This window comes from Pinus tabuliformis, chromosome 2_1 (genome assembly GCF_031772625.1).
Source record: "Pinus tabuliformis cultivar Carrire ecotype Pingquan chromosome 2_1, CPIR1, whole genome shotgun sequence".
Classification (NCBI taxonomy): domain Eukaryota; kingdom Viridiplantae; phylum Streptophyta; class Pinopsida; order Pinales; family Pinaceae; genus Pinus; species Pinus tabuliformis.
This window is the reverse complement of record NC_142299.1, coordinates 17,898,340-17,970,428: the sequence shown is the minus strand read 5'-3', so window position 1 is coordinate 17,970,428 and position 72,089 is coordinate 17,898,340. Positions and strand designations below refer to the sequence as shown.

At 39.7% G+C, this 72,089-nt stretch overlaps 1 pseudogene; it reads left to right on the top strand.

The window, feature by feature from the left end:
* The first annotated feature begins 35,334 nt into the window (after positions 1-35,334).
* On the top strand, positions 35,335-69,001 carry LOC149198459 (2-carboxy-1,4-naphthoquinone phytyltransferase, chloroplastic-like; annotated as a pseudogene).
* Positions 69,002-72,089: the final 3,088 nt, after the last annotated feature.

Genomic DNA, 72,089 nt, shown 5'->3' with positions numbered 1-72,089 from the left:
CAAACAGTTCGAGCTTGACAGATGACTAGCTGGATAGAGAAAGGAAGGAGCCCACTAGCTTAATCTGGGCCCTTGGAAGATATAAGGGTAGATTTAGATAGGGGGGCAGCAAAAAGAAAAGAGCATATGAGGGTTTGCAAGTCTAAGTGCACCCTCCCTGAAGTAACAAAAAATTCTAGGTACTAGGTTGGGTAGGTAGCCAGAAGTTGCAGAATCCTGACCCTATTCAGTTTTGGCCTTGATCAAGAAGGCACATGTTAGCAATTGCAGAGGTATCCATGCAGCATTTTGAAGGCAAAGTAAAGAAGCATGACTAACACCCCCTATTTTCCCCCAAAGACTCTCTTTTTAACATCCCCTGTGGGAACTTTAGGACCTTCCTAAATAGTCCTCCTTGTATTTCTCCTTGGAAATTTCATGACAAGTTTTCACTTTCTTTTCCGAAAAGAAGCCACATTTCTTGTGTAAAATCATTCCTCGCTCTCATCTGCTTCTAAAGTCTAAGTTTACTCATTAAACTTAGCTCTTTGTTCCTCTCTCACATCCCAAATCCATATTAACTACTAACCTTATTATTTAACTCCCTATATTCCCCTTTTCCCTATTAATATATCACTTTTGTATTGAAAAACCCCAAAAAATATGTAAATACCCCCCCCTTGGGCATTATAGCCATAGTTTCAAAGTTTGGAGAATGATACAGAATCAAAGGGTTCTGATATTTGGTTCATTTTAAAGATTGGGGATTGGATTAACACTTGGTTAATTTAATAACCCGTTCCCACCCTTGTCCGCTTTGCAAATCTACAACATTGCATTACCCCCGCCACTGTATAAATTTTGCAAAAACCCAAAATCCGCCGATAACCAAAGTTTTACCCTGGCGCGCCTTTCTAGAAATATCATTTTTTATTCGCCGGGTCTCGTCGTATCCACCCGTCACCTCCGCAGCCCGTCGACCGTTGGATCCGGGCCCTCCCATCCGACGGCCCACAGCAATATCAGACGACCCCCGATGCCTGAACGTTAGCGCCCGAAATCTGTCAGAGGGTGACGTCAGGGCTCGGACGCGTCTCGCTTCTGAAATTCGTCGGGCGGCCTCCTGCCAAAACCACACCCGTACCATGAAGCGGTCTGATATTACCGCTTACCGCCCTCCGGTTTCCGCCATACGTCACTCCCACGTCACCCCCCACGTCATTGCTGCTTCAGCATCACATTACCGCCCGATCCGTCATTGCTCCGAACTGTCTGCCATGTCACCTGTCCACGTAGAGCCACTCACCGGCCGCCACGTCATCATTCCGTACCTGACCCCACCTATGACGTCATGCTGACATCATCCAACAAAAGGCGCCAAAGGCCAAATTTTCCCTATTTTGCCCAAAAAGTCATTTTTTTTTTTCGCGTTATTTGCAAAAATACTCACTGTACTCCTGCATGAGCAGTTACGTTGCTTGTCCGCCAACTCTGAAGACTGCTCCCTTGCTGCTGGTGCCACGAATTCACCTGTATATCAACACCATTGTCATATTGTACCCAGGTATTTATCAGTTTCCCTCTGCGTGCCTTAGTTTTTGCATAATTCACCGAAGCAAACAGGAAAAGAGGGAAAATACAGGAATTACTAAGGAATCCTCAGTAACTGAGCTTCATTTCCCACTGTAAGCCCAAATTCACCTACAGAGATTCCACATTGTGCCAAATTATTATAAATCCATAGCTTATTGCGCATTCGCAAATCTAAACCGTTTCCAGACAAAATCACCGAAAAAACATTTCTCAATCCCAGCATTTGCTCGTTGAATCTCTCCCAGGAGTATTTCAACTCAGTTTCACCCCAATTTACCTTGTTCTCTTTGCAAATTGCTCTACTCATTGAAATCCATTGCTCTGTATTGTTGTGCCCAAGAAGCAAGTTCAAATATAATTCCAAATATCAGTTGACCATGGAGACCCCTGTGGCATTAAATATTGCACCAATGAATGCCCCACACAAGGACCTGGATTGGCTAGCCCTTGCAGACAGATATTATTAGATGAGAGACACTATAGAGTTGTGTAACAAATACCACATACAAACAGTTTGTGAGTTAAGGAAGAAACACAGAGATGGTACAGACCTCCTGGGAATCTGGAAATCCCATTTGCCATTCTATTATCTCCCTCAGGTCGATGAGTTCCCTGACTTGATTCACCAGTGCTGCACAACCTATGACCCCAATCAAAGGGTTGTTCTGAGTCCTTCAGGCTCTGTCTTATTCCATATCACTCCTGAAGCCATCAACCAAATGCTACAGTTTAAACCAACAAAGCCACTGGTTCCTCTTACTATGCAACTTTTACTGGAGCAGGGTGCCAAGCTCTCCAGCTCACAAATTACAAGATTTGGCCAATTGTTCATGCATCCAGACTACCAGCCTTGACAGCCTCCCCCTTATCTACATGTTTGGTTCAATGACATAGGGAGACTGCTGGTAGACATGATATCCTCCATCCTGGGATTCAAAACCAGTGAGTTTGTGGATGAGTCAACAATGGTAGTGTTATCCATTTTTACCCCAGGACAGCCCCCTGCTGTCCAGTATGACTATGCTACATTTATAGCCAACAAAATTCATGAACAGTTCATAAACTCGGATAGAGAGAGGGTATTCAAATACACCTCCTACATATATCATCTGTTATTATACAATCAGCGTGATGGCTTTCCTCTTTTCCTCAAGAGACTAGATGCAAAGGGAAACAGAAGATCTGTAATGTTATGGACATCAATCTGCCATCATGTTCATTACTCACCATACAATTACTGTGAGTTTATAGACCTCTTCATTCATCCAGCCTTGTCACTGCTGCAGAGTTCCCCTCCTCCTAGACTCACTGATGATATGCAGAAAATCCTCCAGCTCTCTAAGAACTATAGCATTGGAGATTGGTACTTTTACCAAGATCATACAGTGATCAGAATATATGGCTATGAGTTAGCACCATACAGGCTACCAAAGTATGTTCCCATGAGATTCTTTGCACTAGAATACTTCAGGAAGTTCGGCAATGCAGATATGATTCACTTCCATAGCAAAAACAAGAAGGCACAGCTGAAATTTAAGCATCAATTGGGTCCATTCATCTTTAATAAGAGGGAAGAAGCTTGGGAAGAGGCAGGCAAAATGCTAAAGGCCCTCCTCCTCAAGACAAGTTTCTATTGGGCACCCTATGACCTGTTGTGGTCTAAACAACAACCCCCCTTTTTGTTTGATATTAGCAATAACATCAGGCAAATGGGGACCCTTAACCAAAAAATCCCAAAAATATTTTGTTAAAAAATCTTTTGTATTTAACTCCCTAAGAGCTATATCGCGTCACAAAGGTAGAGAGAAGCGTTTTCTCAAAGCGCATAGATACGTTGCAAAGAAGCGACGCGAAACCCATCGCATCGCATGCATTAAAAGCGCTCAAAAAGGAAAACCTAAGGAATCGCCGATGGCCGATATGCGACGTCGCACGTCGCAACGTCACATAAGCAGCACAAGGTGATAAAATGAAAATATGCGATCTGCGATCTGTGATCCTACAAAATTTGCGATCTGCGATTTGCGACAAATGAGACTATCAATTGCTGCGATGACACTTCTTTACATCGCAATCTTCGACGCTGCGATGCGAATCGCAGAAACCATTCGTCGCAAAGATCCCTCGGCATGATCTGTAAGCCCAAAATTGAGCGCGCACCTTACGGGAAATTAATGATTGTACGCCTGTGTATCCAAAGATGATTGTGTTGCGTTTTTCGAAGAGTCAAGTCATAATGAGTGTCATGATTATGCATTCATTAGAACTTAATGCTTTCATGTCAATCTTTTCGTCGTGTCTCTTTTCCTTTGCGTGAACTATAAGGCAGCAACTAATATAAATCTATATGCAGGAAACATCTAAAGAAAAAGGGAAAGCGCCAATGCTAGGAGAACAGAGAGGAGATGACTTCGCAAATGGATACCGCATGCAGCAGAACCGCGGACTCCAGAGTATCACTCAGATACTGATGAAAATAGACTATCCAGGACTCAGAGTCAAAGGCGCACAAAAGCTAAGCGTTTACGAAAGATCCTGAAGCCCGAATTGGGTAAAGCAAAAAGAAAAACGCTTAAGAGGGAAGACGTCCCAGAAAAGCCTGGAACAAAGAACGGAAGCAAGTTTCAATTCAGAAAATTGTTCAGGCAACGAAGTCCCTAACTCATTGAGTCATTCACACGGCCGGAAACCGAAATAGCAACAGCACAATCAGTTTGAAAGAAATCTGAGTTGTACTAAGTATACACGCCGTGAAGACACTCCTCCAGAAGAAGACTTTCAAAAATATCTTCTAGTTTGTCAGAAAGAGGTGCCAGCTCTTGTTATTTCTACTTTTATCGCTCGAACAAAAGGAAAGGACAACCAGCCGACTCTTTCCAGGCGAACAGCGCATTGCTTACAGCACTAAGGAGCAGATACAGAAACGGTTAGAAATTAGATTCAGTTTTTAGAAATAAATTTGTTTTAGTAAAAGGGCGGTCATTTGAAGCCGTTTCCTAAATTTGTGTAATTAAGATTAGTCAGTTAGTAGTATTTAACCCTTCTCATGGCATTTGGAGAAGGGTCCGGAAATTTGTCAAAAAACTTGTCCTCAGAACATGCACTTTTGCACCCTCGGAGGGGGTTTTTGATGAATGGATGGATCGAGATTTATTTATGTTTGCATCTTAATGTCTGCTACTGATGTTGCACTTCTGTACTCTTAGTAGGCGTTAGAAGTAAGTAGAAATAGATCGTTATTGCTTGAAGTTTGTGAGTAAAAATCAGTCATAAATGGTACTTTTATCTCTTGACGAATTTCTGCTTGCATTCTTAGAGTAATATACAGCTGATGTTGCTTATATGTTAATGTATGAATGTGTGGGTTACCATTTGGCACTTTTGTACGGTGGAGTCATTTATTTGTGCTTGACATATGAATAACTGATTATGCGATATGCTGTTCACAATTGTTTTGCTTAACTTTTTACGCAGAATGGTTCATCTTAATTGATTTATATTCTTATGATAGCTGAATGATCTTTATTACCAGTTATTGTATGAAATCTTTTTAGATCGCATAATGGAAAAGTTCTACCCCGGGTTAGCATAGATTAGATGTGTTGTTTTTGTTAGATTATAGTAGCATAGAGTCAGTTTAGAGTTTAGAATTAAATTAGCTTAGAAATATCTCCAGATTTAGCATCATCACACTCTACACACACACACATCACCAAACTCTACACACACACACCCCTTAGATTGGGAAGCTGGTCCCATTATCCCCAGTCGGACCCGCTACACCAAACGGGCACGGAGCCGCCAACCAGGTTCCCGACCGGGTGGGTATCCCCCTTGTTGTTGACCCGATTTCAGGGCCCTCAACATATTTGGCGCTAGAAGGAGGGCACGAACTATGAATGGCACCTAAATCAATATCTAAATACCATTCTGAGAGTAAAACACCCTCATCAACTCCCTCGACTTCTCCAACACGGTTAAACCCGGAATTTGAAGTCGCTCGAGTATCCACCACTGCTACATACTCGAATATATCAGACCAATCTATCATTGAACCCCCTGAAATTCAAACTTTGATTCGTAAACTTCAGGGATTCTCTATTTTTAACCAGAGGTCTGATAAATCTCAAAGCAGCGTGACTTCGCAGTACAACCCTGCTCATCCCCTTACCAGATTAAAGAGTGAAAAATTTGGCATACAACCAAGTGAACTCCCTCTCCCCACCAGGAAAAGAGCAAGGAAAACACCACCAGAGTCTGACAGTAAGACTCTTTCATCCACTTCGTCCATCTCAACTCCCTCACCGTGAAGTCAACCACCCACATCTTCATTCCAACTCACTCATCCATCTTCCACAACCCTTCCTCTTCAATCATCAAAGATCTTAATATCTTCATCTTCTCAGCATCAGGGATCATCTTCTGCACTTTCAATAACTAGCAACTCAACGATGGCCCAGTCTCCATGGAACAATCCTGGGGTGGTTTTAATGCCTCCACCCTTGAGCCCAATACCGGCCCATCCTGAGAAATGGCTACCTAAATTCAATCCAGAAGCAGGCATGCTAGCCGAAGAACATATCAATAATTTCATGCTTTCTGTTAATCTCAACGGAGTTACTAACGAAGACGCTGTTGTCCGGCTTTTCCCCTATACAATGCAAGGAACAGCGGGGTCATGGTACTTTTCGTTACCTTCTGGATCCATCACAAGTTGGGACATTTTTCAAAGTCAATTCCTTACCAAGTTCGGTGATGACAGATCCATGGCGACATTGATCAATGACCTATCTAATCTTAAAGCTGAGGCTAGAGAACCCATTAAAGATTTCAACTTACGGTTCAATAAGATCCTCAACAAAATCCCCGCTGCTTCACAACCCAGCGAGGAAGTAAGATGTGAATGGTATATCACGGCCTTACCATCAAACTTGGCTATCTTCGTAGATAGGGCAAACAAGACCACCTTAGTTGAAAACTTGACAGAGGTGTTAGCAGTAGAAAAACGCGTGGTAGCCCTAGAAAAGAGATCCGCTATAGAAGAACGCAAATCTAAGAAAATCTCTTTCAAAGAAGACACCAAGAAGAAGCAAACGAAAGATCCTTTCGATTTGGAAGGATTACAAAAAGTGTTAAAGGCCATGTCCAATGAGATGATTGACATAAAAAAACAAGTAGCAGAGACTTCTTCGAAAAAGCCCTACAGAGCTTTTAAAAGAAATCCTCCCATGGAGGTGAAACCACCCAGTGCTGTCTCAAACGTTGAATCTGAAGAAGAAGAAGAAGAAGAGAATGCCACTGAAGGGCAGACCGATGATGAAGAAGTTGTGGAACTACAAGGAATGTGGGACTTCATCCTCCCACAAGAAGAAGATCAAGAAGCATTTCCGGTTAGCACAAGAAGCAAAAATCAACTTGATCCTCCCCAAACTACCCCTAAACAGAAGGGCGCAAGCCCTGCAACAAAAGATAAGGTCACAACAAAGAAGACAACTGCTAAAGCGACCCAGTTTAGCCCAGTCCAATCAGATCAAGCACCTCCATCAAGAACACTGATAGTGTCGGATGAAATGGAGTATAACATCATCGATGACATGAAAAAGACTAGGGCTAATATTAGTCTTTATGAATTGAGCAAATTGAAACATCAACAGAAAATAATGATGAAAGAATTACATGTTGTGCCTACTACATCTTTACCTACAGCTATAGCTTCCCACAACATGGGAAGACCTCCAACCAACGCGATCAATAAGATTGATCCAAATGACATCGCCTTGATTGGAGGAAGATCAAGATCTCATACTCCTCCTTTTCTTCTCACTTACGAAATCTTCAATAAAAACGTGCACAATTGCTTGGTCGATTCTGGTGCTTCAACGAATATTTTACCCAGATCAATATGTGCCAAATTGAATGTTCAACCTCAAAAATCCGCAGTACGAATAGTTCAACTCGATCGATCCCAAGTCAAAGTGATTGGTGAACTTAATCAAGTGACCATAAGATTGTCGTCTAACCCAAAAGTGTGTCAGGTTATCGACATTCTAGTAGTTGATATCCCTGAATTATATGGTTTGATTCTTAGCAGGGATTGGTCTAAGAAACTCCACGGATATTTCTCAACCGACTGGTCGCACATGTGGTTACCATACAACGGTAAACCAAATCAGATAAAGGTTGAACGAGAGTTGCACCAAAAGTACATAGTGACAGAATTGGAAGGAGAAAATGAAGCAATAACATACAATAGCAGCATCATAGGCAATTACTCAGTAGATTCTTTCCTCGGCAATTTCAATGCTCATATCTCACCTTACTTAGAGAATTCAGTTTTGTCCCAAGTTGAAAATTTTTCCCAAACTGATGACTCAAAATGTTTTAGTTTTTTAGATAATTCTGTAAATACATCTTTGTTTTGGAAATTATATTTTGACGGCTCTAAATCTAATGAGGGAGCAGGAGCAGGATGCGTTCTGATTAGCCCAGACGGGAACAAGATTATGCTTACATGCAGACTTGAGTTCGATTGCACAAACAATACAGCGGAGTACGAAGCCTTGGTCCAAGGCCTATACAAAGCAATCGGATTGAATGTTAAGTATCTTCAAGTCTTTGGAGATTCTGAGATTGTCGTCAAACAGGTACGTAACACCATACATTGCCTGTCAAGTCATTTAAAGCACTATCAATCTTTAGTACAAGATCTCACTGCACATTTCATAGCATTCAATATTTCGTCAATCCCAAGACTTCAAAATGCGAGCGCAGACCTGTTAGCTAACGTAGCCTCTAGACTTATTCCCTCCGAAGATTTTAGTCCTGATAGGTTTTCGATAGAATTAATCTTTAGACCATCCATCCCTGACAACATCACCAATTGGAGAGTATTCAACGACGATCCTGACATCATAAATTTCCTCACTTCTGAAGGATCCTACTCAAATCAAATAATTGATGAAGACCATCATGATCACCAAATACAACAAAACGGCACTGACAATGCTATACCGAAATCAGTGGTCAAGTTAGAAGACTTATATGATTTGAAGAGTCGGTTTAAAAGGTCCGCTAATGCTAAACTATACAGTTCTACTTTGAACTATGAATTAGTAAACCTAGGGACCGATCAGAAGCCACAAAACGTTAACCTAGGCCACGGCCTAGCCCCTGAAGAGAAATCAGCATATATCCATCTTCTGAGACAATACAAAAACGTTTTTGCCTGGAATTACGATGAACTAAAGACATACGACACTTCTATCATTCAACACGTTATCCCTATGATTGACAATGAAAAACATGTCCAGCAGAAGCTCAGAAAAATACACCCTAACTTAGAAAATCAGATAAAAACTGAGCTAAATAAGTTGTTGAGAGCCAGAATAATTTTCCCCGTCAGACATTCCAAATGGGTATCCAATATGGTGCCCGTTAGAAAGAAAAACGGAGACATTAGAATCTGTATCGATTTCCGGAATCTCAACAAAGCCTGTCAGAAAGACAATTTTCCCCTCCCACCTATGGAGCAAATATTACAGGCAGTAGCAGGCTCAGAATTAATGTCTTTCCTGGATGGATTTTCAGGATACAATCAAGTACTGGTGCATCCCGATGATCAGTTGAAGACTACATTCCGAACCAAATGGGGCACTTATGCATATCGGAAGATGCCATTTGGTCTGATCAATGCCAGCGCTACCTTTCAGAGAGCCATGGACATCGCGTTTAAAGGGTTAGTCAATAAATCAGTAGTGATTTACCTGGATTATATAACAGTGTACTCCAAAAAACGAAGCGACCATCTCAAAGACTTGAAGCAAATCTTTCAAAGATGTTTAAGGTATGGGATTTCACTTAACCCAAAGAAATCTTTCTTCGCCTTGAGCGAAGGGAAATTGCTAGGATTCATAGTGTCGAAATCTGGTATTCACATTGAACCCGACAGAATCAAGGAAATTTCCGAAATATCCATACCCCATATCAAGAAAGCCATGCAATCTTTCCTTGGACAGATCAATTTTGTCAAAAGGTTTGTCTCGGATTTTTCAAGTATTATTTCTCCCTTACAAAATATGATAAAAAAGAATTCAAATTTCAAATGGGGTCTAGATGAGCACGAAGCATTCAACTTGATCAAACAAGCTATCATTAATGCTCCATCTTTGGCCACCCCAAATTTTTCAGAATCCTTTATCTTATACACTTTTGCCTCAGAGAAATCTTATGCCGCGATTTTTACCCAAGCAAATCAAGAAAAGGCGGAAGCTCCAATCGCATTCTTTAGCTCAAACTTACAAGGTGTTGAACTTAATTATTCAGACGTAGAGAAACAGGCATATGCCGTTTTCAAAGCGATCAAATATTTCAGACCTTTCTTGCTTAAAGCCCACACCAAAGTCGTAGTACCGTTTCCAGCGGTAAGAAACCTTCTGGTACAGAAGGACGTGGGTGAAAAGAGAGCAAATTGGATTACCGCTTTACAAGAATACAATCTTGAGATCAAACCAGCAAACATCGTAAGAGGTCAAGGCTTCTGCAAAATGTTAGCTGGAGCATCGCAAATTCCTGAGAACTCATCTGAAGAGGTACAAACGTATGAGGTAAGCCTAAACGACGCAGAATCATTATATGCTGACACCATTTATTTTCTTAAGAACGGGTATGCTCCATCACGTCTGGATCACACCAAGAAAAGAGCTCTGAGATTGAAAGCTAAACAATACCAGCTCATAAATGATGTTCTGTTTAAAAGGAATTACGATTCTGTACTTCTTAGGTGTCTTGAGAAAACTAAAGCCGAAAAGGTTTTGCAGGAACTCCACGATGGACCAGCAGGTGGACACTATGCTGGAGATGCGATTGCACATAAAATCTTGCGTGCAGGATATTATTGGCCCACGATGTTCAAAGACTCATACAATCATGTAAGGAAATGCCAAGTCTGCCAGACTGCTGCAGGAAAACAAAGGAAATCGTCCATGCCGCTACAGCCGGTCAACATCGAGCAACCATTCAGCCAATGGGGCTTGAACATAATAGGTGAGATCGTTCCTCACTCTTCTAAGCAACATAAGTATATCCTCACGGCAACCGATTATTTTACTAAATGGGTAGAAGCAGTTCCTCTCAAGGCAGTCAATTCTGAAAACATTATTGAATTCATAGATCAATTTATCATTGCTAGGTTTGGATTTCCAACGGCCTTAATGTTTGATAATGCCTCATATTTTTCTGGAAATGCCATGACTGAGTTTGCGCTTAAAAGAGGGTTCAAACTGAAATATTCTGCCAACTACTATCCGCAAGGTAATGGATTGGCTGAATCAACAAACAAGAACCTAATCAGGATTATCAAAAGAACAGTTGACCAAAACCAAAAGAATTGGCACAAAGCGCTGGTAAATGCTTTATGGGCTGATAGAATCACAAAGAAAGCTTCAATCGGCACTTCTCCCTTTAATTTAGTTTATGGGAAAGAAGTGGTTCTTCCGACTCACCTAGTCATTCCCTCTTTGTCTTTAGTGCAATACATCGATGAAGTATCTACTTCCTCTTTACAATTAAGACAAATGGAAATAATCAAACTAGAAGAACAAAGAGAACAAGCTAGGAAAACCCATGCTCATCACCAAGTGCTGATAAAATCCTCTTTTGACTCAAGCATCATAACCAGGAAAAACTTTCAGATGGGAGATTTAGTTTTGAAATGGGATAAGGCTCATGAAGAAAAGGGAAAACATACGAAATTTCAGAAGCTGTGGCTTGGCCCTTTTCAGATTGTAGAAGTCATAGGCCCGTCTACGTTTGTGTTGCAGGATTTGGCAGGTAGAAGAGATTCTTTACCTGTCAATGGACAGATTCTTAAAGTATATTTTCCATAGAAGAGCATTCTTCTATTTTTTGTAGGTTAGTTTTAGTTTTTATTTTGTTTTGTTTTTCTCTTTTTATGAATAAAACCGGTTGTAAATGATCATTTAAAAGGATTCATGAAAGAGCACACCAATTCTCTATCAGATTTTGATTTCGCTTGTACAAGTAGCAAAATTTTTGAAAAATATGATTTTTAATATTGACAAATAGAGTTAACTTTACCTTTATTACGATGTTAGTTTTAACCTCAAAAAACTTTGGCAAAAGCAACCTTTGGTAAAGAATTGTTTTGTATCAGCACAATGAAAGGTATCATCAATAATAAAATAAATATTCTCTGCAAAACTGTTGTTTTCAAAAAACTCTATTATTGTCGTCCAGAGCTTTCTTAAGGAAAAACAATGACTTCCTCCCTGCTAGAAAGAAATCGCAGCGTTCAGAGAAACAATCCAAGAAAACATTATATCTCAAAGAATAAGAGGTCTCATCACGAGTCGGCTTATCATGATCACAAATATTATAACTTGCTGACTTTGCCAATACTGTCTATCAAAACCGGGCAACGACTTAAGATTGTTGCAATCAAAAGACAAGAGGTCTCATCACGAGCCAGTTTGTTCAGCAAAAGTGTAAATCAAGTGAATGACTGTGTCATAATTTGGCCACCAAACCAAGACATTGTTCTTTAGATAATAAAAAAGGAAAAAAAAGTGTCAAAAGGATTTTTCTCTGGAATGTTGCGAGTAACCTCAAGCAGGAAAAAGGATCATTGCTGGATAACATGGTAACCCTGTCGAGGCTATGGACGCTTGCGGGCACCAGAGGCTCTACCTACGACAAATGAGCATACTAAAAAGCCAGTACGCAGAGAAGACCTTATTTTATCTTTAATAAAGACCGAGTAATGTCTGGTGTGAATGCAAGAAAAAAGCCTGAGGAAGCAGACAATTGGAATATAAAAAGGGTTGAGACAAAGTATCGTTGACAGGGTGAGGGATAATCTACTCTATCTGTCCATAACAAAATTTAGACATATGAAAATTTTGCTGTTTCGGAAGTGAAAGGTCAATAGAAAAGCAGAGATAACTGGTTCTTCACAGTGAATCGCCATTGTTGTGGTCACCAACAACCCCCCTCTTTGTTTGATATTAGCAATAACATCAAGCAAAGGGGGACCCTTAACCAAAAAATCCCAAAAATATTTTGTTAAAAAATCTTTTGTATTTAACTCCCTAAGAGCTATATCGCGTCACAAAGGTAGAGAGAAGCGTTTTCTCAAAGCGCATAAATACGTTGCAAAGAAGCGACGCGAAACCCATCGCATCGCATGCATTAAAAGTGCTCAAAAAGGAAAACCTAAGGAATCGCTGACGGCCGATATGCGACGTCGCACGTCGCAACGTCACATAAGCAGCACAAGGTGATAAAACGAAAATCTGCGATCCTACAAAATTTGTGATCTGCGATTTGCGACAAATGAGACTATCAATTGCTGCGATGACACTTCTTTACATCGCAATCTTCAACGCTGCGATGCGAATCACAGAAACCATTCGTCGCAAAGATCCCTCGACATGATCTGTAAGCCCAAAAAATTGGGCGTGCACCTTACGGGAAATTAATGATTGTAAGCCTGTGTATCTAAAGATGATTGTGTTGCGTTTTTCAAAGAGTCAAGTCACAATTGTGTCATGATTATGCATTCATTAGAACTTAATGTTTTCATGTCAATATTTTCGTCGTGTCTCTTTTCATTTGCGTGAACTATAAGGCAGCAACTAATATAAATCTATATGCAGGAAACATTTAAAGAAAAAGGGAAAGCGCCAATGCTAGGAGAACAGAGAGGAGATGACTTCGAAAATGGATACTGCATGTAGCAGAACCGCGGACTCCAGAGTATCACTCAGATACTGATGAAAATAGACTATCCAGGACTCAGAGTCAAAGGCGCACAAAAGCTAAGCGTTTACGAAAGATCCTGAAGCCCGAATTGGGTAAAGCAAAAAGAAAAACGCTTAAGAGGGAAGACGTCCCAGAAAAGCCTGGAACAAAGAACGGAAGCAAGTTTCAATTCAGAAAATTGTTCAGGCAACGAAGTACCTAACTCATTGAGTCATTCACACGGCCGAAAACCGAAACAGCAACAACACAATCAGTTTGAAAGAAATCTGAGTTGTACTAAACATACACGCCGTGAAGACACTCCTCCAGAAGAAGACTTTCAAAAATATCTTCTAGTTTGTCAGAAAGAGGTGCCAGTTCTTGTTATTTCTACTTTTATCGCTCGAACAAAAGGAAAGGACAACCAGCCGACTCTTTCCAGGTGAACAGCTCATTGCTTACAGCACTAAGGAGCAGATACAGAAACGGTTAGAAATTAGATTTAGTTTTTAAAAATAAATTTGTTTTATTAAAAGTGCGGTCATTTGAAGCCGTTTCCTAAATTTGTGTAATTAAGATTAGCCAGTTAGTAGTATTTAACCCTTCTCATGGCATTTGGAGAAGGGTCCGGAAATTTGTCAAAAAACTTGTCCTCAGAACATGCACTTTTGCACCCTCGGAGGGGGTTTTTGATTAATGGATGGATCGAGATTTATTTATGTTTGCATCTTAATGTCTGCTACTGATGTTGCACTTCTGTACTCTTAGTAGGTGTTAGAAGTAAGTAGAAATAGATCGTTATTGCTTGAAGTTTGTGAGTAAAAATCAGTCATAAATGGTACTTTTATCTCTTGACGAATTTCTTCTTGCATTCTTAGAGTAATATACAGCTGATTTTGCTTATATGTTAATGTATGAATGTGTGGGTTACCATTTGGCACTTTTGTACGGTGGAGTAATTTATTTGTGCTTGACATATGAATAACTGATTATGCGATATGCTGTTCACAACTGTTTTGCTTAACTTTTTACGCAGAATGGTTCATCTTAATTGATTTATATTCTTATGATAGCTGAATGATCTTTATTACCAGTTATTGTATGAAATCTTTTTAGATCGCATAATGGAAAAGTTCTACCCTGGGTTAGCATAGATTAAATGTGTTGTTTTTGTTAGATTATAGTAGCATAGAGTCAGTTTAGAGTTTAGAATTAAATTAGCTTAGAAATATCTCCAGATTTAGCATCATCACACTCTACACACACACACATCACCAAACTCTACACACACACACCCCTTAGATTGGGAAGCTGGTCCCATTATCCCCAGTCGGACCCGCTACACCAAACGGGCATGGAGCCGCCAACCAGGTTCCCGACCGGGTGGGTATCCCCCTTGTTGTTGACCCGATTTCAGGGCCCTCAACATGACCCTAACCATTTCGTAAGCCTCAGAAGAATCAAGTATAGGCTTGCCATCTATGATCATATTAGCATTCCAGAAGTTGAAAAATATGCTAACCAATTAGAGTGGAAAGAAGGCACCTTAGTGGAGGATTATTCTGAAGAAGAATTAGCAGAAAAAGCCATTAAAACTTTAGAACAGGCAGTTGACTTGGAATATTTTGGGCAGGTTTGGTCTTCAGGCACTCAGCATCTTGGAGAAGCTGCCTCTTCATCCACCGTTCCTCAGTAGCCTGCCAAAACAACTGATCAAGCAGCAGACATGGCTAAAGGCAAAACAATGCAGCAAGAAGAGTCACCTCCTGATGTGGAACAGCAAGCAAAGCAGCAGGAAGGTGCAGCCAAAGAACCTGCCTCCACAAAACAGCAAACACAGGAGCAAATCCCTCCCAGACAGGAGGTAACTGTTGAGTCCTCAGTTTTACAGACACCTGCTAATGAGGAAAAAACAAGGAAAAGGGATAGGCAAGAGGACACTCCTCTTACTTCTTCAACAGACCAGCAAGGTGAAAAAAGACAGAGGCTGAATCCTTTTTCAAAGGAGGAATTACCAGAGAGACCAATGGATAATATGCCTCCTCCTAGCATTGAAACATCGGCCAGTTCCTTGCAGCAAGGACAGGACATGCCATCTGGGACAGAGGTGAGCTCTTCAGGGCAGCGATCTAAGGCTGACTCCAGCATCAAGCAGCAGTTCATAGATATCAGGAGAAGGAATGAGCCCCTCAAACACCAAATCTACAACCAACTCTTGAAAATGGCACCAACTAATCAGCAGAGATTAATGTTTGCTTATGACATTCAAGAACAAAAAATGACTCTGAGCCATTTCAGGCCTACTATGCAGCAACCTCAAACAACTGCCGATTATATCAGAACTAATCTGGAAATTTTTGCCAAAGACATCCACCCCTTGGATCAGATTGAGCTACACAGGCAAACAGGGGAGATGCTTTATTCCACTTTAGCTTATAAGACCCTACTGGCACACCAATTACAAAATTCTTTACACAATACTCCTGCTCAACTGGAATTGGAAAAAGCATCTTCTCAAGTCAAGGAAAACATAATCAAGTCCTTGGAAGAGATCATTATAGAGATGGGTCATGATCCAAAGGACCCTAAGGGTGTGCAGGCACTGTTAAAGAAAAGAGATGAAGACATAGCAGCTATGAGAAAGCATATCAAGCTGCTAGCTACCCTTCACCCTCAGACTGGAGAGGTGGCAGAGCAAAAGAAGGATCAGGATGTGGTGGCTTTACTCCTAAGTTTATACAAGAGATTGATGGAAACAGAGAGTGCATTAGAGGTAGCACTAAAAATAAGACAAAGTGAGGCACCAATGCAACCAGCACAGATATCTGCATCCACTGAAGGTGTGCCACTTTCTACTACTACAGCAGGTCCTCCCACAGGACAAACATCAGAGGCAGGCCCTTCAACATCAGCACTAGCTACAGAAGTATCAGCGCCAGCAACAGCACCAGATCAGGGACCCAGCCTAAGCATGCAGAACATGATGAAGGAGATTGAAGCTTTAGAAGCACAGATGGCTGAACTACAAGAGACCAAGGATAAATTGGCTAACATTGAAGAAAAGTATGATAAATCAAAGCAAAGTGTAGCTGAAAAAATGAGAGAGGTAAGGGCTCTTGAGAAGAGAATAAAGGAACTGGAAAAAGAGCTCTCTCTTGAAAAGGTTGTAGTTGAAATCAAGAAAATCCTGTGGGCCAATATTGGTCAATCTATTACAGACCAGTGGCAATATATTGAAACTATCCATGAGCATATGGATCTCATAGGCAGGGCCCAAAAAGAGAATCAAAGAGCAAGAGCATCTTTAGGCAACATGCCTGAAATAGCCAACAGGATGATCAATGTCCTTAACAATCGTACTGGCCCCCAGCTGGCAGCAATGGGTATCACTAACAGAACTGATACCATTTTACTAGTAAAGAGAGTGCTTACCTTGAGAAATCATGTACAGACATTGGATAGAAGGTGTCAAGAAATGCAGATAGAGGTGAACAAATTCATTGATAAAATTACAACATTGCATAACAGAGGCCTTCCCAGCTTGGTAACCAGTGCAGGAAGGTTACTATCTCATGAAAACTATGCCAAGAGGGTCAATACATATGCCACAAACCAGATCACTGCATCAACAAGTGCCCCAGAGGAAACAGGGCCTCCATCTGGGCAGAGTCTATATGACAAGTTGGAGAATCTATTCTTTATTATGAATGAGATTGGACATCTTTTTGAAGTGCCTCCAAACTATTACAAATATACTGAGGCAGATGAGACTTTGGGCATAATCCTAAGACACCAATTGCCTACACAGGAATGGTGGACGGGCATGATACAAACACTACTGTAAAGAAACAGGCTTTTTTCCAAATTTTTGTGTACTGATCACAAGTCAGCATTTTCAGAAAGTTAATATATTTTCTCTGACTGGGAAAGGAGTAGGAGTGGCCAACTCAGCAATCAAATGTGGCCACCAAAGCAGATGCAGATGACGGGGTTGAGATAGCCGCTCCACAACAAAGCAGTAAAGGGCGTATTACTCAGAATCAATACGAAGCACCCGACAGACCCAGTTGCCTCCAAAAGTCAAAGAATTTCTGACAAAACTGAACAGTCATTCATTATCCATTCATAGTAGCAATAACTATTGCATCTGCTATTCTTGAAAGTTGGTAAAGACAGTTATTGAGCAAATGACTCATCGTTAAGATATTTTGTGAAACGATTGTATATATATCCCCACGCATAAACTTATTGGGGTTGTTGATTTTTCTTCTGCGAAGCTACACTGTAAATTCAGACTTTAATACAAGAAGCTAATGGAATTTCTCAATTTCTGAGTTGCTCGAAGTGTTGTGTTGGGCTTGCTTGTTGTTGCAGGATTCCTGCGCTATTTCATGTCACAATAAGTGTTCTGAACCTTGTTATTTTGTATTTCGCTCTTTCATAATCAACTTATGTTGTACGTTGCATAGGTGTCACACGGAAAGAGTCGACGGTGCGGACACAACCGACCTTCCTAGAAGCCTAAGACTTTCTAATGACAAACAAGACAAATAAGAGTAATCCTTCTCTAAATATGCATTATAATATGAGAAATCAAGTGTTTCGATCTTACCTGTAATCCAACGCTATTTTCGTAGTCCAGCTTCGTTGATCCGGATGAGCTCCTCCTTCTCTTCGAAACCTGCATTCACCAACAGTCAAACAATTAAATAGCACCTGATTATGACATAAAATAAAACATATTTAACATATAGACCAAGGAGTATATGAAACAACTCATAAATAACAAATTGTTGAGAAGAATGGACTAATTTGTATTAAAGGTAACAAAAGGAACCATTACAACCTGAGCCTTGGTGTTGTGAAATCTCCTCCCAGGGTCCACAAGAGTCCTCCTTTACTCTGATCAGCTCACCCACCTCCCAATGGAAACAAGCAAAGATGGTAACCTCTCCTCACAAGCTCTCACAAGGAAGTCCTAATTCCAACAGCATCTACCCTTAGGAATGTTCAGCTTTCAACCTCCCTCCCTCTGGCATAATGCCTGTATTTATAGTGCTCTAGAGGAACTTAATTAGCTCCACCATGGATGGGATAAGCCCCTCTTTCAATGGGATAGGCTCCCCTCTTCATGGGATAAGTTCCTCTTTCTTTGGGTACATGAACCATCTGGAGGTGCTTCATACACATCAAACAAGCTTCTAGAATGCTCTAGAAATGACCACAAGTAACTTTTTTAAGATGAAACTCGTGCCTTTTGACCTTTACAGGGGTACGAACCCACCCCTTTACATACAGAGCGTACAAGTACGCAGGTATTGTTAACTTGGGTTGCGTACACGCAGGTAAGGCTAAGAGAAACTGCGTACCAGAGATAATTGACTTTAAATGACTTTTCTCTTCTTTTTTGGAGTTTGACATGAAGAGCAAAGGCATAAGACTTGCCAAGGAGGATAGTGTGACAGTGGATGGAGCCATACTAACTACAAATAGTCATGGTGACATTTTTTAGTGTAACAGATTGCCCCCTAAAGTGCGAAGCCTGTAGTAGATTAGGGTTTCATAAGATCTAGGAAGGGTGAAGTACTTTATCATTTCAAGGAGTATCTTGCGGAGATCCCGGTCAGAACCTACAATTATTCAACACAAAATACATATATAAAATGATATCATCACTGAGGTAGGCATTCCCATACTCAGATTGAAAACTTTAACTAACAATCTAACTACTGCTCTAATACAAGAATGATTTTGCAGTACATCACAATCATAGAGTTTTGTAGACACAGTATGGACGCAGCCATCTGTTTATGATAAGTCTACTATATAATGAATACAAAACTCCTCGCAGCCTGGATGGTGGAAACTAGATCCAGGGTCTTCATCTCTACTTCTCGAATTGGTACGATTCTATCCATGCGAATAAATGAGTTGATGTCGAACATGGTAGAAACCACTTGATTACCAGTCGATGATGTAAACTGTTAACAAGTGTGTGAGAGACCACCAGTGATGTCAATGGTTCTCAAAGTACCCAGTACAATCCATGAAATGTGAATGAATGGGTTGATGTCGAACACGTCACGGAATCCTTTGATCGAAAGTCAATGATGTAAATTGTCATCAAAGGCGAGAAACCTGCCATTGATGCATGCAGACTTCAAGGTACTGACGATTTCTAAGTCATCTTTCTAGATAATGTGCTGATGTCGATAGAAAGTGACCCGTTGCAGGCAAGCCCACAACACGAAATCATTGTTCAAGTTGAAGAAATGTTGCTGTAAGGACTGACTCAGTGATGGTCAAATGGATGACATGTATTTTGCATATGAATGATTTATTTGCAGAGACCTCTTGAACACATAACGACACGACAGATGGCTTGGTGACGATTGACCCAAAGTTAATACCCGGAAATGGTTGAAGACTTTCAAAGAGGTTTGATCAACTTTAAGGCAAAGGATTTCCCAACCCAGGTGAATGAAAAGTGTCGTGTTCAAGAGCGGTGATAAGGTTCTTCTGTAGCAAAGGATAACAAATAGGTTCATTCTTCTCTCTTTTCCCCCACCATTTCTGGCAAGTACCTCTTTATTTTTTACAAGCTTGAGGAGGATAACATATGCTTGATTATAAGCTCATCCTTCGGATGAGTCCAACTTAGTTTAGATTCGGACCCTAAGAAGGAGTGGTCCGTTCCTGTTTGTAATCGAACAGGTCCTTTACTGTGAAATTTTAACGAGTCCAGTATAGGAGAAACTCGGCGTTTTTCAATTTTAGAGAGTCTGAAAAAACTAAAGAAGACTCCAAGGTGAACTTTTTCATAAATTTGTGTCTCTCAAGCCCGAAAAAGTATAAAATCATACCTGAGAGAACCGCTTGATCTTGCAACCAAGGAGTACTTTCATGATTAGTGCCTTTAACCTGAAAAGTAAAAAGCGATCAAGGACACGTCATTTTATTTCCAATATCGAGTTTGAAACGACAAAAACCCGGCAATCTTTTCTTGTTTTTACGGTCAGAAAAGGGCTATAAGAGGACCGTCTTTTAATTCCATTTTAATGAGTGCAAAAGAAACGCTCGGCAATCTTTTCATGTTTTAGGAGTCAGAAAAGGGCTTAAAAGATGACTCTGATTTCTTAGTTTGCAAAAAATGATGATTTTACCCTAAAGTCCCTTTGTCCTGCACAAAAACAACACATTACTCATACCTGTTTAAGATGGGCAAAAATACATTGAAAAAATATCCTTTCATGGTAAAAAATAAACCAACTTTATCATTCATTTATCCAAAAAACCTATAAAAAGACTTTTTACCATGTCATTTTTACCATTTTATTGTTGAGGTTGAGAAAAGGGCTTTTGGCAAAAAAATTCCCGTGGACATTGCGGAGAATCCGACCGTCAGAATCGAGCGTCGTCTCTTTCAGGTATTTCACAACATCCTCCTCTTCAATTTCATCCGTTTAGAATTTCATTTTTAGTCCTAGTTTGATTTTTTAGAGGGTTTTGGGTTTTAGGGTCTGCCTTTCGGGGTACGCAGGTGCCCCATGGGTGACCTGCGTACCCCGACTTTTTCGTATATAGGAAAAAGGTCGGAGTACGCAGCCCACCTTCAGAACAGCTGCGTACCCACGCTCTGTTTTCTGAACGCGGGGTGCGTACTCCGCGCAAAGCGGATTTTCAAACCCCAAACCCCAAATTTAACCAACCAAATTTTATTTTATGAATTCTAGTCAGTGTTTTTTGGTGTGTAGATTGCCCACCATGTTAGATTGGCATGAAAGAGAACACGAAGACGTTGATTTGGCCACAATAGGTCATCAACCTTCTATTGATGCGTTAAAGGCATGCGGTCTGTACAAGTACTGGGCCATACCTGGCATGAGGGCCCAGGTGCCATTCTTAGAGTGGCTGGTTGAAAGGTGGAACGTTCAGGATCAGTGCTTCTACATCGGAGAGCACCAGCTCGAGATAGAGCCCTCCGACATATATTTTCTCACTGGCTTGCCTAACAGGGGCGAGCAACTCTCTCTATACTGGACTAGGCTAGGTGGCCAATCCCTTACTAGTCTACGGCTAGAGTGGTGCAACAATCAAAACCAGGAGAAGGGGATAGAAATCAAATACATATCCCATCCTGAACTTATGGTGATAGCCTTTACTGTTACCAGACTTTGCGGTGTTGCCGCTTTACACATAGCCACTGGTTCCCAAATGCGGATGGCTATAGATTGCTTCCAAGGCACCATTTTCAACTGGTGCGATGCTGTGTTGGCCAATATGAAGGGCCAACTAACTAGGGCAAAGAACGGACAACTGAAGACCTTTGGATATGGGCCTTTAGTTGTGAGCTTTGCCTTAGAGAGAGTTCCAATGCTGATCCCCCAGCATCTTACAGTTCCAGTTGGGCCTCCTCGGGAGCCTAAGTTGACGCGGTGGGTTGCGGTAATGGCCCGGCATCCTGATGAGGGAGCGGCCGTTGTTCGATTTCCTGATGGTTACTTTCACTGGCTAGAGAGCCAGGTCTTTGCGATTCAGGATTTTCCTTATGCCGGAATGGATTTTCGGAATGATCCGGACATGGTTCTTCCACAGGGAGAACAATGGGACGACAGAGGTACTTCATTTTTCACAAGTTTTTAAATTATCTATTTTTTTTTTGTTTTTTTATATATATATCGTCTCAAACTAACAGTAAAAACGTTCAAAATGCAGATGTAGGCCCACGACGTCCATCCAATCTCCGGGCTTTTGAGAGGAGACATCCAGCTGCACCGGCACCGGCCCCACAGGACGCGACTGCAGAGACACTCGCTGAGTTGGAGCAGGATCTAGAGCGTCTGACGGCGGATATACCGGAGACGACCATAGATGATATTCCTATCAGACTGCAGCGCTATGTAGTCGCAGACCCGAGACCTTTTAGGAGGTTTCTGTGTAGAGTGGCCCGCGCAGTGGTGTCGTATAGAGAGCACCACCAGTGATCGGATGGTCACTTTTGTAGACACATGTGACATTTTGACTTTTTGTACTTATCATTTTTGCCGATCATAAGGTGTTTTAAACCTATGATCGAAGACAATGTATATTTTTTGACACACTCCTATCTATATATATCATTATTACCGGCTTATTTTGTTAAACATGTGTGATGAAATGATTATAAATTTACATTTATGATTGTTACAAATGTCTATTTAACATTCGAGACGCCATTGCATCTGCTAATGTATTTAAAGACCTTGGAATATGTTGATATTCAATGTAATCAAATTCACGTTCCAAGAGACGCACCCTCAAAAACAATCTCAGTAACACTGGATTTCTAATGGCATAGACTCTATTAAGCTGTAATACAACGAGTTCAGAATCTAACCTCACTATCAAACTCCGAATCCCAAATGAAATAGATTCAGATAATAACTCAATCACTGCACTGTATTCTGCAATGTCGTTTGTTGTTTGACCGAGGCTCACCCCATGCATAGAAACTAACTCGTCAGAGGGCGAATAGATAACCCAAGCTACGGAAGAGATATTCCGTGTACTACGACAAGCACCATCAGCAAATCCAATGTACGTTTGGAGAGGCGTCGACATCTGCAATATCAAGAGTAAAACCAAGATAAGCCAGAATAACGACAAAAACTCACTCTCTAAACTAAGCACACTGTCTTAAACTAAACACACAGTCCAAACTAAGCACACATAGCAACTAGAAAGAGAAAACTAATCCTAACTAAAATCTCCATACCCATCCTTTAAGCATAATACCTCTTTAGGTAAAGTCCATTTCTGGGTTTACCCAAAGAGTCCCCATCAAAGTCTACCAGCTCATAGGCCCCTTTTGCTAGCTTTCGCTTGACAATGTAGGGCCCATGCCACATAGGAACGAATTTTCCAGCACCTAACTTATCATTAGCTTGATCATATAAGAACACTAGGTCTCCTTCCGAAAAATTTCGAGGGGTCACATTCCGGTCATACTGAGCTTTCATTCGTTTTGCGTGAGTCTCGATTGCTAAAGCAGCTTCACGTCGAGTCTCATCTAATTTAGCTAAGTATAACAGACGCTTCTCCTCTTCGAAAGTAGCTGGGAGTAATTCGATGGTCATTTGCAATGACGGGATTTCGCATTCAATGGGCAGCACGACTTCCAAACCATAAACTAGTTGGAAAGGAGTGAACCCTGTTGATGTTTTCACTGAGGTTCGGTATGCCCACAGCGCCGAAAATAACATGTTGTGCCAATTCGACCGATGAATACCAATGATCCGTCGGATCATGATGACTAGAACTTTGTTGATAGACTCAACTAGACCATTCTCTTGGGGATAATAAGGAGTAGAGCTATCATGACGTAAACCAAGCTGGCCTGTAAGTTCTGTCATCATAATGTTTCGAAAATGGCGCCCATGGTCAGTGATTATCGCTTGTGGGACACCAAACCTAGCAATAATGTGATTGAATACAAAAATCGTTGTTGTCTTGCCGTCTGCCTCGAATGTAGGCATCGCCTCGGCCCACTTAGTAAAATAATCAACCGCAAGGATGATATACGCATGCCCCCCGTCCGAGTGAGGGTTACAAGTAATAAAGTCGATACCCCATTTGGCGAAAGGACCAACGACAATTATAGGGTGGAGAGGAGCAGGTGGCGCGCGCATCTTTCGATCAAACACCTGATAGTTGTGGCATTTTCGGACCGCAATAATACAGTCTTTAAATAAGGACGGCCATAAATAGCCAGCGCGCAATATCTTTTGGGCAGTGGCATACCCAGACATATGACCGCCACACGCTCCAGAGTGACAGTCATTCAAAACCCTTTCAGCTTCCTCATGAGTTAAGCAATGTCGAAAAATTAAGTCCGCCCCACGACGATAAAGAGTATCTCCAATAATTTTGTATTGTTGGGACTGGAATCGAATTTTCCGACGCTCCGACTTTGAGATTTCGGGCCGAAAGGATTGGGTCTGGAGATAGACGATTATATCCCCATACCACGGATCTACAGTGCTGATAAGAAACAAAGATTCGTCCGCAATGGGCTCCTCTGCCACTGTTTCTGTGTTAGCACGCGGGAAATCACACATTAATTCGGCAAAGACTAAGGATTTCTTAGACTTGGATTTCTCGAACTCCAAATCGAACTCCTGCAGGATAACGATCCATTTGGAGTACTTGCCCCCTAGCAATTGTTTAGTCAGAACATAGATCATAGGGTTGCAATCCGAAATCACTGTAGTTTTGCGGAGAAGAATGTAGTGATGAAAACGCTGGACAACTTGAACGACTGTGGGGCCAACTTTTCCACATGTGAGTACTTTAACTCGGTTGGATTTAAGGTCCAACTAAGATAATATATCACATGTTCCGTTCCGAATTCGTCTTCCTGAACTAAGACCATTCCAATAGTGGAGTGGGAGGCGGCGAGATACAAAAAGTAATCCTGGTTGTAGTTGGGAGGATGCAGCAACGGTGCATGGGTCAACGCGTGCTTAAGTGCATCAAAAGATTTTTGAGCTATCTCATCCCAAGAGAATTGAGCATTTTGTTTAACAACCGGGTGAAACCCTTTGTAACCTCGGCATAGTTAGGAATGAATCGACGTAAAAAGTTTGCTTTCCCTTGCAAACTTTGGAGTTGGCGCAAACTCGAAGGAGGAGGCAATTTGATGATAGCTTCTACCTTCGAGGGATCGACGCGGATACCGGCTTTTGAAACGAAAAATCCTAGCAATCGTCCCACTTCTATGCAGAAGACACATTTGTGTGGGTTCAACCGAATTCGATAATGCCGACACCTCATAAAGATAGCTCGTAAGTGAACATGGTGATCAGCTCGATGTAAAGAGTGAGCAGGAAAATCATCGAGATACGGTTGCACAATGTGCTTGATGTCGTGAAACGCATAAGACATTGCCCATTGGAAAGTGGCTCCGGCATTCTTAAGTCCAAAAGGTAATTTGCAATAAGAAAATGTCCCCCAAGGACAAATGAAAGCCGTTTTTGGTTGATCGGCAGGTAGAATATTGATTTGGTTGTAATCGGAAAAACCGTCCATAAAGGAAAATATTTCACTGCCGGCGCAATCATCAATTATTTGATCGATATAGGGCGTGGGATAGTTGTCTTTTGGACAAGCACGATTTATATCCCTATAGTCGATGCATATTCTTATTGTTCCTTGTTTCTTGTTAATCGGAACAATATTCGATACCCAATCCGTTAACGGGATCGGATAAATGAAACCTGCTTTCAACAGCTTCTCGACTTCTGCTTTAATTGCAGCCGCTTTCCTAGGGTGTATCTGACGCAGACGTTGCCAAACGGGTTTAGCGTCCGGGTAAGTCTTGATTTCATGAACAACAATGGAGGGATCAATTCCTGGCATTTCCTCATAAGACCAGGCAAACACGTCGCGGAATTCTTGAAATAGGGCCTTGTATTTTTGAATTTCATCATCTGTACACGAGGCACCTATATGAATGTTCTCAATAATTCCGGTTTTGACTGAAATGTCAATGGCAATAGTTTGAGAAATGTTTCCCAAATTCAACTCTGAATCAGGATGTTTCATGGGATTCTGAGCGTCCTTGACATATTCAGCTATAAAGATGGATGAAAAATCATTTTCAAAGTCATCGCCCTCAGGTAAAAACGAAGATCTATGATGGAGATCTTCCCATGGTAGATCGTCTACACTTAGGATTTCGCGAAGTTGTTCGTCAGATGACACGACTTCAGGAAACGCTATCCGTTCTGAGGTTGATGTGAAAAGTGATTCTTCACCGACCACATTCATTTGGTCAATTTGGGTTGAACTCGGGTCGGAAAAAAACTGCACGACTTCATAAGCAATTTCATATGGACTCAAAGGAATAGCATCACCGAATGAGTCTATCTCAGATTCAGATGGGACAATCCAAGGATCATCATAAATAATAGTGTCTGAAGTAATCATATGAATGAAAGCAAATGAAGGGTCTGCGTTGAGTGGAGGGAAAGGAAAAGTTCCCAGTAAACCAGAATCTTTAACTAATCCTACACCAACATCCTTGTAAGGGATAGTCGTTTTACCGACATGCTGGATACTCTCTGAAGAGGCTGGGTTGGATGAAAAGTAAGCCAGCTGGTCTATGGTCACGATCTTGCCATTGTGTGGAAACTTTATAACTCTGAAGACCGATGACACGACCGTTGTCATAGCGTAAGACCAACTGCGACCCAAAAGAAGGTTGTAGTCCAGAGGGGCATCAACCACTTCCACATCTAAACTAACAGTTTTTCCTTCAACCCCTATAGGAAAATCCTGTAGAATGCCAAACGGATGGAACCCACGGCCATCAAAGGCCTTAAGAATCGTCGGGGATTGGTTCAGTGCAGGAGAACCAAGCGATCTCCAACACTGAATCGACATAATACACGTAGAAGCTCCTTCATCAATTATTGTCCGATGAATAGGCCTGTTTTTGACTATCACTGGGATCTGGAAAGCCATTTGATGAGGGAGACGTGGTGTACTATTTTCTAGATCAAAGACTATCAGGTTCGGGTCCTGAATATCAATAGCTCCTATAGCCGACAAAAGTAATTTTCGTTGTGCTGGACATGATTGCAGCACTTCCAAAGCCGACATTGCTGAGGGTGAAACAGCTAAGTCCTCAACAATGTTATAATTCTGAGTTGCTCTCGCATGTGGATTGAAAGCAGACTTTCGAAGTATACCCTTGGCGGGCGGTTTGATTACTAAGTCCGGGTTAGGTTTCTCGATCTGTAGTGGATCGGAACCGGGAGCTGAGGTTGATGGATTAGAATGAGAAGATTCTACTTCTTTGCCATCAACAAGACTCTTACTACCATAATCTTGCGATCGAGTCGCAATCCGTACATGAGACATCATCAATATGGGTTCTTCACTGGCACTCGAGGAAGAACCTATCATCTTACTCTCCTGCTTTGGAAATGGATTTGTCAAAACAGCAGGAGTTGGGGAACCTTTAACGATTTTCACAACCTCAGCCCGATGAGGGCAATCTCTTGTGAAATGATCTTCTTCACAAATTAAACAAGGATAACGAGGTTTGCGCTTCTCGTCGTTAGATTCCGACTTCTCTTTTTTCTCCTTTGGAGCCTTATCTGATTTTTCCTTCTTCTTACCTTTCTTCTTACCACCATTTTTTGATTTAGCCGTAGATGACTCTACAGCGTGAACGTCGGCGGTAACTTCAGGAGAAGACTCTCCTGTCGGGGAGTCTGGTAAGGTTATAATTGGAGAAGAATTCTTTGAGGATTTCTTCTTACTTTTAGTATTTACCGTACCAATCATGCCATCAACAGCATGAGACCCCGAAGGAGCAGCAGCGATTTGATTCGACTTAGGAAGATCTGGGATCTTCTTGTGCAACGTACCCGACTGAGTATAAACTAAGTCAAGGTACTGGGCTTGAGCAATGACTTGCTCCTCAGTAACTACTCCAGCCTTAGCTACATCTTCAGTAATCTTCGGTAACAAATGATTTTACAAACCATTCAGCTAAGATTTGGTCCGGGATAAAAACTTTCACTAAACGTCTTCGACGTCGCCATTCATGAATATGATCGGAAATATAAGTGGACGTTGATTGTTTTAATGAAGTTAATAACTCAGTACCGTTATCGTATCTGACCGGCAACTGAAAATGAGTAAGGAACGAGGTAGCTAACTGGCTGAAATTATAAAAAGAGGACCGTGGTAACTCAATGTACCACTTGGCCGCGAGACCAATGAGCGTACGCTAGAAAAGACGTAAACGGATCGAATCATCCGAGATAGAATTTGAAGCACACCAGAGGTGGTAAGTCATCACATGATTTGACGAATCCTCTCCAGACTTACCTTCGAACTTAGGTATATCATTGGGCAACTTATTTGGCATTGGCGGCCAGAACGGAAGATAATTGATTGGATCGTTCGTCAGGCGCGTCAAGTCGGGTAAATCCAAAGTTGCGATAAATGGCAATTTCCGGTTAGGATCTCTAAAACTCTGGGTCACAATACCAGTTCCAGGAGGAGTATATCCAGGATAACTAGGGATAGGAATCGCATTCGGGATATTATATCCTCCTGGAAAACCAGGATTAACCGGACCGTACTGGGGCTGTTGAGGTTGTTGATAAGTATACCCAGGATACAGTTGATACTGGTAAACCGGTTGTTGGACAGCAGGACTGAATTGATACTGTCCCTGGTACTGTTGATATGTAAATTGAGGTTGACTTGTTAGTACAGTACTTAAACCAGGCTGCCCTACAGGCATCTGAACCGTGGTTTGAATCGTAGATCCGGACAACGGTAAAGATGTCTGAGGGGTGGTTGCAGAGACAGTAGAAACCGGAGCTGTCGATACTCCAGAAGTAAGTGCGGTAGACTGGACAGATGGTGCGGTAGTTGCAGCAGTCGTTTGAGATGGAGTACTAGGCGCAATTGGCGACTGAGTAACTACCGAAGTTACAGAAGTTTGAATAGATGACTGGACAGGTTGTGGTTGCTGGGGTGTACCAGAAACTACGGGTTGTCCAGTTTGAGGTAACAACTGTATACTTGGCTGCATCACCTGTTGACCTTGTGATGGATCCCACACTATCATTCCGGGGTATTGACCCGTAACAGGTTGAGGATACTGAGATCCGTAACCAGGTTGAGGGTAGGATTGATAATTGACAGGTACATTTCCTATACTTTGAACATAAGCTTGACCTTGAGGTGGTAGATAACCTTGAGTCGAGTACTGACCCTGGGGTTGATACCCTTGAGGCATGTACTGATACTGGGGTTGACCTTGACTCGAGTACTGACCTTGGGGTTGATACCCTTGAGGTAAGTACTGATACTGGGGTTGACCTTGGGGTACATATTGAGGCTGGGGTTGACCTTGAGGAATGTATTGTACCACAGGTATATATTGTCCTTGAGGTTGCCCCCTAGACACAATTTGTGTACCTTGAGGTTGCCCCCCAGGCGTTACTTGAGGTTGCCCCCCAAGCGGTAACTGCCCACCTTGAGGTTGAGAACTAGGAGTTGAACCTGACATCATGTAGATGTCTCCTACACCCAACGGCTTATTACCATTGTTTCCAGCTAATAACCCATGTTCAATGGGTTGAGGAGATGCTCCTGCAAAAGTACCAGCAAGTGACTGATACCCAGTAGGAACAGAAGGACCGCCATACAAAAATGATTCAGGTGATTGAGTGAACATGGACGACTGACCAGACATATTTACAGGAGTATAAATACCTCTAGGTGGAAAAGGAGTACGAGGTGGAGAAAAACTTGTACCTGAGTTGTCTAAATAATTAGTTAACGAAAGATACCAAGTAGTACTTTTAGGAGGACTGTGAAAGATAGATTCACGCTCTCTTAGATCAATGGTAGGTTGATCTTCAAGAAAAGGGCCTACTTCTTCTTCTGGAGCAAGTTCTTCAATAGCTATCAAACCAGAAGGAAGATTTTCAGTTATGACTCTTTCTACCCTAGGTGAATCAGGAACACTAGAAGTTGGAGTAACAGGTTCAGATATTTCAGGTTCTTCGCCTATATCACTAGCAGATGAAAAACTACCAGCAAGCTCAGAAACTGCAACAGCTTCAGGATTATAACCTGTCTCTAGACTTTGGTAATCTTGATGGACTACCAACGAAGACTCTCCTTCTTCAGGTGAACCTACTCTACTGCCACTAGGAGGAGTTACAAGGACTTTCAAACCTTCGTAATGACTCGGAACCTCTTCGGGAGGTTCACCCCGAATTCTACGGGATGTCCTCAACAATTCGGCCACGGAAACAATCTCAGGAGACTGGCCCCGAAGTCTACGGGACTGTCTCGGTAATTCCGCCACAGTTAAATATTTTTAACTACTGCACACGCAAACAAAGTAAAATCTCAAAGCAAACTGCCTAAAGTCTCTAAAGAACCAAACAAATTTGAAGCACACGCCTAAAGAATCTAGGGCGTCAAACCAAGCACAAACAGTAGCCTTCCGGACCGAAAGCGCTAGTTGGTGATGAAGTCCAACATCGCCGGATTCAGTACAGAAGTGGCGGGTGGAACAATTACCCCGGCAACCTGCTTAATGAATAGACCGGCACAAGTTCCTCCACTTTAACCGTCTCGAGTGAAGTGAACCCCCCGGAAAATCCAAGTGAGTCTAGCCGACGTCTGCTCCAGGTACAGTGGAATCTTCCCTCCACTGTCACCTCGGTAGAATCCTAAAGATTATGGTCACTAAGGTTACCAACAGCAACAAATACACCTGGGGGAACAGTCTACACTCCGACAGCACGCAAGGGCAGAGTATCAAGCTCAATCCCCTTGTCGGCTCCTTGACAATAATCCAAGGTTTACCGACAAGTGACCCCTGGCTCCTCGACAATGGTTAATCCGAGGTTTACCGTTTGTAATACGTGCGTGTCTGGCGTCGTTCCCAACGAGGGAGGATTGATCCCCTCACTGGTTCGGACACGAGCTCGTGCTTCTCCTTTAAGAGGAGTTTTCCCAGAGTATAAATGAAACAGCTAGATTTAATCTATCACAAGATAAGCTACTTGTTTGGTTTTGTTGTCTTGGAGAGTTTATTACTCTCCTACTCCAAGACACTAGCCCGATCTATATTGGTGTTTCAGAGCCCTAGTAAATAAAAAGTTACTAAGTTGATTTTACTTTAAGCGTTAATTTTATGGCTTCCTTAAGACAAAAGGTAGTGGAGATGAAACTGGTGGTGTGTAGACTCGACTCGCAACCACTACAAAGATGCACCTAAGATGATTTACACTACTTTTCTTTTTCAATGAATATCCTAGCTAAGAGAGTTGAGAGAATGCAAATTTTATAGAAAACAACTTTCTTAACAAAGACAATCAAAGAAACAATTCTCTTTATCTTTTCAAAACATGCAACTCATGACCACTAATTATTCACGAAATTTCCTTTTCTTCAAAAGACTACAAATGCTACCAAAACAAACTTGTTTCCAAAAGAATTTTTTATATTTTTCCTATATTAATCAAGCATGTAAAACTATTTATCAAAAATCAAATTTAACAAATCTAAGGCAATCAAATCAAAATCACTCAAAAGCAAATTAAAGGGAAATTTACCTAAAAGCAAAAATAATGAGGACAAAAGCCTACAAGGATAATTCTCGGATGTTTTACTTAGTCAAAATGCAACTAAGGATCAGTCCATGCAGAATCATAAACTAATCGAAAAACAAAATCGAAATCTTTTTGTTCTTTTTCACAAAAATGAAATTCAAAGCTTTAATCAACAAACTTTTCGAGATTCGAAAAGAGAAGACACAAAGGTAGGTTTCTCACAAGGGTGAATTCTATGACAGGCCCGACTCCTAAGAGGGTTGAACAAAACCAGGGAGATCCAAAGTTTGACAATCTCTAACGCCAAAGTCACTACAGGACCAGTTAAAAATCAAACCCTAAGGCAAAATCTCTATGAATTCCACCAAAACTCTTGACACTAACGGAACAAGTTCAGGCAAATATCTCTGACAGTAAACTAATGGATCTGGGCAGTAAAAACAAATTAAAAACAAAATCTAAAGAGCAAAAAAGCAAAAATTAAAATTTTCTCAAAATTGATAGGGGTACGCAGGTCATATGTTCACACAGGTGCGGGTACGCTCTGTGCGCAAAGCCGCAGTGCCTACGAGTACGCACTGTGCCTAACTCAGAGGCTGCGTACTGCTGGCAAAGCTAAGAAAAATAAAAAACTAATTTGACCCTAAGCTAACCCACCCAAATACACAGTTAAACAGCCAAAAACCAGAAAACAAGCGAATTTTCTCAGATCAAAATATGAAATCAAAAAGAACTCAAACACATCCATGGTTTCCCCAGTATGGTCGCCATTTTGTCACACGGAAAGAGTCGACGGTGCGGACACAACCGACCTTCCTAGAAGCCTAAGACTTTCTAATGACAAACAAGACAAATAAGAGCAATCCTTCTCTAAATATGCATTACAATATGAGAAATCAAGTGTTTCGATCTTACCTGTAATCCAACGCTATTGTCGTAGTCCAGCTTCGTTGATTCGGATGATCTCCTCCTTCTCTTCGAAACCTGCATTCACCAACAGTCAAACAATTAAATAGCATCTGATTATGACATAAAATAAAACATATTTAACATATAGACCAAGGAGTATATGAAACAACTCATAAATAACAAATTGTTGAGAAGAATGGACTAATTTGTATTAAAGGTAACAAAAGGAACCATTACAACCTGAGCCTTGGTGTTGTGCAAGCTCCTCCCAGGGTCCACAAGAGTCCTCCTTTACTCTGATCAGCTCACCCACCTCCCAATGGAAACAAGCAAAGATGGTAATCTCTCCTCACAAGCTCTCACAAGGAAGTCCTAATTCCAGCAGCATCTACCCTTAGGAATGTTCAGCTTTCAACCTCCCTCCCTCTGGCCCAATGCCTGTATTTATAGTGCTCTAGAGGAAGTTAATTAGCTCCACCATGGATGGGATAAGCCCCTCTTTCAATGGGATAGGCTCCCCTCTTCATGGGATAAGTTCCTCTTTCTTTGGGTACATGAACCATCTGGAGGCGCTTCATACACGTCAAACAAGCTTCTAGAATGCTCTAGAAATGACCACAAGTAACTTTTTTAAGATGAAACTCGCGCCTTTTGACCTTTACAGGGGTACGCACCCACCCCTTTACATACAGAGCGTACAAGTACGCAGGTATTGTGAACTTGGGTTGCGTACACGCAGGTAAGGCTAAGAGAAATTGCATACCAGAGATAATTGACTTTAAATGACTTTTCTCTTCTTTTTTGGAGTTTGACATGAAGAGCAGAGGCATAAGACTTGCCAAGGAGGATAGTATGACAGTGGATGGAGCCATACTAACTGAAAATAGTCATGGTGACATTTTTTAGTGTAACAATAGGTTTAGCAGTAGAGAAAAAGAATAGTTCAGGATTTGTTCATTGAACACCCTAAACTCAATCTATGCTGTTATGAATGTTTTCTTCAGAATTAGTTATGAATGTGTAACTCTTAATTGTTCGCATTTACACTAAATCTTTCATAGTAAATACTGTTCAGGAATTCTGATCTGCTCCTGAGTGATATTTCCTTTCTCCATATCACCAGCTTAGTGAAGGATTCTTAGTTGCCTTCTCACTGACTGGAAATAGCCCATATTCCACAATTTGAAGATTGTTTCATGAGTACCCATATGGCCCTGCAGTTTCATCACTCTCACTCAACACCCCAAACAACACATAATCACAGACTCCATTGCCCAATGAACTGAAACTCCTGAAGAGTAAATTCTAGCTGATAGAAGACATCATTCAACCAAAACTTTAAACAAAATTCAGTGCATCATAGCTAGCCTAAAACATTACTAAAACAAAGCTAAATTCTAAAGAGAGAGCCCTCTTTGATTGCAGGTAGGCTAGAACCTGTGATCCAAAGATTGGTCTGTGGTTACCTCGGCTGTATTCCCTTAGGAGTCAAAGGGAACAACCTGAGTGATAACAGGAAGAAACCAACAATTTAAAAGAGATGATCAGCTACATGAGAGTGAATTTGAGGAAGGCATTAGATTGCAGAAGTATAGCAACTGGCAGCATAATGAAGAACAAGAGATTAGTTTGGAAGTACAAATAAAGACAAGTGAAGGCTGAAGATAAAGATGGTGAATGAAGAAAAGAGTCAAGTGGAAGCTATTGCAACAAAGGTGGAATGGCAAACTGAAGAACGAGTTTAGGGAACTTGAAAAAATTCATATTGATTTGTTAGAGAAGAGGAGACTCAAAGGAATGGAGTGAGGATCTGCTGAAATCCAAAAGATCTATGATGGAAGATTGGTGCTTGAAGCATCAAAAGAGGACAAAAGGCATTTTATTTTTAAAACTGATAATTGTTGTATGTTTGCAGGTCATGTAAACTTGGGGAAAAACAGGCAGTTGTTGGAAACTGTCAAACCAACAAGTGGAAAGATGACTACCCATAGTCATATGAAGAATAAACAGAAAATTTACAGTCAAGTGAAGGAAGATGTCCAATTAGATGACATCCAAAAGATAAGTCAGAAGGAGGATGGAAAAGGAATTATTGAGATCAAAGAAGTGTTTGGAAAGAAAGAGATCTGTCCATACGAATATGGAACAAAGAGTTTTCTCGGGAAAACTAATGAAGCTAATACAAAGCAAATGGAGAATCTTATGGTGTGTTCAGGAAGTGGGAGTCAACCAGAAGGAATGATGATGAAATTATTTGAGGAGACCCTAGTATCTCATAGTTTTGAAACTAATATTTTGTGTGTAAATGTAGGATACACTAAAGTAAGGCAACTGTTTAAGGTTGTCATGAGGGAAAGGAAAAGAAAATATATGATTTTTTAGAAGTTAGAAGAAGGAAATTCACATAATCTTGTGATGCAAAGGAAAGAGCAGTTGTTAAACATAGCTGTAGTGAATTATGCAAATATTAAACAACTATTGAGGACTGAAGCCAAAGGAGAACAACTATTAAAGGTTGATATAGAAGATTTTGTAGATATTAAATAGTTATTGAAGATTTTTGACCTTGAAGAAAGCCAGAGTAAAGAAGGACTAAAGACAGATGTTGCAGATAATGGAGTTAGTAAAGATCGTGCAAAGCTCTTGGAAAAAAGTCCAAATGAGATGGCAGATTTGTGGCATGAGTCAAGTCTTTTGGAGAAGAGGCAAGAAAACCAAAGAATAAGTGATCAAACTATACAACCAGAACTAAATGAAAATGAAGAAGTTTTCATGGAAGACAAATATGGGAACGAAGATGTCAGAAATGTTGGCATAATGAGGAAATAGGGTAAAGCATTTTTGTTTGATGAATTGATTGATTCTGGTGAATATTGTATGCAGGAACAAGGCAATGTGAAGTCAATTTGAAACAAGGATTTGATTCTGAAGATCAGATAGAAGTAAGGATGAGATCAAAATGTCTCAAAAAGATGGAATGATGTTGAATCTACAGTATGGAACTGTTGAACTAGAGATGAGTTCAAGAGATAATAGTAACAAGATTACTATTGTACTACAAGGAGTTATTGATGAAGAAGAGGCTGAAAATGACATTTCAAAAGCAGACAAATATGATGCCATAATCCTTAAGGGTGCAGAAATTAAGTTATAAGAAGAAGAGGTATTCCAAGCACCGAAACAAGCAGGAAGAATTCTTAGTTTTCAAGAAATTTGTGGAATTATAGGTATACTGGAAGTTGAAGTAAAATGTGGTGAAGTCATGAATGAGAACCCAAAAGAAAGAACTGAAATTATTGTAGGGGATCAATGGAGAAGGCATTGGCACAGGGATTATGATGTTCTTATGCAAGAACACATCCAGTTGCAGGAGAATAGTATTCATCAGCTGAGAAGTGAAGTGGACAAAGAAATTGATGAATTGTGGGAACTCACACAACAACATTCCAATAAACTAAATAGAGGACAAAAGAAGGAAGGAAGATTGGTTGGAAAGAATGATACAGGTGAAGGTAATGGTAGACTGCAAATTAAAGTGTGGAAGCCTAACATAAATTGTGATGATGAGCAAAAAGCAGTAAGATATATGAAAAAGATAGCAGCAGACAATGAGAGCATAGCTAATGAGGTAATACAACATAAATTATGGAGACCTGAAGAACGAAAACAAACAACAACAATAACCAAGGACAAACTATCAAACAAAGTATGGGATCCAGGAGGACACAGATCAGAAGCACATGATCAGGAGATCATGATTATTTTTAACCTTGGGAGTCTGATGCAAGAGCATCTAGGCCTAGCCAGAAATGTGATGGTGTGGTCACATGTTGTGGCCAATGAGAGTTTGGAGGAAGAATTGGTTATTTAATTTGTATTAATTTCAAACTATGTAAGTAGTTATATTGTTGCAAATACTAAGGAAGTTAGAGAATAAGTGGCAAGTGATCCTCCCTGTATGGAGATCAACCCAATTAGCTATATTGATGAGTTAGGGTAGGATAATATTTCTAAGAATATAGTGAATTCCTTCATTTGTGGAAGTAGATGGTTAGATAGAACATATATGTATTTTCCTTCTTTTCTGAAATAGAAGGAGGGCACAGAGAGATAGGATACACGATGGAATTGTAAGCCTATGGGCAGATGAGGAACAGAGACCACTAATTGAAGAATCAGGCCAAAGAGGAAAGATTCAGGAGAGCAGAACAGTGTGTGGATTGTAATTGAAACAAAGGTATTTTAATTTGTATAATCGGCCAAGGCGAGACTCTGTAATCGTTTTATGTTGAATGAATGATATTGTGTGTGAGTGATCAATTATCGAGCCTGCAGAAACCCTCCTTGTGCTTTTGTTTCCTTTGTAATTAGGTAGAGTGATTATTCCTTTGTTTTGTTATGTTTAACGCCTAACTCGTGTGATTAATAATAGTCGAGGCTTTATTTTAAATATCATTGTTGATGCCAGGTCGGCGAAGCCTATTTACTTAGTTTTGGTCCCGCAAGCAAAAAACCAAGTTTACACTAAGAATGAGCCCAAAACATAGTCGGATTTGGAATCAGGACTTGAACCATTTATAGACGACGCTCTATACTTTATCGAGTCCGTTAGACCAATATCGGATCAGCACTTTAAAGTAGAAGGGATCTAGACAGTGGGCATCGTGACTTGTGATTGACCGACTCAATCGTGGCCGTTGGATTGTGATCAACCGTGACCGTTTGTTCGCGAAGGTAGTTTCAAAATAATACATGGTATTTTGGGTGGCAGAAGGACTATAAGAGGCATTGAGTGGTGGTCACCCGATCCAATTCACCCTTCGACACGTAGTAGTGAGGGTGGATAGGGAAACTGCTTAATCGGGCGGTTAAACCCCAGGTTAATTGTCCGCCCGAAATAGTTTTAAACAGTTGGATTGGAAATGAGAATGGACGGTGGAGATCAACCGATCAGGGATCGGTGATCGGAGTGCACAATAGGAAGGTGATGGACCGAGAGTGGACCCGCCGATATATATTAACACGGATGTAAAATATTTGAGATTCGGGTATATGTGTGGAGCGAAGTTTCCCGTGTATTTCCGCGTTTCTATGTATTGCGATAAAAAGTGTTGATCATGGTTTAGGCTTAAGCGATATAAAACACTTCCGATAGTGTAATGGTTCCAATAGTTCAAGTGGTTCCGTTTTTTAAGAAAAACATCGATATGACGCTCCCGATATATATATGTTGCATGAACCTTTGAAGGTTTATCAGGGTGAAATAATCTCGATAAGGAGTTAGGGTGTGGCAGCCATATGGTTGCAACACCTTCTAATAGAGAGGTGTGCAATTCCAGAAGAATCTTTTGTTTGAGTTGGGAATTCTTACAGAGGTATAAGCAATCTTTGTACCATAATGAATCATTTTCCAACTAAATGTGTTAGATGTACTGGGATCTTGCCACAACTTTTGAATGAGTGCCCACACTTCTTTGTCATTCTTCCATTCATCCCTTGCGTCGTTTATCCAATCTGGTTAGATAATAGAAATGGCACAAAGCAATGCTTCCACATCCTCCTCCTTTCTTGAGAGTGCATATGCAACAACAATTTTCCTCCCTTTTTTGTAGATGATTTCAAAGTCATAACCCAAAATCTTAGTAACCCATTTTTGTTGCTCTTCTGAAGATGATCTTTGTTCTAAAAAGTATTTAAGACTATCATGATCTATTTTTACCTTGAAGTGTCTTCCCATTAGGTAAGGTCACAATTTATTAAGTGCATGTAGTATTGCAAACATGTTCTTCTCATAAATAGCTTTGTGTAAATACCTTCCTTTGATTGGACGAATTTCAAAAGCAACAGGTCTTCCTTCTTGCATTAAAAAAGCACCAATTCAATTTCCCGAGGCATCACATTCCACAATAAATGTTTTTGTGAAGTATGGCGTAGCTAATACCAGTGCTTGGCACATTGCCTCTTTAAGATGTTCAAATGCTTTTGTTTCTTCTGGAGTCCAAGAAAATGCATCTTTATTCAATAATGTTGTTAGGGGTACTGATATTCTCCCATAATTCTTAACAAACTTGAGATAATACCCTTTCAACCCGAGAAAAACTCACATATGCTTTATGAATGTGGGGATTTTCCATTCCTTAATGGCATTAATTTTGCTAGGGTCTACCTTAACACCTTCATGAGATACAATATGACCCAGATATTCCACCTCCTGTACTCCAAAGAAACATTTGGAGGTTTTTGCATATAATTGTTTTTCCTCCAATAGTTTGAGAACCCTATCAACATGTTGAACATGATCCTTCCAAGACTTTCTGTAGATTAGTATATCATCAAAAAATACTAACACAAATTTTCTAAAGAAGGGTTTAAAATGGAATTTATCAAACCTTGAAATTTAGAAGGTGCATTGGTAAGGCCAAAAGGCATGACTAAAAATTCATAATGACCCTCATGAGTTCTAAATGTTGTTTTCAGAATGTCTTCAATCTTCATTCTAATTTGATGATATCCTGAATGAAGGTCCCACTTGGTGAAGTAAATTGCTCCACATAATTCATCCAATAATTCATCAATGACATGAATGGGAACTTTATCTTTAATAGCAAGCTTGTTGAGCTCCCAATAATCCACACACATGTGCCATGATCCATCCTTCTTGTGAACCAATACTACTGGAGCAGAGAAAGAACTTTGACTAGGCTAAATTATACCAACCTCTAGCATTTCTGCAACCATAAGTTCAATTTCACTCTTTTGGGCATAGGGATATCTGTAAGGCCTGATGTTTGGAGGAACACTTCCTGGAATTAAATGAATAGCATGGTCATGATCATGAATGGGCCTTTGGGAGTCTAAAATACCTTGGAATGATTGTCCAATACCTTTTGGAGATCTGGAGAAATAGATTATTTCGACATGGGTACCTCTAATGAACATAATTATGCAATTACTCCCCATTGTCCTTTCTTTAGAAGCGTTGTCATGCTGTTAGAGCTGATCATCTTTCTCAATTTCCCTGTGATACCCCTTAATTCAACTTCCTTTCCTTCCCAAAAAAATTTCAAAAATTTTTCTTGAAAATTAAAAGTTATTGTACTCAAAGATTGTATCCATTAGACTCCTAGTACAACGTCAACACCACCCATTGGAATGGAAAAAATTGGACTATTCAATACATATTCTCCAATGGATAGCTTGATATTATGGCACAATCAAGAGCAATTTATGGTTCCTCCATTTGCAGCCATCATTTGACACTATGGTGCTAGATATAGGAAGCAATTCAATTCCTTGGCTATCTTACAATGAATAAAATTATGGGTACTACCCAAATCAATCAAAACTATTACCTTTTTCCTTTTTATATGACCTTCTATCTTTAGAGTTTGAGGAGTGGTAATCCCTGCCAATGCATTACAAGATATTTCCAGATTCATTTCTTCTTTCTCGAGGGTTGGTTCTTGTTGTATATCCTCTTCTTTTGATGTTTCTTGTTCATTTTCTTCCTCTTCTTCACAATCTATGTAAAATAATTTCTTCTTAGCACACTTGTGACCTTTAGTGTATTTTCTACCACAACTATAACAAAGCCCTTTTTCTCTTTTTTCTTCCAATTGTTGTGGCGTCAACCTTGTAGGTTGTGGAAGGATAGGGGTAGCAACACTTCCATCTTTATAGTTGTGAGTGGTAGGCTTCCTTGTGGCCATAATTTTGCTTTAAATTTTTCTTGCCAACCTGAATGCCTTCTCCAATGAATCAAGTTCTCGAAGGAAAACCTCACGTTGGATTTTATCCTTTAAAGTTCATATGAACACATCAGTCATATGATCCTCTGGAATATCATTTACCCTTATATTCAATTTTTGGAAATCCTCAATGTGCTCCACCACTGAACCCTTTTGTTTGAGATTCATCAATTGACTAAAGAAGGTGTTGCTCTTTGTATCCTCATAATGTGCTATCATTTCCTCAGTAAAAATTGAACAAGTGACAATTTTTTAACGAGAGAAAAGCCATCGATACCATACAAACTAATTGGGTTCCAAATATAAAGTTGCAATGTGTACCTTTGTGTGTTTTGCACATTATGGAGATCAAAATATTGATCCACCTGTAGTATCCGTGTTACATGTCTTTGTCACCAAACTTACTCATATCGATATTTGGAATATGGTGGATCTTCAATCCAACATTAGAGTCTATGAAATCATGATTAACGTTTCTTTTGTTCTCATCGTGAGTTTCCTCTACTACCTTTTCGCCATTTGGAAGCATTTCTTGTAGCAACTTTGACAAACCTCCCTTCAAACCTTCCATGTCTTTCTTCAAATCTTCAATGTTGTCTTTTGCTTCATTGATGTCATTCTTCAAACCATCCATATTAGCTTCGATGTCATTCCTTAAACCATCGATCTTAGCTTCTGTTACTTTTTGTGAGAGTGAAATTTGTTGCACTTGGTCTCGTAATTTTGATATATCATGTTGCATTTCTTCCTCTTCTTCAGGACTCATAGTAGATATTTCGGGTTTCTTACTAAGTGTTTCCATTTTCTTTCTTTAGGGCATCAATTAATGATAATTATGCTTCACTATTCCCTTTAAATCACTTCAAACTATTTTCTCAAACAAAAACTTATGCAAATTAAAAAAAAAAAAAAAAAAACTACACACATTTTTTTTTGCTTTGTAGGATCTTCATATTGAATCTGATGTATTTCTGTAATTTCAGATCTCCAACGTCTGAAATTGCGTCCTATGGTAGCTCTCTGAGTCTTCTTTCCAACCCCATAATTCTGATCACGATTAGATTCTCCAAGAAAGAGTTATTCTCAATCTCTCACGATGACCTGATTATAGGATGATTCAGTAGAGCGAACTTGTACGAAGTACCACGTGTCCCTGTTTTGAACTTCAACCCTAAAAATGATACCCAACAAATGACAGTCTATCCTCTTTCTATATCTTTTTACGAAATTCAAATTTGATGCTCAGAGAGAAACTTATGACGATTTTACCAAGGTCCCCTGTTTGAGATGGAATTCAGGAGCCTGCAAAAACCCTAACTTCCTTGGCTCGTATCTCCAAACATGTAGCAAGAAAAGGTTTGAAATTTGGACACGAAGTGCATCAATATTATTTCTCAAATGGGTGTTTTTTTTAGCTTTTGAATCTTCATAGAAAAAACTTTATAGCGAAAATTTCACGATGACCTAAAACAGTGAAACCCTAGAATCCAAAGCTCTGATACAAATGTTATGCGACCAACTCACAACTATCTCACAATATAGAAGAAAAGATAGATCAACGACTTCAAAATTAACCTCTTTGAGAGGGAAACCTACTTTACATTACAAAAATGAATAATTCTTGGATCATACAAATGACAAAACCTCATTTCTATATATAGGAGTCTAAGGGGCCACAATATAATCAAAGCCGACATAACAATAATAATGTAAGGACACAACAATAATAATAGTGGGCTTCTATGGGGCATAATAATAACAATATGGGTACAACAATAACAATAAGGGCTATAATTAAAATAATAATGGGGGAATACACTAGTATTATAGGGACCTAACAAATTCATGGTAATGTTAAATTCTTAAAGTAAAAGTGTCATTCTCCTTAATTTTTCATTTCCATCCTTTTACTTAAATTTTTAACATCACCATGAAATGACTCATGATGTTTGAGAGTGGCTCCAACCTCAATGGATTTCATACAAAGAAAATAGAATTTTAGATTTCACTCAAAATCCAGCAGACTTAACAATTTTTCAGGATTTCAGGATTGCGGGGATTGCAACATTTCCATTGGATTTTGTCATGTGCAAGGGTAAGGAACTAGTATTTAATAAAGAGCACCAATCAATCTATGTACTTTGATGTTAGTGTCATTTGTTGTCGAACTCGTCTATCATGACTCTACTAAAAATGTACCCGTCACTCAAACAAAATCTTGACTTGACATGATACATTTTTTCTATCTTATTTTAATTCTTAGAGGGTTATATTGATGATGAAGATCCAAATATAGGAAATTGTTTTTATGGGATGTATGTATTTGTTGTAGTATGATTTGTTTTGGATTGTAGAGGCCATCTAGAGCCTATTTGTTGATGTATTTTCGATTCAGGGATGGATTGCACTCAATGCTATTTTGGTAATGTGCTCCCTTACATGCTATATAAATGAGAACTTTTGCTTATTTATGGATAAATAGTTTGGATTCATATGAATGCGCAAATATATATATATATATATATATATATATATATATATATATATGTTTTTCATTATAATTTTTATATTTTGTGTATTTTTGGTCAACTGGTTTTTTGGTCCATTTTTTTACCAGTTCTAGTTTGGTTTCCACCAATTCCTAGTCCACAAGGTTTTTCAATTCAATCACCAGTTTGGTTATGATAACAACGGGTCAACCTTCGACTGTTTAGAAGGTGGAGGGATAGATCGGTTGGGAAATTCCATTCCGACCTCCCCTTCTCATGAATTGAAAAGGTAGCATATATAAGAAAGAAGTGTCAGGGAAAAAGAGTGCCCTCTCAACCATACCAGAGATGCAGTAGGGCGGCCATAAAACTACTAGCCCAATCTAAATATTTGGTTTTGTTGACTACTCTGTGTCAACTACCCTATAGCAATACACATTTTTCAAAGGAATTTCATCATGCTCGAGCAGTCAGATATCCATAATTCATCATCATCATTCGTCAGATCATGAAAATTGTAACTCCAAATTCTGTAGCCCTGTGGGTCATTGTAAAAATGATTCTAGTATGTTTATAAAGCCATGTAAAACACCTAGGTAAGCTTAAGAATTTTTGCTAACGAGTTTCATCATAGGGAGTTTTTTAACCTCGTTAATTATTTTGTACATGAAATAATTAATAGAATTTTTCTCCCAGATATACCCCGAAATCTAGGGTGGGATTCGATGGTGATGTCTTAAGTAAGTCCTAGTGTATCAAGTCTATGCATTTTCACCATACTAGATCATGTCTTGAGCCTTACAGAATTTGGTTGAGTCTAAGTGTCTAGTTTTAATTATTAAATTTCCAGTTGGTTAGGAAATTTAATAATTTGGATATAAATTGTAAAATCAAAAGTTTGTAAAAGTTGAAGGGGGAAGAGTACTCATAATTATAACCTCCACACCTCAACTTAGTGTCTAGACACCTTTTGAGGGTTGAAATTATGTCTATTCCATCAAATTATTTTTACTTTTGGTTTTTTGGCAAAAAAGGGCAAAAAAAATAGCCAAAAAATTAAAATTGAGTGTAAAATTCTCTCCAAGTGGAAAAACTAATTTTTGGAGAAGGTGGTCATTCCCAAGGAAGAATTAAATTGACAAAGCCAATTCCAATGCATAAAAACCACAATAAATTCTATGGGGCCAGAAAAGAATTATTTTTTCAAGAAAATTAATTTTTTTTTTGGGTCCAATTAATTAAATAAAATTCGTGGGTCCTAAAGAAGTCCAATTTTCAAGGTCTTCCATCAAAGAAAAAATCAAGTTTTTAACAAATACTGAACTTATAGACCTAGGTGGTTAAGTCAAAAGTAATTTTTTTAGGGGAAAATGTCAAAATAATATGTTTTGGACTTGGAAAAAAAGGAATTATTATGGAATTCGAATTTATTCATGAAGATCAAAGTATGAGATTTAATTTTGGCATGGATCAAGCAGCAACTAGCCATTTTTATCCATGATCAAGTTAAAATTGTGCAACTTCTTGGACCTAGCCATTTTCCACTTGGAGTGGGATCTAGATCTCTCTATTTTTCTATAAATTGAGCCTGAGGCTCCTCGTTGTAATTGCCTGATCTTTGGACAATGTATTGGCTCTGAAAGCTCTGTAAATTTATTTTTCTACTTGTGCAATAAAAGCAAAGACTTTGGGAGTTATATTGTGGTGTTGTTCTTAGAGTATTATGGTAATGTGTTCTGAATTGTGCTTATAATTTCTACTATGCTTTTCAATACTTGTTAAATTATTTAGCCATTCAGATTTATAGTTACTTGTTTGCATCTATATTTGGGTTAGAAACACTATTGAATAGTTAGATCTAGTTAATTCTTGTTTGAACCACTAGAGTTTCTTTTCACTGTGTGGCTCACCCCTTCTAAATCTAACAAAATCCTTCAATGTTTTGTACAAATAATTTTTTTTTGTGAGCACATATTGAGGATTGGGGAAATCATTGTTTGAATCAACCAAGAAATCGAGTTGAGCGTTTTGGGATTTCTTGTTTTAACCACATGTTTACTTAGCACATAATGACTGAAAACCTGTGCTAGATATCCTAAGGGCTTGATCATCAATGAAGTTTCTAAAGGGGAATTTCTTTCCCATGTATTTAAAAATATATGTATTAATTTTATTTTTTTAATTAAAATTTAATTGATGAATATGCTATTTAAAGAGCTTATCCCATTGTAAATAACATTTGTAAATATTTTTTTTGAAATATTTTATTTTGTAAAATGTTGTAAATATTTTGTTTTAAATATATTTTGAAATATTTGTAAATAACATTTGTAAATATTTTTTTTGAAATATTTTATTTTGTAAAATGTAGTAAATATTTTGTTTTAAATATATTTTGAAATATTTGTAAATGTTGTAAATATTAATGTTTGAAAACTTTTACTAACTTTATATCTGTAGCTAATCTTGTGATCCCCGCAGGTTTAGAGAAGGCGCAAGGTATCAACATGAAATATGATTTTAGGGAAGGCTTGGGCCTTTACCCAAGTCTCACAACCAGGGTTTGGCTCCTAGGATTTGGCTCCTAGAACATTACGAGCAAATTTTTTTAAGATTGTGTAATGAAATATTTGGTGGCTAGGATTTGAGTGAATAAATTAAAGTTTTGATGCCGTCTTGCTTAGGACGAGAGGGACTTTCTCCATTTCAAAATCCATATTGTTTGCAACAAAGAATAATAATTTTAATCTGAAAATTTCTTTTAAAATTTTTATTGGGATTTTGGCTGTAAAGTTACTTGCAGGTCGCATTGAAAATTTTAGTGGAAATCCGTGGGCTGGAGGGTCTTTATTTTATTGAAGTGAGAGGGTTTTTTGGAATAATTTTTCCTTTTAAATCGAGTTACTGCAACAGAAATTTATCATAAAAAAATGTATAGTTTTTATTTTGAAATTTTGGGTCTTTCCAATTGATCAAAGAAGGATTTAAACAAACAAAAAAAATTGACATATAAAATTTTTCTAAGGGTTTTGAAGGTAGCTGCAGGCTCTTTTGTGCTTATTTTTTCATTTGATTTTCGAAAAAACCATTATCAATTTTTACAGACAATTTTGATCCGTCTTAAAGGGTTTCTCCCTCTAATTTTTTTTGACAACAAAGACTCTTGGAGAGCTGTTGGCGTTGAACGACTTTCTTTCATTATTTAGCAAGGGATTTAATTGAATTTTTGTGACACAAAGCTTATTTGCAATTTTAAAGGAGTCGCAGGGTTTAGGTCTCCTTTTCAACCTAGTTGCAACTTTTGGAAGGCCTCTTTAGCCCAGCCACAAAAGATATCCACTTATTTCAGACTAACACTGGTATTTTTTGCAGAGATTATCCAATTTTTGCAGGTGGTTCTTCCTTTTCAAAATTTTGAAGAAGCCACATTATCTTTTGAACCCTTTTTCTCAAGGCCGAAAGCCCCTAGAGGGCCTCCCTTCCATTTGGTGCGAAAAAGAAATTTGGCACTGGTAGCTAAATCTTTTGTGAAGGCATTTGAGCCTTGAAGCATAACAAAATCACCATAACAATTTTATATTGAGTTTTAAATTGAAATTGTGATCTGTTTTTGGGCTAACTGTAAAGGCCATGAACACTATTTGATGAATGGTCTGCATCTATTTTTGTAGCATTTGTATCATCTTTAGTTATTGATGTAATTTGATTTTGAAGGATATGAAACTTCAGATTTGTCGCGTCAAATAGTGCAAAATTGACTGTCAAATTTCTTAATTCTAAGAAGGTGATAATCTGGGGCTTAAGGAATCTTTTAGATTCCCCCTAGATTCCTCAAAGATTCCCTCCTCCGAGTCCTCTGAAAATCGGATGCTCAAATCAGGAAACTCACTGCGCCATCGGGTTCGTGTCACTGAGAGGTGTAAGATTGACATAAAGTTTGTCCAATTTGGACACTACAAAAATTTCACCCTTCCGGAAATTTTGCTCAATCATGGTTCCACCAACGATAAATTAGTTAAAAAATTATCGCCTCGAATTCCGTGTGCACTCCTGGTTCCTCAATGCCTACCTGGGCACACTAGTGAAATCAAGGTTTATATAACTTTCCAGCAAAGGTATCAATGAGGACCCTTGTGGGTCGTTGGTATGGTTGGTGGATTGTGTGGAGGTAGGTTGAGTTCAAACCCCACCCACTCCAAAATAGCACAACATTTTTGTTAACCATTTTTTCTTTTGAATGGCACGGATTTGTTGGCGCATCAAATGGGTGTTGTTTTTTTTTTGTTTGGTGGTTGCGCATTTATGGGGGGTTTGTTGTTTAATCCATGGGGCCACCCGGTGGGGGCTGACCCACGTGGGTCGGGCGGGTTTGATCGTCGCCGACCCCGCTATGACTACCTCATATTACGTATGGTGGATGGGGGTGTGGGCCAGGTCCACCGAAGGTGGCCCGCCCACCCCACACATAATATAGTATAGTGTTATATGGCTGCTCTAGTGGTGGGGGAGGGTTCGGCGGGGTAATGGTCACCTACCCAAAATAACATAAAATTTTGGTTATGGTTGGTTGGGGGTCGGTGGGGGTCATGGCCCATCGACCCAAAATTATTTAAAATTTTGTTTTGGGTCCCAATGGGGGTGGCGGGGGTCATGGCTTGCCACCCATTTTAATATATATTTTTTTTTGAATTTTTAAAATAGAGGTGTTTTTCAAATCTTTAGAAAATAAGGGATATTGGGCAAATTAAGGAGGCTACAATTTTGACCACTTTCGAGAGCTAGGTTTCATGCCTCAGGGTCGGTCAAATTGTAGGACACTTAAATCTGGCCCACAACCCAACTTTGACCAAAACTTTGACTAGCTCGTTCTCCCTCATATGAGCTTAGATTGACGAACCGTTCACACCATTGCCATTAGGACAACGAGATTTATGCTCTGGTCCTAGTTTGAAATCATTCTGATCACTTTGATTTTCGAGCTTCCATAAGCCCTCTTTGTCCTGTGTGTGTCTCTGGAGCCACTTGGATCGAGTAGTGAATTGAGGGGGATCTGATTTGAATTGAGGGAGATTTGATTTATTATCTTGACATATTGTCAAACTATAATCATATGTTGATCAACATTGTCACTTGAGGAGAAAGTTGTAATTAAGTTTTCTTATCATTGTAAAACTCCTTAGTTGGAAAAGAGTCCTTCCTTCTTGTCTTCACGGGCCTCCTTCACCTATAACCTCACAATAATAGAAGTTATTTCTCTTCTCAGGGAAATTGGAAACTTATTCCAGGGCATCCTCGTCCCCTTATTTAAAAGGGAGAAATCACTAACTTACTAACTTCCTCTAACTTATATCTAGCTGCTAACCATTTCATTGCATCCTAATTGCACTTCATATTAATTTGCATTTCTTTGCTACTTTATCAAATTGCAATTAAGATACTTTACTATCTTCTTTCATTTGCAAACTAAACATTTTAAGTAGTAATTTCTCAAAATCATTGTTAGCAATCTCATTTGCTATCTAATAATTGTAAGTTTCTCTATATTTCTCTACTTGTTTAACTGCATAATAAGTAAAGAAAATATTGAAGAACATTGTTAATCTAAGGCACTGGATACATCGCTCTAATTGTATCTTTAATTTCTTCATTAAATCACATTTGATTTTCTTCGTTGGTCTTTATTGCAAGATAATTACCTTGTGCTTTAAGTGTTATTGCATATATCTTGGTTTTAAGCATTCTTGATATTGAAGCATATTTTCCTAATTGAAGCAATTACATTTCTTAATTTGCATTTTAGATCTAGTTTGCATTCTAAAATTTACCTCCAAGCCTAGGCTTGGTTGAAATAAAGTTAGGACCACCTTTATTTTTTAGCTTGCGAAGGATAGACCCTCTTTAGTGGTTAACATGGCGACTTTGCAATCATCAGAGCCACAGTCTCGATATCGTCAAAGGCATCAGGTGGTTAGAAATCAAGGGGAGGGATCATTAATCAAGCCATAACTTGGTTCCCCTTGGTTTCTCTCCACAACTTACTCTAGAAACTACCCTCAAAACAACTAGGAGGAATGGATCATCTAGATTAGGCATCTTAATTAAAATCAACCAAGATTTTGCACTCCACCTAGTTTAGTTTTCCATTTCATCCCTCTAATTTTCCATCCCTTGTGGCATAAATATCATTGTGAGTTTTATATTTTCCTTAAAATATTGTATCATTTTCCTTGTACTTATCTTTGATTGTCATTCTTATCTTAAGTATTTTCTTGAAAGTACAAGTTATTTTGTTGTTCAAGTTATTTTTTATCTACTCTTATTTGATATTGTGTCATTTCTTACACTTCTTGCAGCATTGTTGTTATTGTGACTTAAGCATATATTTACTTGCAAGTCTCTAAATTTACATTGAGCATTATCAAAAGGAAATGATCTACCTTTTATATATCTTAAATATGCCTTGTTTATTAATTATATTTATCTGAAAACTTATTTCTCATAAACATGTTAACATGCTATAATAAAAAATCAAATTACACTAATAACGATTGTCTTGTTATAAATATCCTAGGACTTGTTGTGCCTAAGGTGTACATTTCAAGTGACAACATGTTCAACTTGATTCGGGAGGACTTCGGTGGAGAGCCAGTGTAGGTGTGAAGCTCACAAAGAGCATTTGACTTGTATTGGACCACTAAGTTGCCTTCGATTTTTACCTGGGATTATTGGTTTGGACACAAAGAGATTGACTTAGAAACATCATGTGCTTGTGGAGACTATAAAACCATTGGTGCTTGTTGCAACTATGAAACCATCAATGCTTGTATCATTTTGTGAAACCACCAATACAATGAATCATTGGTGCTTGTTGTGGCTGTGAAACAACCGATATTGGCTAGACCATTGTTAAACCACCTACAAGTGATACCCATCTCTTAGTCTAATTAGTGTTGCCACCGTGAAATTAATTCCCAAAACTCTATACCTAGAGTGAGGGTGGTTAGTTATGTGACATAATAACCACCCGCAAGTGATACCCATCTCTAAGTCCAATCATTGTTGCCACTGTGAAATTAATTCCTCAAACTCTATACCTCACAGGGGTGGTTAGTTATGGGATAAAATAACATAACTGGCCTATGGTTGGGAGGATAGCTTAAATCTCTTCTCTAATCACGTGTTGAAAATGACTTAACCAGATAAGTAACATGGTCTGAGCACTGTATATGAATGTTGGGTTCTCATGTATATATCTATGTGTGAAATATGTTGGAACACTTAAATTTTGTCTCTTTATGCTTAATGGATTGCAGGCAGAGGTGCCTGTAGCATATGGTTGTATATGATTTTGGTTATTCGAATTCTACATATGTTGATGAATGTTTGACAGAGTACAAATTATACCTTCCATGTCCATGTATATTGTTAGGACTATATATTGAATAGATGACGAATTAGAGAATTTTTGAGGTCTAAAATGGGCCTCCTAAGGAATATTTTAACATAATAGTGGCAATAATAGAATAAGATTATATTACATCATCAAATTTCAGAGGGAAAAAATAAAAATAGTAATTTTCAACTCGTATTTTCAGCGTATCTCCTCATGGTTTTACTTAAATTTCCAGCGGTAGCACTTTTTGGATGTGGAATTTAATTATTCATCTAAGGAGTACCCATGTTGCATACTTTTGATGGACCCTGATACACAAAAAATGAGAAATGCATGAAAAAACATGTTTGTCATGTATTTCTCATTTTTTTTGTAACAGGGACCATCAAAAGTATACAACATGAGTGCTCATTTGATGAGGAATTAAATTCTGCATCCAACAAGTGCTCCCACTCTAAATTTGAGTAAAAATGTACGGAGATACGTTGAAAATAAAGGTTGAAAAAGTAGTTTTTTTAATTTTTTAATCTTTTTACTTTTTCACTCCAAACATATTGAATCATCCCCCATGGTTGACATCATAATCTTGAATCTTATTAGTTCTTATAAAGTCTATTTTGGTTGTAATTTTTTTTTAGGCTCATTTTAGACCTCAAAATTTTCTAATGATCGTATTGTGCACATTTCATGTGTTTTGGATTAAAGATTTTGTGTTTTAATTATGACTAAAAAAACATTCTAGAAATGGTGTTTAATTCATGAACTGGTTATAAGACAATGAGAGGGTCTAAGAATATGTAAGTCGTTTTTCTTCCATATGTCATAATGCATGAACTGTCCAACAAGTCTCTATGTGTGTATATATATATATATACACACACTTGTATATTGTGAGATCCTCCTCCATCGCATTGTAGTGTATATTAGGTTTAATTAACTTGTAATACAAGTTTCATTGCTTGACTAAAATGTGAATGGTCTATGAAGTAACCATTGTAACTGGGCGACATCTCATGGACAACTCACATATATTTAACTTGTGAAACTTAGAGTGTTTCATTCATGGATTAAATTTAAATGGTTTGTGTAAATAATTACTGTAGTTGGGTGGTGTTTCATGAATAAATTATGCACATATACCTTATGAAAATAAGTTGGGTTGCACCCTCTTTTCTAGTATCCACATTACAACATGAGCAAAAGAACTTATATACACACGTGGCATCATAAACAATATATAATGTGAAAATTTTGTGGGGTTGTGCCCTCTTTTTTGATCTTATTGTTGTTAATTGGGCATTTATAATCGCCACATATTATGCACGACCAAGTTATTATGAATCACTCATCCATATATATACAAACATTTTCGTGAAAGTGGGATGAGGCCACACCTTTTTCTAGGCTCAAAATTTAAGCGCACTCTACAAAGTTTGATGTTTATGAATAGTTGGTATAACTTTATACTGTGTAAATATGTTGGAGCGAATATACAAGCACTTGTATCACCGTGTGTAAATGAATCATGTGTTGATGTTCATGGTCATTTTAATGAGTTTGATGTTCATGGTCATTTTAATGAGTTTGATGTTGAGTGTCGTAATAAATTCATGAGATCATATAATGTGTTGGCTTAAAGTTATATTGTTAAACAATGAGTTATCAATTGGGCATTATGTAAGTAACTTACACAAGATATTCATGAGATGATAAATAATGTTTTGGCTAAAATTTATATTGCTAAACAAGGAGTTATGAATTGGGCATATGTAAGTAACTTATATAAGATACTTCTCACTCTCTTGCCTCTATATTATGAAATTACACCATAGAATAAAATCATCTAATTATCTTTCTCTATTTTGAGAATCATTGCCTGCCACGTATTTGTGTAAAACTCTGACACACTATATGTTTTATGGAAGTAATGCTGCTTACGACTTTGAGACGGGTAGATAAGGATAAAAAGGAGTCAGTTGTCAAAATTTCTGGAATATTTTTATGCATTTACTAAATGATTTCTTTACATGGAAATTGCATATTGTTTTCATCTAGATCCTCATCTAACGTGTACAAGACATTACAATAAAGACTATACTTTGGGTTACATTTTCCAACCATTCAGGAGTCCTGTATATTGCATACATTTGCTTCTTTCCCTTGGTTCTTCAGGACTTTTATGGGAAGCTTTGCAAGCAGGGGAAATCTTGTGTATTGCATACATTTGTCTTCTTTCCTTTGGTTCTTCAGGGCTTTTATGGGATGCTTTGCAGGCAGGGGATTTCCAAGTTGTCGCTTTGTTATTTGGTGCAATTCCATGTAGGTCTATATACCAAATCCTTTATGGAAGAAGTTAGGGAGAAAAATATGAATGAAAACAAGAAGGCGATACATTGAGTGCCCGCCACGTCGATTATCCTATCATGGACTGGGAGGGACATTGTGCTTTGCAGCATTCGAATCCCTTGACATGAGTGCATTCTATTTTAGTTAGGCAAGTGAAAGGTAATTATATTCTAGATGTCTAATGTTGATATTCTTGTTTAATATCCCGTTACTTTATGGGTTAGATATGTCGAAACAGGAAATGATAAAGGATATATTGCATTGTTATAGATAAACTTGTCCCAGTGATGGAGTTGATGTTGTGTCAACTATTGAAAATAACAAGAAGAAATGTTAAAAATAACATCTAGAAATTCTAATTTAATTTGTCTTTGAATTAAATTGTAATTCTATTCTCATAGCAGCTTGTAGCAGTTAACTACTAAGTTAAGTTGACTTAATTGACTTAGGAAATTCGACTTCAAAGTCTATCTAGAGTCATGTAGAGTGATCCTTAAATTTTAGGGGCCTGGGTTGAGTTCTTTTGACTTGTAATTAGATAACTCAGTTTAACTAAGTTATAGTCAGTTAAACTAGTTCTAACTATTGGAGGAACTGGTAGAGGTCTAGTAGTGGAGTAGGGCACCAGTGCATCAACAATACCACACCAGTTAACTGATGATTCATCATAAATAACTCATGCATGTCATTTCAAAGGAAGGCCCAGTTGTGATTAAATTTTAGGGACAATGTACTATCAGTTGTATAATTTTTTGAATTTTACAGATAGTGCATGCAATCAGTTGAGGACCTATTCTTGGATTGCACAGTTATAAAGTGAGAATTTCCCTTTAAATACATGCTAATTCTCTTAGAAATTGTGCAAGGAAGTAGGGACTTGGAAGGCTAGTAAATTGTCTAAGTGTTGGCCAGAGTCAGCCTAAGAAGAAGAGAGTTAGATTGTACTATTGCAGGAATTATTCAGGGTTTAATAAGCATTGTATTTTCTTCTCAGATCTTCTAGTTAATGCAATATAGATAGTTATTTGTATTTTGTCAGGGCAAAGAGCGAGAGCTCTGCATCTAGGGTTTATGCAAACCACTGCAACGGCGCAGAGCGCATCTCCTCAGCCGCACCACAGTTGTCGCCTAACTGAGCACGACAATACGCCGCTGGATTAACAAGCGCGGAAATGGGAAACCCCCAGGGGGGGGGGGCTTCAAAGCCCTCCCCCACCTCTGATCGAGAGCCTTCAGCGCAAACCTGGTCTTTACCTTCAGGGTCGGAGCATGAGGAAGCGGATAATAGAGAACCCCCTCTGCAAGATAAGACAAACGCACTCCCCAGTCAGTCAGAAAGACGCAACGAGATACCAGAAAGGAAAACAGAGCACGCAGAAGCACCCAAGGTCACCTCGAAGACATGCAAACCCATAGCAGCTGAAAGGCCCAAGATAGAACTACCCAGTCATAGGATCAATGGGCGAATCCAGTATATGAAGGACCATGCACTCATTGGAAAATTTATTGGATTCTGGCCAACAGAAAAAGCATTGCATGGATGGATCTCGGCCAAATGGAAACCCAAGGGTCATGTCACTCTGCAGCTAGGACCAAAAGGGTTCTTCACGGTGATTTTTCTCTGCATTGAAGACAGGAATCGAATAATGGATGAAGGGCCCTATTTTTTCAACTCTGCAGGTCTGTATCTAAGGGAATGGGTCAACCCGGACAAGGAGGACCTCAGTTGGGCGCCAGTATGGATCAGGATGTACTCGCTACCAGAGGAATATTGGGATGAAGATTCGCTCAAAGATATTGGAAACAGGCTGGGGGAATATATAAAATCAGTAGAAGAAACGAAGATGCGCAGATATACATCCTATGCCCGCATTTGCGTCTTCATGCGCCTGGACAAGGCCCTGCCGGACTCGGTAAGTCTCTTCCACGATGATTATGAATGGATTCAACCCTTGGATTATGAACACGTACCCTTTCGCTGTCGCAAATGCCATGCTCATGGGCATCTTTTTCGGGATTGCCCGCTGAATGCCAAGCCTCAATCCCCTGATCCCTCTGACAAGCAGACCCAAGATGGCTTCACCAAAGTAACAAATCGCAAAAGATCGCACAAAAAACCCTCAAATGGGAAAAAACCCCAGCCAGAAGCCGCATCCTTTCCTTCTACCAGCAACAGCTTCGAGATTCTCGCCAATACCTCTGAAGATCAGCCCCTGAATTCGAAGCCTAGACCCCCGCCCATCTCCGCTTCCGCCAACCCTCCACCCTCTGGATCCTCTCCCACTCCTCGCCATCCCGAAGTTGACCATGGATCCCCTAGGGAGAATAGGAAGATCTCAGACGGGAAAGAAAAGGACATGGATGTGGATGGCATCCCCAACCAATCCATGAGCATAGCCACAGCTTCAGAAGACATGAACCAGCCACAACTGATGGACGAAGAACCGGAAAGCTTCGACTTGGGAGGACTTGACATTCTGGAGCTCGAATCAGCCTGCAAAAAGAAGGATTATGACAAGATTCCAGAGCATCAGCTCAGCACATTGGAAGTCATCATAGCCAGGGCATACCAGCAACAACAGTTAGGCATTCAACCGGGCAGTCATTGGGACGGCGGTCTCATCACAAAAGACTCCAAGAAGAGAGGGAGAAGAACTAATCTCCAACGAACAATCGCAATAGGGAAAATCCTGGTTGACTCAGGCAGGTATGCGAAGCTGACTAAGTACTACAAGCCCACCGCTAGTAGTGAATCATGAAGCTCACTTCATGGAATTTAAGGGGGCTCAATAGCCCAGGGAAACTAAGAATGATAAAGAACATGATAAAGCAGGAAAAGCCACAGATTTGCTTCCTTCAAGAAACAAAGTGTAACAGTAACACTCTGGGAAACATACTTTCCAGAGCTTGGCCAGGCAGTTGTTCAGTAGCAGTGGATGCTTCAGGGGCTTCAGGCGGGCTGGCTATTGCCTGGAACTTGCAAGCGATAATGCTCTCAGATTTTCATGCATCCCACCACATTATTCAGGCCACTTTTCACATAATAGGCACAAACGTCCATGGCCATCTTACCAACGTCTATTTCCCACAGGAGGCAGGTAATAAAATAGCTTTACTAAATACGATAGAAGCACTGAATCTCCACAGAGTCCATCCCCTTTGGATCATTGGAGGAGACTTCAACATGATCACTAAATTAGAGGAAAAGCAAGGGGGCCGAGCCAGGATGGAGCAGGAAAATGGACACTTCAAAGAGTTCATCCAAAACAATGCTTTAATCGATCTACAGTTCTGCAATGGTACGCATACATGGAGTAATCGCCGGACTGGAAGGCAACAAATCGCATCCAAACTGGATAGATTCCTCATGTCTAATAATGCGGTCCATTTAGGAGGTGATATAGCGGCAGCAATTCTCCCTTACGCAGGTTCTGACCACTGGCCCATATCCCTTCAGTGGCAAAGACCGGGCAATGCCAATAGGAGACCATTTCGCTTTGAAGCGTTCTGGCTCACCCATCCCGCATTCAAAGACTTCATCAGAAATACATGGAACAACTTCCAACCACCAGAGGGATCCAAAATGTTCCAGTTTCAACAGAAACTCAAATATCTCAAATCCCGTATCAAGCTTTGGAATCAAGAAACCTTTGGAAACATTTTTCAGGCGCAACAGGATTTAAACAGGGAAATGAAAGAGCTCCAGCAACAAATAATCACAGGGGGACACAATGAAGAAACTTTGGAATAGGAGCAACGCATTCACAATCAATTGGAGGAGAGGAGAAAGCAGGAGGAAATATTATGGAAGCAGAAATCCAGGATAAGATGGCTGAAGGAAGGAGAGAGAAACACTAAGTTCTTCCACAGAACCACTGTACAGCGGAGAATGCACAACACTATTCCTTTCATTCAGAAGCAGGATGGGGAAAGAGTAGAAGAGCATGATGAGATCGAGCAGGAATTCATAAGACACTTTCGGCAAGTTCATCAAGAGCCCCAAACAGATAGACGGCCTGCTATTGAAAAAATCACCCGAAATGTGCCGAAAATCATCACTGAAGAACACAACAAGCTCCTTCTGCGCCCTATTCTACCTCAGGAGGTGGACACTGCAATGCATCAGCTCAAGGAAGGAAAAGCCCCTGGCCCGGATGGCTTTACAACCACATTCTTCCACACCTTCTGGGAGCTGATAAAAGATGAAGTCTGGCAGGTGGTGGAGGAATCGCGCACTCTTCACTGGCTTCTGCCCTCTCTCAATTCTACCTTCATTGCGCTCATTCCAAAGGAAGAAAGCAACAATACTCCGGATAAATTTCGTCCAATCGCTCTATGTAATGTAATCTACAAGGTGATATCAAAGGTCATAGCCAACAGATTAAAGCCGCTGCTGCCCCTGCTCATTTCGCCTGAACAATCTGGCTATGTGGAAGGGAGACAGATCTTGGACGGCATTATCCTCATGCACGAAATCATTCATTCTCTCAAGCACACCAAACAGGCAGGTATGATTCTCAAGCTTGACCTGTCAAAAGCTTTTGATAAGCTAAGTTGGGTATACATACAAAAAATGTTAATAGCTTTTGGTTTTTCTCCAATGTGGGTTCGATGGATTCTGAGTCTCATATCTTCAACTTTCTTCTCCATCCTTGTAAATGGCATCCCATCCCGTCCCTTTAGTCCCTCAAGAGGCATCCGGCAAGGCGACCCTCTCTCGCCATTCCTTTTTGTTCTCATGGCGGAAGGCTTGGGCCACCACATCAAACAAGCTCTCCTCTCCCAGCAAATCAAAGGTCTATCCATTCACAACTCCCCTGCTATAACCCATCAGCAGTTTGTCGATGACAACATGCTTTTCGAGTACCCATCTGTACAAGAAGCTTCTATGTACAAATCCTTGCTGAACGACTTCGCCGAGGCTTCAGGAACTAGCATTAATAAGACCAAATCTCAAATTTTTTTCTTCCACACTCCTCCTGTTATTCAGCATGCCATAGCTCGTATTTTGGGTTTTTCCATAGACTCTCTCCCTTCTAAATATCTTGGAGCCCCCCTTATTGATTCGGCCATCAAGCATACCTCTTGGCGTATGCTCCTCGAGAAGCTTGAATCCCGACTCAACTCATGGACTCACAGATCTCTGAATATAGCTAGTAGATTGGTGCTAATCAAGGCTGTGCTACAGGCAATGCCGCTTTACCTATTTTCAATCCTTGCAGCTCCTAAATGGGTAATTAAAAGAATAAAGGATCTATAGCGCAACTTTCTTTGGGGGGCTACAGGTACAAATCGCAAATGGGCTTTGGTAAAATGGACCACTGCGTGCAAGCCTAAAGAACAAGGGGGTATTGGTCTGAGAGACCCCAGTCACAGTAATGCTATTATGTGCGCAAAAATCTGGTGGCAATGGCTATCCACCCCCAACAAACCATGGGCAGCCATTTGGACTGCTAAATATGCCAACCACAAGCCACAGGAGGAGCTCATCAGACTAACGCCCAATGCAAAAGGTTCACTCATATGGAACGCAACCAAACAACACTTCTTGATGATACAACAACACAGTTTTTGGGAAGTAAGAAATGGTAGAACAACTCGTTTTTGGACGGATGCATGGAACCAGTTGCCAAAGCTCAATGGCATTCTCAGTCAACTTCCAGGCCACTCCGGGGAAGAGCAGCATCAGGAAGAGATATGGCATTATTGGACTCAGGAAACAGATCAAGGATACAGGCAGTGGCAGCAAAGTGACACAATAATCAGTAGAGCGGATCACCAAACTATGAGGGAACTGGAAAGGGAGCTCCAAAAACGCCGAGTAAGATACTCCGAGGGCAGAGACATCCTTCGTTGGGGCTACTTGCCAAAAGGAACCTTCTCCACCACAGAGGCATATAAAATCATATGTTCAAATCCCTCGCCCCTGGATCCCATATGGGGAAGAATTTGGTCAACAGGTACCTGGCCCAAAGTCTCACTCTTCCTATGGTTGGTGGGGCATAGGAAAATACTCACTTGGGACAAACTCAGGTGAAGAAACTATCATGGTCCCTCAATCTGTGTTAATTGTAACTCGCAGGAGGAAACACTTCAACACCTTCTGGATTCCTGCACCCTTGCCAACCAAATGTGGGAGAAGGCCAGTTTTCGATGCCAAAGAAGATGCAGGGTGTCAGACGATATCACCGACTCCATTCGCCAATGGCATCAGAATCCATACAAAAGTGAAGTTCTCAACCAATTATGGAGATTGATTCCTGGGCTCCTCACCTGGTGTATCTGGAAGGAAAGGAACAAGCGCATATTCAAAGATCAAATTACTCCACTAGAGATCATCTGGGGCAACTTCTGTCTGAACCTCAAAGAGACATTGGCGCTTCGCACGTGGATGCCGGATGACTTTCCCACTCTGGCAAATGAGAAGGCCATTTGGGCTAATTGGAATATGCCTCTCCCACAGGGAAATCCAACTCAAGCCCCCTCAGAAAGCAGCAACGCAAAGAAGGAATCCTGGACCTCCCCTCCAAAGCACACTTTCAAGCTCAACTTTGATGGAGCATCAAAGGGCAACCCTGGAAATGCTGGATATGGGGGAATTTTCAGAAATCATGAAGGCTCACCCCTCCTTATTTACTTTGGCAACATAGGATGGGATACCAACAACTCGGCAGAATTGGAGGGACTGTGGCAAGGACTTCTCCTTTCCAGAAAACACAACTTTCACCCCCTGGAAATTGAAGGTGATTCCCTAATCCTCATCAACATGGCTAAACAACTCCTTAATGGGACTCATGCTAGGAAAATTGCCAATAGCTGGAGACTTGAAGCTAGATTGGAGGCCATAGAACAATGGCTTCACAATAATCGAGCCATCATCTTCAATCATGTTAAAAGGGAAGGAAACAAGGTCGCGGACCTTCTAGCCAACCTGGGTGTGGAATCTGAACACACTCTAATCACAGGGACGCTCGACATAATCCAAAACCATGATCATGAACAGGAATGCAAACTTCTGGTTCAAAAGGATGCTGCCCTCCCGGATGCGGGTGCTTGTGGTGAATATTAAAACGACGGGACAGGGTTGGGGCGAGGCAGATCGCCACCTGCCTGACCAGTACAAGAAGTTTAAAAAGGATACGGCATCTGGCGCATGGCATGAGCGCAAAGATCGGTATATGGGATTTCATTACAAACGGTTCGGCTCACACATCAGGTTCAGAGTTATGGATACCACCTCCGCACGCACCAGCCTGCATCAGAAGGCGAGATCCATCAATGCAGAAGTAATGGGAGGAGCCTCCCGAGGCGTGACAAAGAATGATAAGGTCAGGGGAGGTCCTGGGGAGGCGGCAACTTCACTGATTTATTTGCTCTTCTCGCTCGCCTCCGGTCTCGCTTCGAACTTCAGGTCGCCTGAGGGGAAACGGGTTCCTCTGTCGCTTGGCTCGGCCCTCTCGGCGAAGCAAAATTTGCTCCTCTCAGCGTTTCTTTTCGGTGTTCTATGTTGTTGTTTTCATTTCCATATCTCAGTAACTCATCTCTTTTTCTGGTCGTTGGTTTCGGATACAAGCAGGGATTTCTCTGAACCAGGTTTGGCTCACCAGGAGGATGGGTTCAAGCTCAGCAAAGGCGGTTCGATCAGAAGGCAAAGCTGCTGCCATCAGTTGGTTAGTGCTCGGGTGCTGCATTCCTGGACCTCGGCTGTTGTTATTTTCTAGATGCCTCGTCTGCGACCAAGGATGGGCTGCCGTAGAGGACAGCCGAGGCGCGCACCAACCGAATCGTCATCCAGTGAATTGTCAGGGGGGCGTCGCCCTTTAACCCGAAGCAGAAGAGGGAGATCCCGCGCCACCAGCTCTCGCCCCGGGCCTGTCCCAACCTCTGGTTCCGCCATCTTTACCTTTGATAGCGCACTGAACAGACCCAGGATTACTGCTTATTTCACGGTGGTTTTTCAGGAAGAAAGCCAAGCCGAAGATACAAGGACTCAGCCAGGGGGTTCGGGGGCAATCTCGGCTCCCTCTTCTTCCTTCCAGTTGAATGTCGAAAATGCTCCTCGGCAGGCGGCAAATGAACAGACATGCAGAGCTCAGGATGCGATGATGGTTGACCCGGGTCCCTCTGCTCAGAACGCGGCACAAGCAGAGGATTTGCCAGATATTGGTTGGTGTCGTATCATAGAAGAGCCTCCTGATGATTAGCTCGTCCACCCAAGCCTCTTCTTCTGGTAGTGTGCCCCTCACCACTGGGCATGATTGTAAGGCAAATAGTTTCTGGGATCTTTGGTGTTTCTTAGTTTTTTGGGGAATTTTGCACTGTCATATGTATCTCAGCTCGGTCCCCTGCGTGGGTCATAAAAATAGACAGTTTTCACATATGTTTTTTTGGATAGTTCTGCCTCCTACCGGAGCAGAGTTCTTGACTTCGGTCATGATGTAAATTTACCTTTACTCTGTTAATAGAAATAGTCTTATGTAGAAAAAAAAAAATGCAATATAGATAGTTGGGGTTTTTAGCAGTTTTTTCCCCAGAGAAATATTGCGTTATGTGTGATTGATTTTCTTCCTTTTTTGTTATTTTCATAGATCAAATTTGGTTTCTGCTAAAGAGTAGAGTAGATTCTTGTCTTGTGTTTTAGCATATCACATAAGATTTTGAATCTAAAAGTAAAAAAATACATGGTATCAGAGTTGAAGACAATATAGAAGAGGAGAATTCAAGTTTGGTGTGTAGGTGAAATCGAATTTGCAGTTCATACTTCAAAATCAACAATATGGCCTTCTACGGTTTGAGACTTGAGTATGCCTTGGATGGAAACTCGAATTACATAGCTTGGAAGGAAAGGATGGAGGCAGTGCTAAAAGAAAATGACCTCAAGGAATTCATAGATCATGACATTCCTAAGCCTCCAACATCGGATGCTAAAGATCTGGTTGAATGGAGAAAGTCTGTGGCAAAAGCGAGAAGGATTATTTTGCAAGGAGTTTGAGATCACATTGTCTCGAGTCTCCACGGTAAGGATACTCCATATGCAATGTGGAATACATTGACAAACCTATTTCAAAATAGAAATGACCATAGGAAGTTGGCACTAAAGGAAAAACTTAGAAAGATCAAGATGGAGAAGGGCGACTCAATTCTGAATTACTTGACCAAGTTCAACCATTGTCGAGATAAGCTTGGAAATGTCAACATTATTGTTGCTGAAGATGATATGGTGGGCCTCGCTCTTCTACGACTTCCCAAGAGCTGGCACAGTTACCAGGACTCTGTTAATGGGAGGGAGAAGCTACTAGATTGGGAACGACTATGGTTAGATTTGGTACAAGAAGAGATTTAGAGGAACACCAGAGATGGGACCTCTTCCAAGGAAGTTTAAAAGGACTTTTCATTAGTGAGAAAAGAAAATAAAGCCAAGGGGAAGAAGTCTCAAGGCAAGGCGGGCATAAAGAAGAAGGACTTGTTGAAAGTCGAGTTTTTTCACTGTCACGGGTATAGGCACTATGTGACGAATTTCCCACCAAAGAAAGCAAGCGAGAAGGAGCCAATAATAGTGGCAGCAGGTGAAGCTCTAGCTTCACAATTCAAACTTGATTTCACTCTCATTGCATGCATATCCAACACTATAATGGGAAGCGTGTGGTATCTCAAAAGCAATGCCTCGTTCCATATGACGGGGAATATAGATCTCTTCAGTGACTTTGAGGAGAAAGACCTCAAGCAGAACATAGAGTTTAGAGATGACGGGAGGTATAGCACTACCAGGATTGGTACAGTTACCTTTCAGAGGGAGTTTGGCTCCTCTCTCAGAATTACAAATGTGATGTATGTTCCGGGACTAAAGAAGAATCTTTTTTCTATTGCAGTATTGGAAGACCATGGCTATGCTGTGATTTTTAGTAAGGGAAAGGTTTTCCTTAGACACATCACCACGGGATAGGTGAAATAAATCGGTGTACGAGTTAAGAACCTGTATACTCTTGAGGTACAAGATGCATGCAAAGCCTTGAGGAGCAAGGAAAATGTTAGAGACTTGGTGGTTGAGAGGGAGAATGAATGACATCTCAACATGTAGCCCCAGAAGAATCCTTAGAAGCAGTCTCAGAAAGTTATGGAGCAGCTGGAATTAGGGAAGAAAAGAGGAGACTGAGTGGAGAGATCCACTCAAGCAGAGAAGAAGCATCCTCAGAAGAAGACTCAGAAAGTTGTGGAGCAGCCACAATTGGAGAAGCGGAGAGGAGACCGAGTGGAGACATCCACTCATGTAGAGGCCTCCAGTAGGGGGAAATTTCAAGCCAGGTGGGTAGAGGGAGCACATGCAACCATACCTCTAGGTGAGAGGTGGGGAAATGTGAAGTAATAGTCCCAAGAGTGCAGAAATTTGGGCAGGGTCCACTGAGAGGTTTTGTCTCATGGGTCATTACCTTGCTACGAAAGCCCACAATACACAGTAACAGGATGGGTCAGTGGCATTTGATGTAGTTAGATATCAAAGTGATAGAGGCAGAGGCTAGTAGTAGTCAGATACTAGAGAGCGCATAGCAAAGTTAACAATAGTGCAGATGGCACAGAGGTAGAGTCAAAAAAAGCGCAGAGTTTTCAATTGACAGAGGTAGAGCTAGTAGTAGTCAGAGACTTTGGTGAGAGATGCATCATACTGATTCAGGTTAGATGCATTTTCAGTTTCAGAAGTTGCAGTAGCAACAACACTAGATAAGTTTTGCATGCAGAACATTCCAAATGTGCCAGATCGGGATAGAGTTGAGTTCCTTTCTTGTTGAGAGGGAGTGTTGAAAATAGAAACAAGAAATGTTAAAAATAACATCTAGAAATTCTAATTTAATTTGTCCTTGAATTAAATTAGGAATTAAATTGTAATCATATTCTCATAGCAGCTTGTAGCAATTAACTAAGTTAAGTTGACTTAATTGACTTATAAAATTTGAGTTGGAAGACTATCTAGAGTCATGTAGAGTGATCCATAAATTTTAGGGTCCCAGGTTGAGTTATTTTGAGTTGTAATTAGATAACTCGGTCTAACTGAGTTATAGTCAGTTGAACTAGTTCTAATTGTTGGAGGAGCTAGTAGAGGTCTAGTAGTGGAGTAGTGCACCAGTGCATCACCAGTACCACACCAGTTAATTGAAGATTCACTCATAAATAAATCATGCATGTCAATTTACAGGAAGACCTAGTTGAGATTAGAGTTCAAGGACAGTGTACTATCAGTTGTATAATTTTCTGAACTTTACAGATAGTGCATGCAATCAATTGAGGACCTATGTTTGGATTGCACAGTTATAGAGCGAGGATTTCCCTTTAATTACTCGATAAATTCTCTCAAGAATTGCACAAGGAAGTAGGGGCTTAGAAGGTTAGTAAATTGGCTAAGCGTTGGCCAGATTCAACCTAGGAAGTAGAGCATTAGATTGTACTAGTGTAGGAATTGTTCGGGGTTGAACAAGCATTGTATTTTGTTCTTAGATCTTCTGGTTAATGCAATATAGAAAGTCGGGTTTTTTAGCAGTTGCTTTCCCCAGAGAAATATTGTGTTATGTGCGATTGGTATTCTTCCTTTTCTGCTTATTGTTTTCATCGATCAAATTTAGTTTCCACTGAAGAGTAGAGTAGATTCTTGTCTTATGTTTTAGCATATCACATAAGTTGTTAAATCTACAAGTAAAAATATACATCAACAATTATGGTTAACAGTTGTGGTTTTGATCACCTTGTATTGGTGACTTATCGTATTAAGCTCATGGTATTACATGTAGTTGAAGCCATTAAAAGGCTTAAGGATTCTCCATTGTATTGAGCCATAGTTGAGCGGTGAAAGCTTAGGTTGTTGGCTGACTTGGATGTGTTTTAATGAAGAAAAATAATAGATCTATTATTGGTTGGTTTTTCCCCAGTTGGGGTTTTCCAAGATAAATCATGGTGTACATGGTTTTAATGTTTGTTGCTTGATTATTACTTCTCTCTTGTGTTATAAATCCTAACAAGTGGTATCAGAGCCTAATGTAGATTGGAACAACATATTGGTTTCAAAGGGTAAGAAAAATTACAACAGGAGACAACATGGAGATCAAGGGGATGGAAATATTGATGTTGATTCTATGGTAGGTCTAAGAACAAGTAGCATGGTTGTGATTGGAAGTAGAAAATCCATTTTCAATAGCAGTGGTTTTGGTTATGGCATGATTGGTGTTGCAGGAGTAAGGAAGATGTTGAATTCTTTATTGTAATTGTGAACATTTTTTCAAGGTGTGGACCCGCTGCTCAATTTGTCAAACATTTTGTGCGACCATAAAATTCAAAGTAGAAATCTAAAAAATGTGTTACTGTTTTAATAGATTTTTTCTTGCGTTTAGTGATGTTGGTGAGGCTACGAGTGAGTGTGATGGGTGGTTAAAGAAGAAATGAGAATAGGGTGTTTATCTATGGCGACGATGCTCAACCTTTGTTCCATGACTTATTGAGAATGATCTCGCTAGGCGGATGATCCAGGATACTTTCACTTATAGATGTATGAAAAGAATCACATGTAAAATTTCATCTTAACACTGAATTTTAATGGGCACACAAGAAAGAAGAAGAAAGCACATAAAAGGCACAAAAAGAAGACACCAAGGCTTGATAACGGAGTTTGTCCAATTTGGACTACGTCTCCGGGCCCAGCTCGAACAACGGGGAGGCCTTTACACTAAATGGCATGAAAATAAGAGAATTAAAATCATCAGTTGCATAACAAGAGGCTTATACCTCCATTCTCAAAGATGGCTATGAAATGGAGACCTCATATGGAGAATTAAGCAGCACCAATGCGTCTGTAGCACTGAGAGGGGCTGAAGACATGTAAACTTGTACAAAACAGACGAAGTGCACTATCGGCCTCCTGCCAAACAAAATAACGTGCTGCAAATTCCTCTCCCTTGCGTTTCCAACCATCGGGCTTTTATAATGGGTCATTTGGACAAAATCCTGCTTAAATCGGGGCTGTCTGGTTCACAATAGAGGCTGGTGGTGTGGAAGGATTGGTAGGCACAACGACCCTTAAAAATAGCCTCTTTATCATTGTAATGATAAATACCAAGAAATCTCGAAAAAACACTAAAATCCGGCAAAAACCCATTTACCCGGACTTCAACTTTATCAAATCGGGCGTATATTCTTTATCAGGTCTGGGCCCAACATCGCAATCGGCGTATCACTGTTTCTGAGGTTCTGTAACCGGGGGAATGCCGACCACCGATCACTGATCGCCGATATCGGCGTTGGCCAATCGCATCGGCATCCCGCTCATACAACGACCCATGGTTCTGGTCTGCCGATAATGATCCCACCGATCATTTTATCGTCGATCGCTCTATATCGTCGATCACATCGCAAGTCAGCCCCTGCCTACTCTAATATCGTCGATATATATATATATATATATATATATATATATATATATATAGATGGCCTTCCTCCGACCCAATTACCCTCCGATTGTCGATGTTGATTTAATCAGAGATCGGTGATTAGGGTTTTTGCTACGCCCTTCTTAAGTCCGCCTCCATGGATCCTCCGATTACGATTTTTGCCTTTTAAGGTTTAAACCCATTTTTAAAGGAAAATGCCTCATTTTCTTAAGGAACAAAGCAACCTTCTTTTCGCGATAACTTCACCATCCAGGCTCGGATTGAAGTACCGTTCATGCCGTTGGAATCAAGATGACGTGATCTACACTCTGGTCCTGAGTTGACTTCATTATGAGCACTTTGATTTCTGAACTTTTCCATGCCATTGTATCTGAAGATCCACCTGGATCAGCAGATGAGAGGTCGAGAACTTTGGCATCTAAATGGAGATTATGCCTTGGTCAAATTGTCCTTGACCCTCAATGGTTGTAGCCAGGGCAACATTTTCTCGGTTTTCAACCCCCTATTTTCAACATATCCTGGTTGTTCGAGCCAAGAATTAGAGAGGTTTTCGTTGCAAAAAATCTAGAATGCTAACAGTGATATTAGTGGTGGTTGAATAACAAAATAATGGTATCAAAGGGAATGTCGTTACAAGTTTTTGGCATTGAGAATAGAATCATTGTAAAATTGGGGTAACATGGTCGCTTTGGAGCAAAACTGTGAAGAGGTTTGAGTCTTAATCAAAAACTACTCATTTTTGCATCGAAAGGTTGTCAACGAGGAGGCTAGTGATAGTCACACCAAAATTGGTCTTTCTGAGAGACAAGTGGAAGGTGTGAAAATAACATGTGGGATGAATTCAAGGCTAGCAAGAATTGAGGTCAGAATGCGAAGAACCTTAAGCTCTTTGGGAGTGATAGAGGCTTGCTCTGTGGTTCTATGTAGAGGAAAATGCTGGATGTGGAATGTTTCCCATGAAAATCGAATCAATATGTTGGTTATGATGAAAAGGAATGTGCGCAAAAGGAGCGACAGTGAGGAGTAACACTATGCAAGAAATAAGACAATTTTTTTCGTGGGCTTCTTGATTTTGAGCTTGAATCCTCGTATTACGAAGGGACACATTTATATTGGCATGCAACGAACGTGAAGTCGCCGGTAACCATGAGGGTTATAAGGTATATGGCTTGCATTTAAATTTGACATTTTTTTATCATTTACCATATTCTTGGAAGTGATTTGGTTGTTATTTTAATGGCTCTGTGGGCTTCATATGGGTCATAACAGTTTTCAATAGAAAGAGCATACTTGAAGATTGAAGTGTCAGAAGCTAGAGAGATAGTAGTTCTCACCAGGTACAATGCAACATTTTTGGAAGCAATGATTTTGCAAAGCAAGTTACTTATGAGGAAATGAGATAATGTTGGCTTAATAATAAGATAAAAACAAAAAAAAAAATGTTATTAATGGAGTTCAAACAAATTCATGTAAATGGGCATACAACTGCAAGACCTAATAAGGCATGCGTAATCCAGTAAATCAATGATAAATTCTAAACATCCACTTAGGTGATATGGGACACATGTGATGGTATGATGAAGCATGTTGAGCTAGGACAACATATAAAATTCTTAAATACCCTGACATTGACTGGGTAAGGCCTGGAGGTGAGTTGTGATCGCTAGCTCACTTGGCCAGTTTGGCTAGATTTGGCCAAGGAAAACTCAAAGTCAATTTTAAGGGGGGGATTGTTAGATAAAATTGACCCAGTGGTGGAGTTGAGATTGTGTCAAAAATTATGGTTAATAGTTGTGGTTTTGGGCACTTGGTATTGGTGACTAATGGTATTACATGTAGTTGAAGTCGTTAAAAGGCTTGAGAATTATCCATTGTATTGAACCATAGTTGAGAAGTGAAAGCTCAGGTTGTTGAGCTTGTTTGTGTTTTAGCCAAAGACAATAATAGATCTATTATTGGCTGGTTTTCCCCAATTGGGGTTTTCTAGGGTAAATCATGGTGTACATGGTTTGAATGTTTGTTTCCTGATTATTAAAATGATTTCTCTCTAGTTTTATGGATCCTAACATGTGTGTCTTAGTCAAATATGCATTCTTCCCTTTAGCAACATAGTTATGTATGCATCTGTGCTTATTGGTGTTATAACTGCATTGATCCTTTTTTGCAGTCATTTTCATCAGGTTCTCTCTTATAACCTGATTCAAAATGTAATTAATTCTATTTCAAAGGTTGTTATTTTCCAATGTTCATTGATTTTATTTGCAATTATGAGCAGTTAACCAATATTCTATCAAAATTGAAATTAAATGAAATATGCGCTAACACTTGACTAGATTAATGGAGATTGGGAGGTTAAAAAAATGTCTCCTCTAGTGATTACCATATCCTTGATAGATCTGAATGTAATATAAATAAAATGCATATTGTAATATATACAGATAGACATGAAGATTGTAATATATAAAAGATAGGTAAAGCTAGGCCTATAAAACATAATTAGAGTTAAGAATGGTAAGAATATTGTTTTGATTTTGCTACCTTCATCATTCAAAATATTTTACAAAATATATTGATGACCATTGTAACACCTCATGGAAAGATGAATTTAAGGGACAAACATAGTCCTATCATCTGATCCAATTTCATCATTTTTACCTATGACCAAAGTAGGTTAGGATCGATACAAAAAGATGATCTAAAGTTGTAAGATATGGCGTAATAGTTTTCTTTACTCTTTTGTGTGCATTTGCTACATTGAAGACTCTTCCCTTAACTTGCGTAGTAATTATCTTTAGCCTAATGATTTTGAGAATACCAAGCTTGCATTGTCTTTCAAAGTGATTTGGAGGATATTTCACGGAGAGAAGGATTGAAATCTTATCTTCTGACATATTTTTGATGATAGTTTTTCACCTTGTTAACTTTAGCCTACTGGAATGTTGCTTTTTGATTTTGTTCAAGAGAATCACAATGTGAGTTTCCCCTGGCAGCTCCCAGCTAAAATTTGTGTACCAAAGTGATGTTTAGCTGCAAATTTACATTTCATTCTCATCCCTAAATTGCAAGTTTCATGCATCTCTTATTATTATTGGCCAGTTATTATTGTATGCATTTAAATGCTTCATTTGGAGTGGCCATAGCTCTTGGGCTCTTTGTAGCTCGACTAATTTTGAAAAAGTGCGGGCACAAGTTCTTGCCAGGATTTAGTAATTGTCCCAAATAAGATTCCTTTGTTTGAAGTGGGCATGCCAAAAGATTGGGTAGAAAATTCTTTTGAAAGTGAAGTGCAGTAGATGTGGAAGCCAGTGGATTAGTTAGTTCTCCATTCACCAAAAAAAAAATATTGTGACCATGAAAAAATAGTCATGGAATGTGACATCATAACCACAAGTTGCCATATTTAAGGCATGGTGTGTGATGTTATAACAACAGGATGTCATATTTATGCAGATGACGAAGCCATCATATTTATGCAGATGATGAGTAAAAATTTCAGTTGCCTTATTTTCACCTCTAAACAATATTGAAAATAATTATTTAGTTTGAGCATTGACATATGGATGTTTCTTTTTTTAAGATAGGGGATTCAACAACCACAAAGATCAATATTTCTAACTTAGAAGATCTATATTCTATGTCAAATCATTGCATCCTTTTTTGTGTCAAACCAAAACCATACTTGTAAGAGTTTCGTTGTTTTTTTCTTCATAGCAGTAATATGTGGAACTTGTTGTGAGGTTCTAATCTATGCATAATTGCAATGAAGCCTAAATTGAAGTTATTCATTGTTGGGTAACACAATGCTACACATAAGGGACTGTTGAGTATGCCACCACAGTGTCCCTATTGAGTATGCCACCGCAGTGAAGAGGCATTAGAGAATCATGCCACATGGTGCCACGCGACATGCCAAAGTCACAATTGTCGAACTAAAATGATGAAAAAAAAATTCAAAGTTTCTAGATCCCATTCTAATGATTTCAGTTTTGGAATCGAGTTAGCATAGTAACCACCTCTTCTTATTGGAGTAAATAAGGAGTGTGTTACAAAATCTTATAGGTGCCATGTTGCATGCTAATGACAATGTGGCTAATGTTAATAGGCTAATTTTTTTTAGCATAAATTTTGAATCAGATTAGCATAGTAAGGTGTGTGTTCTAATGTTATCGAACTTATCTGAAAATATATGAAAATACAAATATACCCAAGAATAACAAGATCTGAATATAGATAGAAATGCTTCTTTATTGATCGAACCCTGCATATACGCGTCTTCGTCAAAGTGAACCTGCATATACATGATTTTATTCATTCTGAGAGCCTGAACTGAGATCTGTCACCAGAGTGAGTTGCCATCAAGGACAACACCTGTGCCATAGCTCTAAATCAGTGCCACAATGCCAACACCCTTAAGGTAGGGCAACACCATACATTCACTCCTTAAGGAAGAAGAACACTCTACAAGCCATATGCTTGTTCATACAATAATCCTTGACATCTCTCAATGGGGAGTCTCTAGCCTCTATATAGGCCTCATACATACAATACCATAGGTCATTACCATGGTTCCCTCAATACCATCTATCTAATACAATGGGCTTATTACATTATTGCTAACTACTTGTGGTCCCTTACATGATACGGTTTAACCACTTTATTTATTACTATGGCCCATCCCATTATTACATTATTCCCTTGGGTACCTCCCTCAGTACCCCATACTACCACCCTAGGTATACTACATTCCACCCCCCTTAAACATGTTTTGTCCCTGAAACATAAGAAGAACACAAATAATAAGATCTACTCAAAAGAGTAGTCCATTGGTACCATGAACGTGCATCTAACCATCCAAGAGAAAGGTGAACCCTCGATCTAGTTGGTGCCTTGATCGCTTGAGATGGAAGTTGACCTTGGCGGCTCTTCTGTGTTGATGTGTAGTAGGTGGATCGTCGCCCCTCTCTATCTGTCATGTTGTCCTTGTGGCTAGTTCGTTGCCATCTTGTAGGTTGTTTTCTTGCGGGGTGATGTGGGTGGTGATATGCTGAATTTTTAACCAACTATGTATCGTTCTTTAATTCACCACCTAATGGAGCGTGATTGGTATCTGGTACATGTTGTGGCATATGTTCTTGTTTCTTATCTTCCAATATTATTTCAACTACAAATTCCGTACCTATAACATTTTCTGCTTCAACCTCCGTGGACTCTACTTGTTTTTCTCGTACCTGGTTTGATGTTTGTGTTTGGTTGTTGACCATCAAGGGCTCATCATCTGATGTGTCGGTCCCTGGAACATCTTCTACTTCAACCTCCTTGGACTCTACCTATTTATTGATGGAAATATCCTATAATATAATTTTCTTCTTTTTATACCAGAGCTTCAGGAATTTTTTCTACACATTAATATTGATAGTACCCACAGATTCCATCCAAGGGTGTCCAAAAACAACATCCATGTTATCCATATCTAAAGTATAAAATTCACAATGCAACACATACTTATCCATAGAAAGCTTCAAATCTTTATAAACTTGAACATCCTCATTATCAACCTATGTGTTTTCAATGTGTTTTGCTAGAACTTGCAATTTTTTTGCTAAATTAACATTAATAAAATTATGCTTGCAGCTAGGATTTATAGACACAATGATCTTCTCCCTCCGAATCAATCCATGAGCGTGTAATAAGGAGATACTAGCATAAAATAACCCTTTAAGTTTCTTGGTTTCCTTCTTTCCTGTAAAAATAAATCTTTGCTAGGTTTTGCGGTTTCCTTCTTGCTAGTATGAGACCATTTGTCCAAAAGTACTTCTTCTATTTCATCAACACTACATAACTTTATAAACTCACTATCAAGTGATTTCCACCATATAGCAACCTCATTTTTCAAATAGTACCTATTTTGTCCTTCCAACACCTTGGAAATTCCAACTTGTGATATGCTATAAAATTTTCAATAGAAAACCGATCATATTTTCCTGTAAAAAACTTACTATTATAAGCCATGAAGAGGGTTTTGACAACAAATCGCTTACTTGGCAAAAATTTGAAATGGCCACAATTCAGTCAATATTGCTCAGAATCCCTATTATGACTTGTTTTCTGAAATTGAACAACCATTTTGCTTCTTCCCATGTGATAGAAATCCCAATTTCGGCGCTGGAATTTCAAATTCCCACTGCAACTGTCCCGCCGTCACAAAAATTTCTGAAAAAAAAGAGTTGATTTTAAATCAGTGAGATCTCCCTCATTCGGACTTTGATTCCACTGATTTTTTTTTTTGAAATTGGGTACTTTTTTTCAAAGAA